Source organism: Cavia porcellus, unplaced genomic scaffold, assembly GCF_034190915.1.
Source record: "Cavia porcellus strain 051 isolate PalLab524CR breed Dunkin Hartley unplaced genomic scaffold, mCavPor4.1 scaffold_16, whole genome shotgun sequence".
Classification (NCBI taxonomy): Eukaryota; Metazoa; Chordata; class Mammalia; order Rodentia; family Caviidae; genus Cavia; species Cavia porcellus.
Genome location: NW_026947499.1, coordinates 45,861,707 through 45,933,033, shown reverse-complemented (window position 1 = coordinate 45,933,033; position 71,327 = coordinate 45,861,707). Strand labels below are relative to the sequence as shown.

At 43.6% G+C, this 71,327-nt stretch overlaps 2 protein-coding genes and 1 long non-coding RNA gene across 10 annotated transcripts; 1 reads left to right on the top strand and 2 right to left on the bottom strand.

Moving 5' to 3' along the window:
- Window positions 1–15,563: 15,563 nt before the first annotated feature.
- Coq7 (coenzyme Q7, hydroxylase) lies at window positions 15,564–22,878 on the bottom strand. Of its 5 annotated transcripts, none has more exons than XM_003477782.5 (6): window positions 22,717–22,878; window positions 19,281–19,459; window positions 18,475–18,589; window positions 17,563–17,702; window positions 16,591–16,659; window positions 15,564–15,860 (listed from the first exon to the last, which is right to left on the bottom strand). In XM_003477782.5, the coding sequence occupies exons 1-6, from the start codon at window positions 22,787–22,789 to the stop codon at window positions 15,783–15,785; spliced, it is 654 nt and encodes a 217-aa protein (XP_003477830.1). In that variant the 5' UTR covers window positions 22,790–22,878; the 3' UTR covers window positions 15,564–15,782. The 5 variants fall into 5 exon arrangements, with proteins under 5 accessions (XP_003477830.1, XP_012997721.1, XP_023416650.1 ...); XM_013142267.3 differs by having other exon boundaries at window positions 22,678–22,868; XM_023560882.2 differs by lacking the exon at window positions 22,717–22,878 and adding an exon at window positions 22,505–22,603.
- Window positions 22,879–24,939: 2,061 nt separating this feature from the next.
- On the bottom strand, window positions 24,940–70,793 carry Tmc7 (transmembrane channel like 7). Of its 3 annotated transcripts, none has more exons than XM_063226599.1 (16): window positions 70,660–70,793; window positions 57,315–57,555; window positions 53,055–53,203; window positions 51,198–51,365; window positions 49,092–49,174; window positions 46,433–46,578; window positions 43,603–43,750; window positions 42,625–42,798; window positions 40,490–40,647; window positions 38,103–38,220; window positions 37,745–37,842; window positions 35,710–35,896; window positions 32,955–33,085; window positions 30,010–30,165; window positions 28,738–28,816; window positions 24,940–27,576 (listed from the first exon to the last, which is right to left on the bottom strand). In XM_063226599.1, exons 1-16 carry the CDS (start codon window positions 70,724–70,726, stop codon window positions 27,508–27,510), a joined length of 2,172 nt encoding a protein of 723 aa, XP_063082669.1. In that variant the 5' UTR covers window positions 70,727–70,793; the 3' UTR covers window positions 24,940–27,507. The 3 variants fall into 3 exon arrangements, with proteins under 3 accessions (XP_063082669.1, XP_063082668.1, XP_063082670.1); XM_063226598.1 differs by lacking the exon at window positions 24,940–27,576 and adding an exon at window positions 27,596–28,657; XM_063226600.1 differs by lacking the exons at window positions 24,940–27,576; window positions 70,660–70,793 and adding an exon at window positions 27,596–28,657 and having other exon boundaries at window positions 57,284–57,421.
- On the top strand, window positions 34,358–43,608 carry LOC134470731 (uncharacterized). Of its 2 annotated transcripts, XR_010039862.1 has the most exons (4): window positions 34,358–34,683; window positions 36,504–36,548; window positions 40,397–40,520; window positions 43,440–43,608. It is a non-coding gene; the product is annotated as an uncharacterized LOC134470731 (long non-coding RNA). The 2 variants fall into 2 exon arrangements; XR_010039863.1 differs by lacking the exon at window positions 36,504–36,548.
- Window positions 70,794–71,327: the final 534 nt, after the last annotated feature.

Below are 71,327 nucleotides of genomic sequence, written 5' to 3'. Positions count from 1 at the left end.
CAAGGGAAAGTTGCACTGTGAGAAGAGAAGGAGTGAATTCACCATCTTTTCATAGCTCTCTGCAAAGGTCAGGCTTTCTTTTGTAGCTGAAAGTGGCCCACAACATACTGTGTGCATAAAAGGGATGGATTAGCAGCCTTGCCCTCATGTCAAGACTGCACTGAGCACATAATCTACCTCTTTTCTTTTGAGCAAAGCCTCCTGGGGTTCAATTTAATGTTTTTCATTTGTGACCCTTATTGAAGGACCCTGAGGGAAGCTTCATTTGGGAAGCACTGTTAGTCTATTTTCCATATGATAACAAAATACCCAAAGTAGTCAACTGATTCGACAAATAGTTTATTTTGGCTCACTGGTTTGGAGGTCTCAGTCCATGGTCAGTTGGCCTTGTTGCTTCTGGGCCTATAGAGGTGCCATGTCATGGCAGAGAGCACATAGTGGGGTAAACCTGCCCACTGGTGAGAAAGAAAAAGAGAAGAGGAAAGAGCTAGGGTTCCTCTGTCCCTTTCAAGGGCACACTCACAATAACTTGAAGACCTCCCACTAAGCTCCACTTCTCAAAGGTTCTACCACCTCCCAGAGTGCCACAGCCTAGAGACCAAGTCTTTGGGCTCAGGGCAAATGCATATCTAAACTCTAGCAGGTGCTCTGAACAATCCACACCTTATCATTCCTGTGGGGAACTGAAGTGCCCAGTCTGTACCATACCCAGTATAAAGCATGCTTGACTTACAGGAGGAAAACCACAAAATCTACACCAGGCACAGCCAGCTGTAACCACACGGAGGAATAGGGCAGATGGGCAGGCACCCACGTGTGCTCAGGGGCATTTGAATAGAATGATCCTCTTCATACTGTGTGGCTTTTCTTAACCTGATTGGAGTCTGTGTGTATTACAGAAAATTCATGCGACATGCATTGATTCAGCAGATACTAACTGGTCACCTACTGCACGTCATACCTGGTTCTAGGTACTTTGAATACACTTGAGGGACAAAATAAAGATTTCTGCTCAATAGTGATCTGACATTGGCAGCTCTGTAAACTATAGGTGGGGAGCCACAAAATGTATTGTCCAAACTAAGATGTCAAGAGAGAAAGTGGTTGCAAGAATAAACAAGTTGAGACAATAGGTGTAGACCAGGATTGTGAAGTGGGAAACAGGAACAAAGTGTATGTTTGTGCATGTGTGTGTGTGTGTGTGTGCGCGTGCGTGCGTGTGTGCACACGTGCCATGGTCTAAGACCTTGTCTCAGTGGACAAAAGCTGTTGGATGCTTGTGAAGTGGAAGAAACAAGTGCTTTGGAGTTAAACAGCACTGGGTTTGAATTCCAACTCAGATCGCTCATCCAATCTTCAGGGTCTCGAGGTGATTAGGATTAAGTGAACTAACATTGGAAAACTTTTCTTCCCACATCTATAAAGGTGTAGAGGCCTAATAAATGTTAGCATGATTTTCACACACTACTCACCCAGGTTTACTAAATTTGAAAGCTACACTTTATTATTTCATTTATTTTTAGTTTTGAGACACGGTCTTGCTAAGTCATTAAGTTGGTCAGACAGGGCCACAACTTGAGATCCTCCTGCCTCGGCCTTCCAGAGTACAGGGATTACAGGTGTGGCCCATCACATCCATCCTCCTTTGATTTGCAAAAAACTTAACATTGGTTAATCAGTTACAGGCATGTATCTACTGTGGAAAGCAAGAATAAGATTGATGAGGAAATCCAAATAATACTTCACATTTAGAGGGTTTACAATAACTGTTAAATCGTGTTTATGTCCACTGTGTCCCATAATCCTCATGCTCTGTGAAGCAAATTGTGTTTTATTGACCCAATGCAGAGATAAAGTCTAGGCCAGGTTGGCACAAGTTTTTTTGTAAAGGACCAGAGAGTAAACATTTGAGGTTTTATAGTCGTATCGACTCTGCCACTGCTGTTCCACCAGTGCAGTGGGAAAACAATCATAGATGTCTGAATGAACGAGCACAGGTATGTTTCAATAAAACTTTATTTACAAAACAAGACCAGTTGTACTTGGTCCATGGCCATAATTTGCAGATGCCCAGAGATATAAACTCAAACCCTGGCACACCAGTGATGGAGCCATAATCTGAGCAATTCTATACACTGTTCTGCATCTTCAATTCCCCTGTTACTAGATTTCTTGGAGAAATTTCCATATTACAACAAACAAAACCACTGCAGTCTTCTTACTGGCTGCAGAATAATCCTTGGTGTGGCCCCATCTTAATCTTTTAACTGGTTTTTTCCTGGCCTGCACTGGCTCCCTTAGAATCTTTTGCTACTGCAAATAATCCTGTAGCAAATATTCTCATGTGTACACTATTTCACACATGTTGAATGATGACTCTCCTAAATGCATTTTGAAAGGGGAATCATTGGGATGTCCAGCATCTAAGGAATGAAGGACAAAACTAGACTTTTCTGGGAAGCCCGTGTCCCAAAATGTCCCAGAAGCTCCATTCATCCCACGCTCAGCTCTGGCCACCCATGCATCCTGGCACTGAACACACATGGCTACTAGAGGTCGCTCTAGGAGCTAACGAATTATTGAGCCAGTAGATTAGGACAGTAGTTCTTTATCAAATTCTGCGCTCAATCTCTGAGTCTTTTCTTCACCCCTATCATATCTAACACAAAATTCAGAACTTGGAGCTTCCTGGGACCAGAGATTGAGTTAGTTCATGCCAATCTGGTCATTGCTTCAGCAGGTTTTTAGATGATAAACACTCATGTCGTAAGCTGGGACAACAGCAATAGCCAGAAAGACCAGGTCCGTGGCTCAGGAGGCTGCAGGCTTGTGAGACTTGTGGACTGGTAATTGCCATGCAGCACAGTGAAGCCTATTATGTGGAACACATGGGCACGTGTGAATCCTACAAGGAGGTTCAGGCAGGGCAACGGAATATCATAGAACATGCCTAAGGGAAATTGGACTCCACCCTGAGATTTAAAGGTATCAGCTAAGTGAATATCTTTTGACTGCCAGTAATACCAGAAGTAATAGAGGCTTAAATTAGCCCAGGGGTGGTACAATCATGCCGTGGTCACTAGGGATCCAGAACCTTTCTAGTGTTCTTCATTACTGGAAGCAGAGGGCTTCCTCAACTTCAAAGATGCCTCATGGTATGAAATGATTTTTGCAGCTCCAGCCATCATATCCCTATCTCAGACTGGAAGCAACTGTTAGGAGAAGCTAAGGGCTAGTACCATGTGTCTGCTCCATTTCCAAAGAGCTGTTCTAGAAGTTCCACCTAAGAACTTCTGCTTGTGTCTCACAGATTAGAATGAGTCACATGGGCACATCCAGTTTCAGTGTGGATAAGACAGCTCCGGCTCCTGGATCCCAGCGTGGAGACTGCAGCAGCACGTAAAAGACAATGGTGACCAATACTCGGGTGGCAATGGGAGTGCAGAGAAAATGTGGCAAGGTTTCAGTCTTTTTCAACTTGACAAAATTTCCAAATAGCAAAGTTGTTTATTGGTTCTCCTTTTCAAAGTACTCAAACAGGGGAATGGGAAAGAAGGGAAAAAATTTCCTGCCACTGGATTGTAGCCGTACAGAACAGATAGCCCTGAAGAAAGAGGATTGGTATGAGTTGGAGGCCAGCCTGGGCTACACAGTGAGACTCTGTCTCAAAAAAAATAATAAACTAAAAGAATGGACACCCTATCAGAGGCAGGTGAGCACCCCTCTCCTGCCCCAGTGCAAATGGGTGTGTATGTACCATGCTCCATGAGTTTCCATGGGTGCAGAAGTGGCCTGAGTTGTCCTTCTTGGGGTGGTCTCCCTAGGGTTCCTGTCTCTTAAAAGAAAATAGTTTAAAAAATGGATGTCTAGGAGTTGGAGAGTTAGCTCAGTGGCGTAAACACCTGCCTGGCAAGTGTAAAGTCATGAGTTCGATCCCTGATAGCAGAAAAAAAAAGATATCCACCTTTTTGGCTTGCCTGGACCACTGTACATGAATAGGAATTGTCTTGTTCCACATATAAAATATATAATGTGGGTAATGTATAAGGTATGTTCAAAAACTGTGGTTGCTATTTGACTTTTTACAATTTATAGGAACAGTATCATTAATCTCCCCAATATACTCACCCTCACTTCAAACACACTGCTGCTTTAGCTCTTGCCTCTTTCGAAAGTGGTTTGGGAAGTCCTCGTTCACGAGTATCTTCAGTTCTCCCATCATGGCTGCCTTGATGTCCTGAATGAATTCGCAATGTTCCCCTTTCATGGTCATTTTGACTTTGGGGAAGAGCCCGAAGTTGCACGATGTCAGATCTGATGAAAAAGACGGATGAGGACCCCCTTAGTGTTTATGAGCCCGCCTTTCGATTGGATGGCAGTCAGCAGCAGCAGTCTCAGTATTTTTAAAGACATTCCAGAAGAGGACTCCAGAACTGCTTCAGAGTGGTGAGAATGATGGATGAGTGTGTCCCAAGTGAGGGGGAGGATTTTGAGGGGGACTAATGGCAATGCATCTTTAACTGTAATTTAAAAAATTTAAACATTCATTATATTTTTTGAGCATATCTCACAAGTAACAAGACTCATGGGAGCTTTAGGGGGTGTTGAGACATGGTCTCACTATGTAGGTCAGGCTGGCCTTGAACTGGAGGCTCCTGCTTCAGCCTCTGAGGGCTGGGATGACAGGGGTGGACCACCATGCCCAGCCAAAATTTGTTTTTATATATCTTAATGTGAGTTGTTTTACAAAATAATGCAATGACTTAAAAATTTAACAAGAAAATCTACATGTCTGCTTAACAATAAATGTAACAATAAATGCCTATCTTTTCAGGCTCCCACACACACTCTTGTAGATAATCATTGCCTTTTAAATGTCATGTCGTTGCGAAAGCAGATGTACCACCTGATGCACACAGTTCTGCTGGGCAGTGTGGCAACCCCAGGAGGAAGTCAGCCCTGCACTGTGCTCTCCCCTGCCCGGTCTATCCATGTCACCTATGCAGTCTTGCTCGAGCACCATGCAATCAAGTCATGAGTGGTAACACTAAACATCAGACAATAATGTTAAAGTTAAAAGTTTATGATCTTGTGGGCCACATTACTGGCTGTGCAGGGCCTCATTGTGGCCACAGGCTGTGCGCTGGACGTGCCTGTAAAACAGGAAGTGACTCCCAGGAGGTGGAGCCTTGGGCCCCAGCTGTCACCCACTTTCAGTGTTTTTTTTCTCTGCCTCTGTCTCTACCTCTCATCTTTACTCTAGGCCTAATTTTGGTCAATGAACTTTCATTAAAAAAATAAATAACAGAGGGATCCAGGCATGGTAGCACAGTCCTCTAATCCCAGCACTCTGGAAGGCTGAGGTAGGAGGATTGCAAATTCAAACTATTTAGTGAAGCCATGTCTCAAAAAGCAGAGTGGTGGGGACTGGAGATACAGTGCAGTGTGAAGGTCCTGGATCAGATCTCCAGCACAGCAAAGCCAAAAACCACAGCAGGTTCTTTTCCTTTGGACACTAGCTCATCCCCCAACAAACTCTCAACACGGCTGGTAACGCCCTCCCTTGTCACCTTCAGTAATGTGGAGATTCAGAGTATATTTTATTTTCATATGCCTCAACCAATACCAGCAAATTTCTTCTTCTAAATTTATTTCCAGTGTTTCTACATCCTAATTTCACATGCAATATAATCTCCACCTCATTCAAATATTTGTATGACCCTTCCAATACATAAGTTAAATAACAAAATGACACACATGTGAACGAGGGGAAGGATGGGGATTTCTGTGACCCCCGGATGTTCTTTCAAAGCCCTCACTTTGTGCCGAGTACATTGATTTGAGAACAATGTCAGGAGATAGAATTACAAGTCTTACAATTAATTCACAAATGCGGTGCAGTGGTGCACACCTGTAATCCCAGTTATTTGGAAGCCTGAGGCAGAAGGAGCTCAAGTTCAAGGCCACCGTGGGCAACATAGTGAAGCCTCGAAAGATTAAAAAAAAACAAAACAAAAAAAAACCCCGAGCTGGTGATATATTTCAGTGGCAGAGTGCCTGCCTGGCACGTGTGAAGTCCTATATTCCATTCCCAGTACTGAAAATAAAAAGACTATTTCGTGCTAAGGATAAAGCCGAAGGGAGAATCAAAGATGGATTTGAGCCTCCAGGTTAGGCAAATGAGTGGACTGTTTAATCCTTAGTGGCTAAAACACTTCAGGAGGGGGCAGAGTCTCCCTAAACAACTCAGACTAGTCTTGAATGCCCTGAGCTCACCCAATCTTCCTGCCCCAGTGTGCCACAAGGCACACTGCTTAGTGGCCAGGCTCCCCTGGAACAGGGCAGATGTTAAATAGAAAAATAAAATGATCTTCTCTTCAGACCAGTCACTGCCTTGGCTTCCTTATTTCTGTTCTATATTTTGATCATTTTCCTAGTCAGCCTGAAAACTCACCACTGACTCATTCCTTTGGGGATGTATTAGTGTTCCACAGAGAAACAGAACCAGTGAGAGGTAGCCAGATAATTAGGTAATGATGGATAGATGATACACACACACATGCATACATATGTGCCCACATACATAGAAATATTATAAAGAAACAGAAGCTCAACTTCAAGGCCATCGTGGGTAACTTAGTGGAGCCCTCTCAAACTAAGAAAGAAAGAGCTGGTGATATATTTCGGTGGCAGGGTGCCTGCCTGGCATGTGTGAAGTCTTCTTTTCCATTCCTAGTACTGAAAGAAACACTAATTCATGCTCCTAAAAGATAGTTATGTTATAAGGCACTGGCTCATGCAATTACAGAGGATGGGAAGAGAGGACCCCAACTCCACCATCAGCAGGCTGGAGGTGCAGGGGAGCCCACATGGAGATCCAGCCCAAGTGCAAAGGCCTGAGATGTGGGAGAGTCCGTGCATGCCAGCAGGACTCCATTCATGGAAACTGTGCATGGAATTGTGAATTTGAATCTTTTCCAGGAGACCGATACGTGGTGTGATCCTCTCTTATGATCCTGGGCAGCAGAAGTGAGCTCAGCTCCCAGCCAACCATGCAATCACAAAGGAAAACAGCTGGTTCTCTGCAGGATGCTGTATTGCTCAGCTAGGATGCTTAGTAATTTAGATGAATTAGTGCACTTCAACATACAATATCTTCAACTTACAATGGGTTCATCATGATGCAACTCTACCATGCATCAAAGAGCAGCTATGGCTCATGTCTGAAAGCCTGTGGTTTAAAACCCAGCAAAAGCCAGTGTTTTACTTTGAGTCCAAAGGCCAGAAAAGATAGCTGCCCTAGCTCATGGACAGTCACGTAAGAGGATTGGCTTCTTACTTAGCCTTTTCTTTTTCTATTCAGGTCTTCAACTAATTAGATGAAGCCCACCCACATTAGGGGGGAAATGTCTGTTTTACTCTGTTCACCAATTCAAAAGTTAAACTTTGTGCAAGAACAACCTTGCAGGCAGGCCCATAATGTTTAGTCAAATATCTGGGTGCCTTGTGGCCCAGTCAAGATAACACACAAAATTAATAATCATAGTCCTTTCCAGTTTGTCAACAAGTTCTGTTCTTAAGAATTGTTTTCTGAACAGCCAGGATCTTGGCAGGAAAGACAAGCATTCTCTAGGCTACCTCAGGGTATTTAATGATGGGACTCTTCAGAAAGGTGGAGACAGGATGGAGGGAACTCGGATCAAGGTATGGAGTCCTCAAGGATGTACAGCAAGAGGCTGCCACAACCTCCAGTCTAGGGAACAGGGAGGCACTGGTCAAAGTGTCTGACACATTAACTTCCAAAAAGTGATATTAAGCTATGATTCCCACGCTACACAATTCACTGATTTGGGAGGAATTTGGGGTGTATGGTTCAGTGGCTCCCCTCTGCATCCCAGGCCTAGGCACTCACTAATCTACTTTCTGTCCACCTTGATTTTCCTGTTCTGAACATGTTATGCAAATGGCTTCATGCAAGATTCTATCCTTTGTGGCTGACTTCTTTTGCTTAGCATATGGCTTTCAAGTTTCACCTAGGATCATCCAGACACTGTCATTTTGTAACAGGGAAAAGAAGGCACAGACGGGTTGGGTAACATCTGGTAAGCAGCAGAGCAAAGACTCAGCCAGATGGCACTGAGCACTGTGTAGGCAGCCTCTCAGGTACTGCAGACTCCTATTCAGCCTGCATCCACTCTGGAGCGGAGCATGTGGTAATCATGAGTCCCTGCTTCAGTCGTGAGTCCATCCTGACGCACTGCATTTCACATCCAATATCCATCGATGCCAGCACCGATTCTATCACCTCCTGAAGGGGACATAAGGCCTTTTTCTTCATTCGGCCAACATCTGTTCTCCCTCTTCCTGTTGGTGGGACTCTGGCTTCCTTTTAGGAATACTCAACCCAATTATCAGCCCACAAAGAAGTCACATGACCAGGCTTGGCCAATTAGGTCACCAGAGTCCCTCAGACCCAAAGATGATTGGTGGAGGCTTCGTAACTGAAACCTGGTTGGAGAAATGAAACTAGGAGTGGGGGAGAGATGTGGGGGAGGATTGGGGGAAGCCGAGTTCTCTCTCTTCTGTCCATGATTCAGGAGGAGACGTTCAGCCTCCTTGTGAATGCAAAGGCGGTCACCTGTGGAAATAGTATGGCTATTTTGTCGCCATACATGAGGGTCACAGAGAGGGGGTTTTGTGGATTTTTTGTTTGTTTGTTTGTGTTTTTTGAGCCAGCATCTCACTATATAGTCCAGGCTGCTCTTGAACTACTATGTAGCTATGGTTGGTTTCGAACTCACAGTGATCCTCCTGCCTCAGCTTCCCGAGTGCTGGGATTACACACATGACCACCAGGCTGTTTTAGACGAGGCGTTATGTGTCTAATACCTACACTGTTGAACAGAGAGGAGAGGAGCCAAGTGTTTGGTTTGAGATCCTGGATCGACTGAAACCTGAAGAAAGAGACTTCTAAACTCTTTATTTAGCAGAGCTAATAACTTTTATCAGAAGCAAAATTCAGTTGTTTTGTGTCACTTCTGAATGATGTCAGGGAGATGCATGTATTTCATGTTTTAAAATTATTTTATTGAGACAAGTTGTGCTCTTAAAGTAAGTGAATATTCTTTTAATGCCCATGTGGTCTTATTTAAACACACACAGAGACACACACAACATCAGCAAATAAGCACAACAGGTGGCATCTCCCTGCAATTTTTATTGTTGCAATAAAGTCACTTGGACGCTAGGCATGGAAAATACGGCATAAAAGCTGCTCTCCCAGGAGAACGGGAAGATGGCTGTTTGCCACTGTTTCACTCTGCAGAGACAAGTTAGTCTAGCCCGTGTTTCCAGCTGTCATGGTGCTGCACAGGTTGGGGAACACTGAAAGACAGATCCTATCTTAGCAGAAAACAGTGCAGGAAAAGAGACAGGCTGGAAATCCCCAATCAATGCAAGAAACTAGGATGTAAAGCAGAAGAAATGCATCTATGGGAGGTAGATTTAGAATTGAAGTTTGTGAACTCAAAGTATTGCTTCTTAAACAGAGCTGTACATCAGAGCTCCCCTGTGAATTTTTGTTTTTTGTTTTGTTTTGTTTTTTTGGTACCGGGGATCAAACTCATGACCTTGAGCTTGACAGGCAACCGCTTATGCCACTGAGCTAAATCCCCAGCTCGTCCTCTGTGAATTTTTAAAATATATTCACCCCTGAGGTCAAGCCTTGTGGCTGCTGTAGCACAAGCATCTGTATGTAGATTTTTCTAAATCTCAAGAGCTTATTCTGATATGCATGCCTAGTTTAAAAAAAAAAAAAACCTAGGATTAAGCATTTGAAAATTCTATCTAACCCTGGACAGGTAATTGAAATTTTTTTTTTTTCGTACTGGGGACTGAACTCATGATGGCGTGCTTGCCAAGCAGGCGCTTATGCCACTGAGCTAAATCCCCAGCCCAAAATTGTTTTTAATGATAGAGTATCATGAAGCATTGGGGAATTCTCAAAAATCAAAGCATAGCAGTAATAAACAGAAAGCATTTTGGGGGGGGAGATTGAGCATGGTTAGAAATTAAATATGAGTGTGATCAAAACATACAGCGAGTATTTAAATTTTAAAGTTCTATTATAGTAAAGACACACTGCCATTCAGTCACCTCAAAGTACTCTCCCTCACTTCTGCACTCATGCTCCATTGTTCTTGCCATTTTCTGAAGCAGAGAACTTTCAAAACTGCTTCAGAAAGTGTCACAAGCAATTGGATAAGTATATTTGAAGAGAGTGGGAGCATTTTGAGGGAAATTAATGGTAATGTGCCTTTTACTGTAATACATTTAAAAAAAAAAATGTAAACAGCCTTCATGTTTTTCCACTACACCATGTATTTTCAGGCTCGGTTAAGCTGGGCTGGGTTTGGGTGTAGACAGAGGAAGGAATCAGGACACACAGAAGGTTAGCCCCACTGCATACGGTCATCCAGACTGTATGTTAGGTGTGATCATCTTGAGAGCAGAGGGTCATTTGTTATGTTGGGTAATTACCTGGTCATTCTTTTGTTCCATTCTGCGAGTCCACTTGATATTTCTTTTTAGCTTAATTTATCAAACAAGAGCTGAGAGCCTGCTAAGCTCCAGGTGCCAAGGTGGCCCTCAAGGCTGACAGGCCCACTGCCAGGTAGTGGACAAGGTGGGAAAGCAGGAATGAGCGCGCAGTGACAGGATGCAATGCCAAGGCAAGAGACCAAGGACTGGGATGACAGAGGGTTCATATGATTTCAGCTAAGCTATAGCGGGGCTGCAAGGGCCAACAGCTGGACATTAGGAAAAGGGCCAGGCAGGAATGAGGAGGACATGAGCGAGACTTGCATGTGGGAAGGGAAGGTGACCTTAAAAATGCAATTCCCTTGCTGCTCCCAGGGTGTCCGATGCCTGGAGCTGTTACTCAGGCAGAGTCCCGAGACAGACTAACCGGCTCCCCCTGTATTTTCCGCGCTCTCCGCTTTTTGAAAAGCAAATGTATCCACCTGGATAAGGACCCCGGATGTTGGCCAGCTCGACCGGAGCCAGCCATCTGGCCATGCGCACAGTTAACCTTCGCAATCAAGCGGCAGGAAGGCGGGGCTAGGTTCTGCAGCACCAGCAGTCCTAGCGCCATCTCGCCAGGCGTGGTCCACTGGCCCGCTGGCTGCGGTCCGGCTTCGGACTCGGCTCGCGGGGCGCGGGCGCCCTCTGGTGGACTTCTGTGTCACCGTCCCTCCGCTGGCTTCCCGTGTGCTTGGAGCGCCCCAGCTCTGCAACGCCAAGAGGATTCAAAGAGCTGCAGGGCAGGTCCAAGGAAAAGAAGACGCCTTTCAATTGCAAACAAGAACTTAGTGGAAAAGCCCTGTGTTCCCAAAACGGATGTTGCTGGGCACGTTAGCGTTACAAATGAGGGGGTTTGAGGCTGAAGCTCCACTTTGAAAGGTTTCTTTGGCTTCCTGAGTTGGAAAAGGTCATACTTTTCTTAAGTCACCCAGACTAGGGGTCTTCAGAAGGCTCTTAAAGAAGTGGAATAAAATCTAGGGTTTTCAGACACTCTCAAACAGAGGTGGGGGTTCCAGAAGGGCTATAAACCTTGCTCCCACAATTCACATGTTACCCTGAAGTATCAATACACATTACAGGCGTGGTGACGCATACCTGTATTCTCAGCGCTGTGGGAAGGCTTAGGCGGGAGGATCCCCAAATTTGAGCCCATCCTGGGCAATTTGGTGAGACTGTCTCAAAATAAAAGAGAGACAAAAATCTCTCTTTTAAAAAAAGGTTGAGGGTGTAGCTCAGTTCAAAGGATTTGAACTCTGGTAAAACAAACAAAGCACGCTGGTCTCCAGAAGTGTATCAGATATAGCTCAGATGCCTAGCCATAGGAGAGAGCAAATGCAGGTGCAGAGTGCCCTAGTGGTGAAGTTTGTAACCTCTGGAACCAGGTGACCCAGGCTTCGCCACCTGCCTGCCAGGTTAGAGAACTCAGCAAATCAGCCCTTGGCTCTTAGAAGGGTACAGGCCCTGCAGGGTAGATGATGACCCAGTATGCACAGATGGTGGGAGTGGGGTGACAAAGGAGAGCGGGAGACTATGTAATTAGGGCAAAGACCACTGTCTGAACAGCGCGAATTGCTTGTCAGGATGTACAGTGCAGTTTCCTGTGGGGAATGCAAACCCAAACGTGTATGTATATGGATAAAAGATTTTTAAAATGGGTCTAGAAATAAACACATTAAATTATTAGTGGTGGATATTTCTAGAACGTGTATTTGAAAGTGTAGGGTTTTTACATTTTTTTTTTTTTGCTTTACTTTTTACTTATATTCAGTTTGTATTTGATTTCAAGGTACTGCATACAGCCCAAACTCAAGGCAAGGGAAATTAAGCTCCATCCAATAGAGGAATACCGAGGAACTTGTGGACATACTCTAAAATGCAGATTCCCATTGAATAGGTCCAGGGAGGACCCCAAGATTCTGCATTTCTGACATGCTTCCAAGTGATACTGCTGCTATTGGCCTGTAAACCACATTTCAAATAGAGGATCAAAGACAAGCAAAGAACTTTAGCTCAGATCGCCACTTTGGAACTACACTGCTCGCAAGAATAACATCCTTTGTCATCCTAGCGTCATCTTTGGATCACATCCAATGTTAAAATCACATTTCCTCTGAAAGGTCAGAGCAGTGAAATAAGGGAAAGACAAGATTACCTTGTTAATACACAAGGACAAGCCGAAATGGAATTAAAAACAATCAAAAGGGAATTCAGAAAATCTCTCTGGCCTTGTTCTGGAAGCTCTCAGAAGCATAAAACATCAGCCATCAATTCTGAAGGGTTAGCTAAACAAGCAGCAGCCAATCTGGGCTTTTAATAAGGATCGTGCACACTGCCTTCATATGACTAAGATTCCTGCCTGCAGTACTAACAAAACTCGCTTGAACAGGGGAAGGCAAGAGCTAGTGCCAAACTGCAGAAGATCAAGGCTCCTTCATGCTCTGGTGGCCTGAAGGGTGGTAAGTTAAAAACACTGTTTCCTGGATGCAACATCCTGGATTGAAATTTGCTTTCAAACACAGCATAAGCACATAAGCCTGTATGATCTGTTTTGTATTGTTATGATTTCCATGCCAGAATATTTATAACTTCAAAGGTAATGTCCATGGGCTGAACTGTGTTCCCAAGGTTAAACAACAATCACCAACCAGAACATTTTCATCATCCAGTTAGGAGTTACTCCTCATCTCCTCCCATCACTCCCAGCTCCATACTCCACTCAGCCTCCTTGCAATCTCTGTGGATTAGCCTATTCTGGACATTTTATATAAGTAAATGATAATTGGCCTTTTGTATTTGGCTTCTTTTACCCCAAGCATTTTTTAAATTGTGCTAAAATATATATAATGCAAATTTGTCCTAATCGCTTTTAAGTATACGGTTCAGTTGACATTGCTATGCGATCATTGCCACCACCTATCTCCAGAATTATTTCATCTTCCCAAATTGAAACTCTGTAGCCAAGCATGTTTTTAAGGTTCGTCCACTCCATAGCACCTGTATCGGCCAGCTTTCCCATAGCTGTGATAAAATGCCCAATATCTGCGATTTAGAGATTTATTTTTGCTCAGTTTCAGCGGTTGCAGTCCATGCAGACTGGCTCCAAATCAGAAATATCATGGCAGAAGGGCATGGTCGAGCAAAGCTGCTCACCTCATGGTGGCCAGGAAGTGGAGCACAGGAGAAGAGGACCAGCAAGAGATGCACATTTCAAGCTGCACCCAAAGTGACCACCCCGTTTAGGTGGGCACTACCTCCTAATTTAGCTGTGAACATCCACAGATTAATCCACTGAGAAGTACAGCATCCCATGACCCAATTTCTTCTCCAGAAGTCTCCTAAGCCAGTCAAGTTGACAATGAATATTAATCAGCACCATATGTATTCACGATTCATTCCTTTTGATAGCTGAGCAATATCCCATTGTGAGAACGGACCACATTTTCTTCTTCAGTTCATCAGTGTTTTAGTAGAGGACTGCAATTTCCCCACATCATGGCCAACAATTGTCATTTTCTAGCTCTTCGACTGCAGCCATCCTATTATGATGTGGCATCTCATTTTTGTTTGTCCTAATGACATAATGTTGAGTTTCCTTTTATATGGTTATTGGTCATTTGTGTATGTTCTTTGCAGAAATGACTATTCAGATCCTTTGCCTTGATTTACATTGGGCTATTTGTCTTTTCATTGTTAAATATTCCTTACATATTGTAGATGGAAGTCCCTCAACAGAATATGATAGCAAGTATTTTCTCCCATTCCATGGGTTGGGTTCTTTTTGTTTTCTTGAGTGTCTAAGCACAAAACTGTTCATTTGATGAGGTGCAACTAACTCTTGTTTTCTTTGTGGCTTATACTTTTAGGTGCTGATGAAATGCAAGTCGTGGGGTGGAGGTGGGGAAGGCAGATACCTATGAGACGCAGCTCATTTTGACAAGCAGCCTGCAGTCTATTCTGGGGATCCTAGCCCCAAACAGGGCCAAGTGAGCCCTACCCTAATTAAATCAAAGATTTGGTCCACAAACTCATTCCACTGCCCAGGCTGACCTCTGACTCCTGGACTCAAGTGATTCCCCTACCTCACCCTACCAAGTAAATGGGATGACAGGTGTACACCGCTATGCCTGACCAAACTGAAAGTTTTTAAAAGCTCCGAAGATCATTCTAATAATGTGTAGCTAAAGAGGAGAACCAGAGATGTAGGTTTTATAGATCTGAAAATCAGAAAATATTTCACCAAGTTTGAAGAGCTTAGACAGTATTGGTTCATTATTTTGGTAATGGACCTTAAACAAATGATTATAATTTAACTTTGCAAAAATAATTCTGTAATAAATACTATCCCCATCCCCCATATTAGTCTATTCTGGCTGCTATCGCAAAATGCCAGAGTAGGGAGCTTATACCCAACAAAATCTGACTGCTCACAGTTGTGAAGGCTGTGAAGCCCAACATCACAGTGCTGGCAGATTTGTGTCTGGTGAGGGTTCCCCATCTCAGAGTCAGCTACCTGCTGTGGCACAGGGTGGAAGCGGTGAGGGTCGTCCCCAGGCCTCTTTCATAAGACACTAACTCCATTCACGCTCTACCTCCACCACCTGTCACCTCCCCACAGTCCCACCTCCTGATACCATCTCCTTTGACGTGAAGACTTCAACACACGAATTTTGGGGAGGACACAAAGATTCAGAACCATAGTGTCTTCTCACCCATGCCATACACAACTCAAAATGAAAACAATGATTATCTTTGACTGATTTGATTTCATAGCCTTGTTTAGTGAGTTTAAATACTCTCATGTTCTCTTTCTCTCCTCTCTCTCTGTCTCTCTCTCTCAACTCTTTTTCCTCTTAAAGATTCCAGCTGCTTAGGCTGTGGTATAGCACAGCACTAAAGCACTTGCCAGGCATGTGCAAGGTAAGGTCCTGGGTCCTGGGTAAGGTCCTCTTAATGGTTCAGGACAAAATCAACTCAGAGACCAATCAAAGAAGAACCAATCTGTTTGCTTTAATTTGAAAACACCTGGTGAACTGTCAGCATTACGGCATGACAACAACAAACCCAACACTGAAGAGTTTTATTAATGCAAAAAATGCTCTTATAATTTATTAACAAAATGCACACAGTAATATTTGTACAACACGTTCTCTGTAAATGTCACACGTTACCGACCATCTTTTACAGACAAGAACAGCCATGTTTCACAATCTTTCTGATAAATATATCGCTGCACGGCATCCGGCTTGGATAACATTCTTCAAGACGGTGTATGCAGGGGCCTATTAAAAATAACAAGAGGCTGTGGATATAGCTCAGTGATAGGCTGCTGGCCTAGCACCCTGAGGGCCTGCATTCCATCCTCAGGACTGGGCAAACGCATGCGCACACATGCATGCACACAGGTGCTCAGGAAGCAACCGAAGAGTCCATGAACCGCCCGACCTAGTCTGATCTTGGAAGGTAAGCAGGGTCGGGCCTGGTTAGTACTTGAATGGGAGAAAGCAACCGAAGAAACATGCCATATGCTCAATTTTGGTTGTTAACTGAACACACAACTGCTCTGGCTAAAAAATGCGACCTGAGAAGCAGTTTAATTTGGGGCAAAAATTATTCAAAAGATGGGAATGTGTCTGTTACTGCCAAAACATTGGAAGCATCCGGTGTCTCACAGAAAAGGGGAAAGTGGCTCTCAGGAAAAGGATGAGAGACAGAACAAGACACAGGACTCCCACTCTTGGTTGTCTGCTTTGTGCCACATGAGACTAGTCTGCTTGCTTTAGTCTATCAATTAAAAATGTATGTGGGAGGGGCTGGGGATTTAGCTCAGCGGCATAAGCACCTGCCTTGCAAGCAGGCAGTCGTGAGTTTGATCCCTGGTACTGATAAAAACGAAAAAGACAAAAAAAAAAAAAAAAAAAAAATGTATGTGGGAACAGAAACCTCTTTCCCCCAAACATGGATCCCCAAATAAGGATCCCTAAAGTACCGGGAGTAACAGCAGGTCCCTACCAGTTCTGCGTCATGGTAAAGGCCTGTGTCATGGTGCTCAAGCTCTTCATCTCGAATAGTCTTTATTAGCTGGTTAAATAAGAAGAAATCGAAGCAAGTCATTATACTTTCATCAAAGACCATGGCAAACATTTTACTCTTATGCAGGACCAGAGAATAAAACCTTTTTTTAAAAAAAAGCTTTCTCTCTTTTTCTCCCTCCATCACATACACCCCATTTTGATCCTATCCATCCCCCTTATCACACTGCCTTACACCCCCTCAAACCTCCCCCTCATCCATTCCTCTTGTCTAATGATAGAGAGGAAAGATCTCAAGCCTGCAGGCTGCAACTACAATCCTCTACTCTGTAACAGGAAAAGCAGCCCCAACATGCAAATATTGGGTGTGGCCAGGTTCTAATATAACTTTATTTACAGAAAAAGGTGTGGTTACAAGCCAGAGTCTGCCAACATCTGATTTAGACTTTTAAAATTAAACAGTTCCTTTGGAGCTAGATGTGTTCTCATATGCCTGGAACCCCAGCTACTTGGGATTCTGCTTGCAGCAGAAGCAGCACACGAGCCCAGGAGTTTGAGGCCGGCCTGAGAAACACTAGGAGATGCAGTTTCAAAAAACAAAACAAAACAAAAACTAAACTAAAAAATTAAAGCTGTTACTTCACACATTTCATCTAAGTCATCATGCTCACAGCGTTTGCTCAGAAGCTAGCAGCGATGCAGAAGTGGAGAAAAACTGACAGGCTTGGGCTCGGGACCCACAGCTTCTAGTCCTCACTCTGCCTGCGCTGTGTGACTGGGGCAGGCAGCTCCATCTCTCTATCCCTTAGTTTGCCCACCTTTAAAATGAGATGCTAACCTTGAAGCCTGCATCTCAATCATCATCTAAAATTCTTAAACTCTTTCATTTTAGCAGCTGTCCTTCTCCCTTTCTTCCCTCACCAGCCCATCCAGAGAAGATGCAATCAGTCACCTGCAGGAGTTCCTCATACTTTTCAGGATCCTCCTCCATCAGCATCCTGATCTGGTTGTTATAGTGATGTGCTATAGTCTCTTCCACTGCCACAGTGCAGGCCATCGCACCTTCCTTCCCAAGCAGGGCGGTTCCTGCCCCTGAAATTGTCAAACTCAAGAGTAAAGGATGGGACCGATACCACTGGTAAGGCTGCTCAATTAGGCCAAGCTCTCACAGCCTCAGCACCACTGCGCCCTGATGGATATTTAGCAGCTTCCTTGACATCTACCAACTAGATGCAAGTAGCACTCCCTAAATTGTGACCCACTGAAAATATCTTTAGCTATTGCTTTAGGGTAAGGGATACAGCTCAGCGGCACAGTGCCTTCCTGGAAAGCACAAGGTCCTGATTTCAATTACTGGTATCAGGGGAAAAAAGAGATTTTTCCATGCATATTCATGAGGGCAAAGTCACTGGGTAGAGGAGCACTGTTAGAGGTGGTACCAGGTCCAGGAGAACCTGGAGGCACATAATAAGAAAGCTCTTCCCTTTCAATACATTTTCAGTTTTCTAAGTACATCAAGAGGAATTACATTTGGGCAGAATATGTCTTTGATCTCCTACACTACTTTTCTTTAGTCTCCCTTTTTAAAGGACCACAGATTTCAAGTTTAGAATTTTTGTCTAAGAACAGTATAGGGCTGCAAGTGGATTATGTCAGTTTTATTCCCTGTGTTAAGTTTTACTGTCCTTTCTAACTATAAAAGTACTGATAAAAAAAAAAAGAGAGAAATTCAACCAATTTAACTTTAGGAAAATATAAGGAAATTAAACAGGTTGTACAAGGTCAGAGCAAGAACTCTGGCTGAGGTACCAGGCGACATCATCCAGCTCCCTGAGCCCGGTGGGCACTTCTCTCAGATACATACCCAGCGCAAAGCCCATCACATTCCAAAGAGGCATCAGAGCTGTCGGCCGGACCCTGAATGCAACCATCAACTCACTGAACTTTTTCAAATGGGCCTTTTCTTGATCCCACATTTTCTGTAAAAAAAAAAAAAAAAAAAAGAAGAAATGGCAAGCATTCAAAAGGCCTCCTGTTGCACCTGAAGAAAGCTCCAGGGCCTCTCTGTGGAAGCAAAATGCAAACAGAAAGGCTGAAGACTGCTACCTTTTCCATTTCTGTACGACATCAGATGAAGAAGTTCTGCAGCAATACTGAAATCTTCCTGTGTGTCTTTATGGGACATGATTTTTAAAAATGGTGAATGCCAAGTGCCCACCAAAGGAAAAGCAGGTTCATAAAAAGTATCATGGCAGGACCTCATCCACCTATTCACCATATGCAGCACCACACATCCTCTGTTCTTCCCCAAGGTCCAAATGACCGTGAAAGGTAAACACTTTGACACTGAAGCAGCCATGACACCATACCTAAAAACACTCACCAAAGAAGACTTCACCACTTCCTCAGAAAGTGGCAAGAATGACGAGGTAACTGCGTTCCGGGGGATTGATGGCAATGTGTCTTTTATTGTAATAATTTTTAAACATTTTAAATGCACCCTGTATTTTTTATGATACCTCATGTATCTGTGCTTTACAGTAACATGCCAATTTTCACTCTCCAGGACAGCAGTGCTTCTCCAGGGAATGTATGACCTAACGTGATTATTCTAGGGCTTCAGATCTACCTGTTCGGGAGACTACACCACAAAGACAAAGAAATGCCCACCTGAATGACTGGGCCAACACTCGTCCGGCCCAGGACGGCCATCTGCCCTGCGAGGATGCGATCCGCTCCGTATTCACCTGCGTGATCCACCCGGATTATTCGATCCACAGCTGCCCGATTGATGTTGTCTAAGGTCATTCTTGAACTGCAAAATCTGATGCTGATTTTTTTGGCATAAGCTGCAACACAAGTATAAATTCTTCCTTACTCTCAGGAAAAATCAAGCCATTTTCTTTTATAGACAGACGAAAGGGGCACTTTAGAGCAAAGGTCCCAAACGAGCTTTCTGTCGGCTGGACATTTCCATGTGTATTCCCTTTCACCTGGAGTATTAACACAGGGATGGATTTTACCTAAGATCTGGGCTTCTGACACCACTTGAAATGTATAGAGATCTCAAATAAGTCTGTGTTCTTGATGTGACAGCTGTTTCAAGAAGGGCATGGTGTCCATGTCCTCCAGCTGCTTTCCCCAATCTGGGCCACCAATAGTCTAAAAAAGCTCTGCATGAATCTCCACTACCAAGGTTGAAGACCACGAATTTAAGTTCTCTTAAAATGCCAGATCCTGGAGACATGTGATTTTGAGAGCCCCACCTTAGAATTTATGCATTTTCTTTGTCTTCATGTATGTGCTTCTTGTCTTCAAAACGGATTATTTTTCAGGACAGATTGAATTTAATTTTTTAAAGTATCAAATGGTTGGGGGCTGGGGATTTAGCTCAGCAGCATAAGCGCCTGCCTTGCAAGCAGGCAGTCATGAGTTCGATCCCTGGTACCAATAAAAACGAAAAAGACAAAAAAAAATATCAAATGGTTAACATCATTTGATTATATTTTCTTTGAGCACTGAATCAAGGAATATTAAAAGTTTTTTTTTCCTCTCAGAGGGGTTCATTTTCATCTACAGTTATAAGAATGGAAACCAGATGTCCTTTAATTGTAATGTGAACTTCAATCTTCACAAGTATCACTTGGATACAAGTGTCAGTGCTCTCAAACTATGGCCACCGTCTGTTTTTAGATCGTGTTCTCTCTCAGACTAATTTCAAAAGCCAGAAAATGTGGGAGAAAAACCTGTTTGTGTATTTCTATGGTTATTTCATTGCAAAGGCTCAAAAGACACAAGATCTTAGAGTAGGTTTGGTGGAATGTATGGTGGTTGTGAACTTGAACTTTTCTACTAACTGGAGTTTAAATGCTACACGTTAAACAAAGGAGCATGGACGCGGGGTTCTGAAGCATTGTGATTTAGCTTTGGCCTCCTCCTCAGAATGACTTGCTCCATCTCATTAAGCCCATCTGACAAACGAAATTAGATAGAGTGCAGGAACCAGACATCAAGAATTACATAAGATCCAAGTTTTGCCAAGTGTAATGTGTCAATCAGGCCTGTGCCATCAGACAGTGGGGTTACTGTGTTTCATGACCAAGTTTTATGTGGAGAACAAGTTGAGACCTTGGGAAAAGTCAAAGTGGTCTGTCAACTTTTTGCCTCCAAGTATAACAGATAGCACTTCCAGTAGACTGATGCCCTTATAGAAAGAGGGAGTTTAGCAATGGAAGTTGATGATCTGGCCCTATTTCTTAAAATAATCTTGTTTATTCTTTCACTTGTTATCACCAGCCAAATACATGTCAACGCAGAAAAAGAGACAATCTGGTACTCTTGAAAAAAAAAAAAACTAAAATTACTTATTGAGAAGGAGCAGGAGATGAGAATATGTAGGATGAGTTCAAACGCACAACCAGCTTATAGGTAAAGAGAGGATTATGTTTGCATGCAAAATTCAGTGAACTGTTTCCTCATACTGCATTACATTTCCAAACTTAGAGATTCAATAAATGGGGTTTTTGCAGGGTTGGGGTGAGGGGCTTGGGTATCACAGTATTTGACATAGCTATCTTTTGCAGTTTCTACAAGGTATGCCCATGGTCATAGGACAGGCGACAGAAAGCCCTAGACCTACAGTTAGAAAATGCATATCCTTGGGTCTGCAGGTAAAAATCACTTGTGCTGCAAAGAATAAAAGGACTATGTGCAACTAAAAAAGGAAAAAAAGAAAATGTGCATATAATCTCTAACATGAATCTTTGAACTAATCAGAATAGATTTTTTTACATATAAAATTCCCAGTATCAGCCTATTTTCTTTTTAAGGGAAAGCATACATAAAACTTTTCTTACTGAGTTACTATGAAGATGAAATGAGATTCAGGAAACAGAGTAACTTTATAAATAAAAATGAATGTTACTCTTTGGTTATGCTCACTGAACATTCAACAGCCCTTTGTGTTCTGACTGTATACAACATGCTTTAAAATAAAATTGAGGCCCAGTACTAGGAGTTCTCAGACATAAACTTTATGTTTTCCCAATATGTGGAACACTCTACTGGCACTACCAAGGAGATTTGAAGTAGTATACTGAAGACTTTAAGTGACTGTGGGTATGCATTATATAACAGCTATTGCAAGTTACTTCAAATTCTCTAACACTTTTGATTTATCAAGGAGAATAGTCCCATATACATGTAATGTGTGTTATACCCTAATACTAATTTAACCTAATCTTTCTTAATAGAAAGATGGTCTTGGCTTCAAGCCTCAGTAACAGTATAATACAATTTCCTAAATTTTTCAGTATACTTTCAGTATTTTTTAAAATAATTATCCATGCATTCGGGGCATACATACTGGCATTACCATATTTCTTTTGAAATTACTTAATTTTAAAATGGGTTACTATTATACAAAGAACACAGAGAAGAATCAAAAGCAGCCGATAATAAAGCAAAACTCTTAACGGTTATACACAAAGATTTAACTTGGAGCACCAAATCGACCTCACAGTTTTGAGTCAACTAGGGTGAAAAAGGGAAACAGAATCCAAACCCATGTCTCGCCACTCCAAATTCAATGCTTCTTTCCACTACACCTGTGGTTCTCAAACTTTACAGGGCACATCTCAAAGAGCTTATAAAACGCAGACACCCACCAAGTAGGTCCTGGGTGGGATCTGACACTATGCACTTCAGGTTCCCAAGGGAAGCCGGTGCTGGCAGGGCTACACTTTGCCTGAAACACCGTAAGCAAAAACAACGGAAAACAACTGGGTCCTTGAACTTTTAATGCTGCAAACTGTCCGCGGCCTGGAACGCTGACCACACCTGCAGTGACGCCACGGCACAGGTGTGTTAGGATACTCCCCAATCATCAAACTGACCAGAGGCCCGAAGCGCCACAGGTGGATCCCAGCTCCCAATCCCACCTCGCTGCGTACTATGAACCCCGCCCCAAGGCTAACGTCTCGCAGCAGCGCTGTCGCACATGTGACGTACAAGCATGTCTCCGCCTGACCTCTCCGACCCAAGGCTCAAACCAAAATTCCAGGCTCACCCGCCCAACACAGGATTCCAGCAGCGCGTCTCCTTTTACCTGACAAGGGCCACCGGGCACCGGTGCACAGCCGCCATAGGGCAGGAGCTGCTGCCGCCCCGGCGCAAATCATTGCCGGGACAACAAAAGCAGCTACTGGGTTAAGCGCGGTAGACCAATCGTGCTCTTGACGCAGGTCGATGACGCAAAAAACGTAGGGAAGACGGTAATTACGCTGGCACAAATGAAATGCCCTTAGGCACACACTGCCTTTTGATTGGTTGGAAATAAGCGAACGCATTCTATTGGAGCATTGTTTATCAACTACTCCGAGACTGATGATATAAAAGAAACTTAGATTGCTATAGAGACAAAGAACGCTAGGTTGCTTTTTTAAAAATCCAGACGGGATCAAGGGGTCTCACCTAAATTCCTAGGAAAGTGGACCTAGAGTTGACAGAGCCATTGTATTTTGTTTTACTAGATTCTTTAAAAAAATCTATTTGTATCCTACATCCACATAAAAATATGAACTACATACTGAAACTCAGCACAGAGTCAATATTATTACTGCTAGGTGGACTAACCTGACTTTAAACTTCTTCCTAGTCCTCTTAAATTTTCTAAATTACTGGCCATACATATATATTGTACCCACTTTACTGTATTTGTTGTCATGCATGTATACTAGCGCAATTTTTTTTTGTCGAGAAGGAAATGTATCAACCTATACTTTTAAAAGTGCATATCCATTAATACTGTAGGCCTACTTCTAGGGTCCTGCCCAACAGAGGTAGTCTTTCAAACAAGGAATGTTTGTGAGAGTAGAAAAAAATCACAAGATGTGTATCTGGTGAGGTGTGGTGATATGTGCCAATCATCCGGAGGACTGGGCTACCCAGGATGAGTTGAAATTAGGAGACTCCTGCCTTAGTCCCCCACCATGATGAGACATGTTCCACCTCACCTGACCTATTAAGTTGCTGATTTTATGAATTCTACAGTTTAAATTGGCATACAATAATTTAAAATTATGATGAACTCGAGATACTTAATACTTTGTGTCAAGGTGACATTTTAATACAAAGCCACTGAAAGCATAAAGTCAGCTTTGGGGTTGGACATGTAGCTCAGTGGTAGAGCACTGCCTAACACGTGCAAGGTCCTGAGTTCAATTTCCAGCATCACTAAAATAAGAAAATAAATACAACTAGCTTCTCAAAAGCATGCTCAAAACCCTTGTTGTAATCTCATTTGTATGTTTCTGTCCCTAAGGGAAAAAAAGTTGAGATTTATGAAATTCTGAAAGTAAAGGGTTAAGCAGCAAGGGAATGTTAAAAACTATGTTTTGTATGCATGCTATTGGCTAGCCCATTGAAATGTTTATAAAGAACTTCTGATAACAAAAGTGAACACACGTACAAAAGAAGTGAGAATACTAATTTTTTCCTTTCCTTCCAATCTTTCTTACCCCTTAAAAGCAGTCTTGTCAAAATTAAGTGAATGTACATACATGGTGCTTATGGGTAATTTTAATTTTTTTTCTAGCTTTCATTGTTCTCCATATTTTTTATGGTAAACAAGTTTTTTTCTACTGAGAAAACAAAATTTCAAAAAGAAAAAGCAGACTCTTCCTAATTCAGCCTACAAATATAAAAGCAAATTTATATATTCTTCTAATTCTTCTATTTTAAAGATAAAGGAACTTTATATCTCATGGAGACATTTGCACAAAATCACCATTAAGCAAGCAGAAAGCCGTCATATTGCATGTCTCAAGCAAATCCTACGCTTGGGGCAGGAAATACACGAAGTGGAACATACTAGTAAAGCCACACAGTATATAAAGATACATTCAGAAGTTCTCATCTCCCAAAAGTCAGAGTTTATAAGACTACTTGGCAAAATTAATTTCTTTGTTCTCCAATACTTAACACAAATCTGAGTGACCACACTCAAATTTGTAGCTGCAGGGATTTTGCAAACTAAAGGCTTGCCTAACTGGATTCTTCTCTTTGCTAGGATAAGAACATTTGTGATTACAAGAATGTGCAAGTCTGCTTTAAGATGAACAAGGGCCTATAGCAGAATGGAGCAAAACAGAATTGTTTGCAGGGGAGCTTTTTTGGGGGGGGGGTCTTTTTCCTTTTTACCAGTACCAGGGATCGAACTCACGACTACGTGCTTGCAAGGCAGGCGCTTATGCAGCTGAGCTAAATCCCCAGCCCATGCAGGGGAGCTTTTAAAATTCCATCTTTCAGTGGTGAAGGAAGGGAAATGAGGTAAAAACAATCCAAGTTTTTATCTGTGGTCACATACATCATACAGTGGGATGCAATGCAGTCACTTAAAAAAATGGAGTAGCTGCTTACATGCAAAGTACATATTATTAAGAGGGGACAGGAAGAAGCTCAGAAATGTGTATTTCACATCATACATCCAAACATAAATCTCTTTGAATATTAAGTTTTAAAGTTTTCTGGCAGAATCAAATAACTGTTAGCAGTAGTTTTCTCTGGGGAGTCAGATGTTGTCTTTTTTAAGTTTAAAGTTCACAAGTACACTTGCTCTGATTTCAATAGAGCCAAGGAGCTTTAAAAGTACTCATCTTATTGCGATAAACACTCGTTCATCTCTCTAATTTTAGGAAAAGGTGAAGAACAACTTTACAAACTATTACAGGTTTCCATGATCACTTGATTCCAAACAAGATGCATTGATGAGTTCAAATATACACATCACATTTTAAAACAATCAAGACATTATTTGGTCAGTAGTTTTAATGTACATGTTAGACAGCTTCACTTCAAAAATTATATATATATATATATATATATAACCTAACATTATTAGTTATCAAAACATATAAAAATTCAAGTAAGAGGGATCCAAGTTAGCAGCACTTAAATAAAACTAAATGCTAATTAGCATATTTCACTATCACTTTTAAAATGAAAACAGCACAATGTATTTTTATTTTTTACAACACACACTGAAACCTGGACTGCCCTCAGGAACATGCTGAAGGCAAGCACATTACAAAGGTGCTATACAGCCAAATGCCAAAATTTGTTTAAATGAAAATTTGGGAATTTTTTGATTACTCAAGATTTATACCAATTATTAAATGATTTAAAATCTCATAAACCTTAACCAGATGGGAAAAAATTGAAAAATACAAGTCTCATAGGTACAAATATTTCCCATGTTAATAACAGTACTGTATACAAGAGCGAGAAATAGTTCTGTTGAGGTCAGGAAGTAGCAGCGGTACAAAAGCACATGCTGAGAACCTGGGTTCCAACCGTAGCACCCCAACGCACACAGGCACGTGGTTGTGACAAAGGACCAGGATTCAAGCAATGTGATAAGCTGTGACAATCTTCTTTGCTTCCCAGAGCAAGGAGCAAATCATCTTAGAGTAACAGGGAAACTAGAGGTTGGGTGGGAATTATTTTTAGCAGTAGCTTCCAAAAGCTTAAAAGTCAACAAAAGGTTTGGAGCCAATGAAAGGAAGAAAAACAATGGAAGGAAACTTGACAAAATACATTGACAAAGATTTCAAAGATATTAAAATGAAAATTGATGGCAATAAATAATAACAGGCTTCACTTCAATGGTTCATGATGTCAAATTTAGGTACACTTATGATGAGGTATTTATTGCATTTATTTTTTACTCTAACAAAAATCTTAGATATTGTGCTTTTGTAATGTTTTGCATAGTAAGGGCATGTGCACTTAAAATTTAAGCACAGAAAAACAAACAGCAGCCTTTAAAATATGGAAATGTGTATTTAAGAAACCAGCATCCAGTCTAGCTTGGTATATGTCACAGGCTGGTATAATGAAAAGGCTGAGCTGTAAACCATACCACAGAACACATACGCACATAACCCATAGCTCTAATACTAACCAACCCCAAAGCCTGGCTCTGAAATGCTGTCTGTGTGTGTGTGTGTCCTTCAGAAATGGACATCTCAGTGCAGGAGGGAAAAAACAGAACTTAGGAAGACTGAGATACAAACTTTGTCTGCCTCTTAATTTCAAAGGGTAAGGGTTCTTTGTCAAGTCTCACAATTGCAGACCAGACAGAAACTGAAGGTTTATGGGTAACTAAAGGCAGCTTCCCCCTGAGTAATAAAAAAGGCTACAACAAAATGCCTAGAATGCCAAAAAGCCAGGGCTGCCAGCTTGCCACAGTCCCCCACTCTGTGAAGGTTAATCAGGATACGGAGGGAGAGCTTTTCAACAGCAGGGACTGGCTTTTCTCCTGACTACTATCATGTAGCCAAAATTATGTGATGATCTGCTTCATGTTCTTACCACCTGTTGCAGGCATTATGACTCAAGGATTCTTTTAATTTAAAAAATTCAGGTTTCATTTTAAGTCAGTAGAGTCATTCTTGAGAGCCACAGCTTTTCAGGAAAACTCCTCAGACTAAACTCCTAAAACCAGCTTCAAAGAAAAGAACGGAGTTTTGGCAACAAATGACCTCGGGTTAACTTTGGAAGACAACATAAAACAAGCTTTTTATAAAAATATATTAAGTGTCTCTGATTTTGTTGTAAAACTCCTAGAGGAGTTACTATTTTGGTAGAGTCATCACTGAGTTATGAGTGTACAGGTAAAGACCTGGGTTTCACCCTGCACTTCCAAGTCACTGAAAGTCTTCCGTAGGGGCTGGTTTATGCAAATACAGCCACCACAGCTGTGCACAGGGAGTCGATCTCTTTAAAACTCCAGAGAAATATATTTTAAAATTTCCATTCAGAAGCCAGGTAGATTTTGTAGGGCTCAACAGTCAGGAGGCCAACTGAGAAGCAGACACACAGCATCCTCACGCCCAGGCTATTGGTCCCTCAGATCCTGTTGTGCTTCTGTTAGTTTCTGGATTAGATAGCGCTTGTCACGACTTTCCTAAAAGAGAAATGAGTTCAAAAGTCATGTCATATATTTGGACACAAGTATCATAATTTCTATCCAATGAATTACCTCTCATTTTAGGGTTAAGAGTCCAACCCCTGGACTCCTGCAATGGAGTGTGTGATCTGATCTCTTTTGCTTGGATCCCTCCACAGTAGCAGCCAATGATCTTCTAAATAATATACCTCATCAACTGGGTGTAGTGATGTAATCCCAGCACTCAGGAAACTGAGGCCCTAAATTCTAGGTCAGCCTGGGCTACACATAGAAAGCTCAAGGCCAGCCTAAACTATATAGTGTGGCCCTATTTTGAAAAGCAACAAACAAAAAAGCCCAAAAAACATAAACACACACATATACATATATAACATACACAGTGGTGCTTCGGCTCACAAACCTCATTTGCTCCAAGATTCTGGGGAAGATGGCGGCGTTCATGCTTGTGCGGGAAAGATGGCCATGGTCATGGTCATCACCCAATGTAGAGTTTGCAAACAGAACCAAAATTTTGCGCAACACTTCTGTTTGCAAATGCAATTACTATTCATGAGCAGAAGTGTTTGTGAACCATCCACTTAACACACTCCAGTGGTTTGCCATCACACTCAGAACAAAACCCAAACTTTCAACAGATCCCCCAGACGATACTATGGCCCTGACTGCCATCACAGTATCCTCCTGCCCCAGACCTGAATTCATGACCCTCCAGCCACACCAACCCCTTAGGCTTGTCCTGTTCCCTCACACCCTGTATCTCTCATCTCTCACTGGAACTTCTAGTAAACAGTCCCTCCTGTCGTTCAAGTCTCAGCTCCAGTGTCACCTCCTTAAACAGACCTTCCTCACCCACCAGCAACAGCAGTGACAGCCCACTCATCCCTTGAATACTTTGTTTTTAGAATCTTCAAAGCAGTTAATAGTTATCAGAACTTATCTTAAGTATTCAGCAGTTGTGTCACTCCCGGTGAAGATACAGGTGAGGCAAATGCATAAATGAAGCTGTAGCAGCTGGGACCACAAGGCAGGGTTTTGGGGCAGGGCAGTGAGCAGAGGCTACAGCAATGCTACTCCCTCCCTGCAAGAAGTGTCACTTTCTGTACAGTGTCCTGCTATGCTGTCACCAACCTCGATCCTGTGTGGCCTGTGTCTCCTTACCAGAGACAGCTGCTCTCGGAGCTGCATAACCACCCGCTTGTGCGCACCGGCCAGAGCGATGAAGTAGAACATGATGAGGCTGCAAGACAAAATGGACAGTCAGGAGGGCTCTGCATCATCTGGGGGCCATTAGAAAAGCAACCCACCACAGATTTTCTTTTGTGGGTGGGGAAAGGATAAAGAAAAAAAGGGAAGGAGAAGGAGAGGACCTCATTTCCCCCAGGTAGAAGGGGTGAGAATCAGCTGGCAGAATGTTTATTAGGCAGTGGCAGTGGTGTCTGTTTATCACTTACTTTAAAAATTACTAGAAAGGTTGTTGGTGTCTTTCAAGCACATGCAGAACAGGGAGGGGGAAAGAAACAAAATGTCCAGAAAGTCAGCTCTATGTGCCATTAACTGGCTGTGGGTAATCACTGAGCTCCTCTCTGGCCTCTTCATCAGTGAAATGGAATACGTAAATCTGGTTGGTATAATACAGTTTTGATTTAAAGCAGTCAACAACTGGCTCCTATCTTTTCTGCAGCTCCAGATCTCAAGTGGGATGATGTCTGGAGTTATCTTCAGAGACAGGGCCCATGAACTGGGAAGCAAGCCCCCAAGAAAACAGCAGATAACTTCATTTAAAGAAAGGGGAGCAGTTTCCTATCTAATTGCCCAGACAGGACTGATAAAGCACAGGTCAAGTAATCAGGAAATCCTGAAATGGCTGGGTTCACCCTACTGAATGTCCCTGAAAACCATCATCCAGTAATGAATTCTAAAGACCCCAAAATCAATGAGGTTCAGAGCAGCTCAGTCACTTGCCAAATTTAGCAGGTGATCTGTTATATTCTGGATCTGGAATGTCCCCACAAAGATCCATGTTTTGAAAGCTTGATCCCCAGCCCATGGCACTATTAGGAAATGATGAAACCTTTAAGAAATGGGATCTAGAGGAAGGATGTTATGTCATTGGTGGGAGGATGTTTGCTGTTGAAAGGGATATTGGCAGTCTGGTCCCTGTCCTCTTTTTTTTTGCTTCCAGGTCACTATAAGGAAAAGAGGTGCCCACCACATGTGCTTACCATGATGCTTAATGCTGGCACAGGCCCAAAGCAACAGGGCCAAGCAGCCATGGAATGAACCTCTGAAACTGTGAACCAAATAAACCTTTTCTGTTCTTAAGGTGATTATCTCAAATATTTCATCACAGTAACAGAAAGTTGACTAACACACACTCCATTTGCCTCAGTGGAAATTACTCACTGGGTGGTTGTTGGATATCTTACTTACCAGATGATCATGAAGAAAGGCACAGCAAAGGCTTCTGATGTGATGCCATGAATTACAGACTGCAGCGAGCTGGGGAAGGTGGTCACAGTGCTGGGGATAACCTCCCAGGTGGTATTGTAGTTGGTAAATGGCCCACAGGCTTTCGAGGAAGGGATGCTGCCAGGACATGGATCAAGGGGCTTAGGACCAGCATGAGGCATAGGCTGAGCGGCCCGCCTCTGCACACCCACAATATCTTGTCAACAATGGCCTATGGGGAACCGCCTGACTTCTAGGCCTTCTGGGATATTCTGATCCAAAATACTCACTCTAACATTTCATCCAGTCTCTAGGCCTGACTTTCAGTTTACAGGACATTCAAGAGAGAAGATCAAGTTAAAGGAAACTGTCAGAAAACAACTAGACAAGACCAGAATGCAGGGATTCTACTCTTCAATCTCTGAATTCAAAGATGAGGAAAGACGGCCTGGATTCTTCAGATGATAAGAGAGTAAAGGAAACTAAAGAGACTTAATGGCTGAAAATTCAATGACTTTTATATTTAAAATAAAGCCAGAGCTGGGTGTGGTGGGAAACATGTATAATCCCAGCACTTGAGGAGGCTGAGGCAGAAAGATCTCCATGAGTTCTGAAGCCAGCCTGGCTACAAAGTGAGTTCAAGGCCAGCCTGAACTGCATCTTGAAACACTGTCTCAAAAAGACAAAAACTAGGGGCCAGGGATCTAGCTCATGACCTTGCACTTGTTAGCTCAGGGGCATAAGCCCCTGCCTAACAAGTGCAAGGTCATGAGTTTGATCCCAGGTACAAAAAAAAAAAGAAAAGACAAAGACAAAGAAAAAACTAAACAAATTAATTAATTAAAATAAAGCTAGAAGAAGACTAATTGAGGCCAACTGGAGAAATCTGAAAATGGCAGGATTATGATATTAGTATTAAATTTCTTAGTTGTGATGTTATTGTGGAAGTACATGAAACCATGTCTTCTTGGGAGCTGCCTGATGAAGTATATTTAGAGGTAAACATGGTGCCTACAACTTAATTTCACATGGTTCAGGGTGGGAATGCAGCTCAGGGGCAGAGAACTCACCCTGGATTCAGTTTCCAGTACACAAAACAAAAACATACGAAACCCCACAAAAACACAAAATTAAATGGTTCGTTATCACTCACACACAAAGAAAGTACTGCCAAATGTGAACAACTGAGACACCCACTTGGAGAGCATATGCATTTGTTATTTTTTCAACTTTTCCATACATTTAAAATTGTTTCTAAATAAAATATAAGAAAACATAAAATAAATTACAACGGGAAAACAAAGTTAAGATTTGAAAAGGACTTCGTAAGTTTAAGGAAATGAATGAACAATTTATGGTCCATTCATATCATGGGATATTAGAGAACCTCTGTGACAGAGAGAGAAAAGACACACACAGACTATCTCAGAAGGAAAGCAAGTAGTTGGAAAATAGAATTAGAAAATGAACTCCTTACACATTTTTGAATATTGCCTCTTGTGAATATATTTCTTAATTTAAAAATCAAAGCTAAAATATATTGAAAAGAATGAGAGTTTTATATATGCTGGCAACTTTTTCTCTTCTATACTATTTGACTTTGTTACATAACAGACAGGCATGTGGGGCATGCCTATAATTCTAGTACTCTGGGAGGCTGAGGCAGAAAAATCACAAGTTCGAGTCTGGCCTGAATAACTTAGTGACTTAGCAAAATCCTGTTTCAAAATTTTTTTTTAAAAATGAGAAAGGGAGCTGTGGAGTAGTTCAGTGTGAAATCCCTGGGCTTAATTCCTTACACATACAAAAATTACTAAAATACAAAAAATCAACTTAAAAAAACCCACATAAAGCCAGGCATAGTGATTCATGCCTGTAATCCCAACACTCAGGAGGCTGAAGCAGGAGGATTCGTTGCAAGTTTAAGACCAGCCTCGGCTACAAAGTGAGCTCAAGGCCAGCCTGAACTGCATAGTGAGACTCTGTCTCAAAAAGCCATACACACACACACACCAAAAAAAAAGCACACAAAAACCAAAACAAAAAAAACCACATACAATCAAACAATTTAAAACTTTTCAAATCTAAGAGAGGGGTTTAAATATTTAACCTTTTAATTTAAAAATCAAGAAACATCTTCTGTGAGATTTTAACTCAGAGTTGGCAAAGTATGTACCTAGCCAAATCTGCCCTACTACCTGTTTCTTATAAATAAAGTTTTATTCAAACACAGTCATCTCTCTCCCTCTATATATTGTCTTTGTCTGCTCTCATGATACAGCAGAACGAGTGGTTTGGAAAGCCTAAGTTATTCACTTGCTGGCTTTTATAAAAAGAGTTTGCAGGATTCTAGTGCATACAGTTATGCCACGGGCAGTGGTACCCCAAGGTTTCAACTCTCTCAACTTCAGATGCTTAGCGCATTTCTGATCTCCCCTAAGTCCACACGAAGCTGCATATCCCTCCTGCCATGTCTTCGCTGTCTTCACGTCCCTAGCACCGTACCTGGCACATTCAAGGGACTCAGTAAAGGTTCCTCAACCAAACCAGCCAGAGTGAGGCAACATCCTGCTGCCTTCTGCTTTTCTCCTCAGTCCTCCATAATGGCCATTTCTTATTTTAATAAGAAATAAATAAATAACTCAAAAGGAGACTAGAATGAAAGGTCCTCAGCAATGAGGTTGGAAAGGTCCATCCGGCCCCTCGCAATGACTACAACCATCTAAGTTTCAGAAGTGGCCCAATACACTCCAGCTTCCAGAAGGAAATGCTTTGCAGAGGTGGGTCTGGCTCAGTCCAGGGGGATTCCACGACCTCTGTGGGTGCAACATCATGAGAAAAGCCAAAGAAGGATGTAACAGGCTCTTTACCACAAAGAACATGTCACAAAGCAAGGTGATGTTCTAGGAAACCCAAGTCATATATACCTGGACATGCTGACTGTCAGAGGAATAATTGCCAAGCACAGCCCAATCAACAGCACCAGCAGGAAGAAGAAATTAGAATTGGACGCTCTGAACTGCCTTGGGGAAGGCTTGCAGGTGTAAAGAAGACTCAACTAAGGAGAAAAGAAGAAAAGGGTTAAGAACAGTAAGTACAGCATTCAGCAGGGTAAATGAACATATGTATGCATTACAATGGGAATACCAACCATTCTCAGCTTTCTAGAGTGTAGTTCAGAATATAGCTCAAAATGAATGCTGTGTAATCAGACTCCATAAATTCATACTGGTAAAATAATAAGAAAAATGGGCAAGACCCATGCAAGTAGACATCTGTAGTTATAGTGGTTGGTTATAGGCAACAGCTGAAAGCAATCTAAATAAACAGCTAGCAGTGGGGGCTACTTAGAGGTTAAAGGACTCCGGCACAATGGAATACCAACATCCCTTAAAAAGGACACAGCAGTGTTACTTACCCATGTGGCACTGTCAAATAAAAGCGGCAAATCTCAGAACTCTAGGAACTCATTTATTAAAGTATCTGTTATTTATAGGGCTTTAAGTATATTCAAATGGTTGTACAATAATATATACCAAATTTAGAGGTATTTTTCTTGAATTTTTTACAAGCACACATTATTTTCCACATACTAAATCTCTCCATCAAGAGAAAAAGAGACAAAATATCAAGTTGGGAGGGCAAGAGGGGAAAGTAACAGCCACACAATTTCTCCAAATGGCAAAAAGCTGCATTACTGGCTGGGCGTCAAGCTCTCCTAAATCCCACAGGAGGCAGAACAACTTGTGAGCTGGACACTGAGAGCCAGAGGACACTCGGTGCCTTGCCTGTGGGCTGCTGCTGGGTAGGCGTGAGTGTCCCGGGCGAGGCCGGGGCCCATGTCCCACCTGATGGCTTACACTGCCCTTCCCACTAGCTGCCAGTACGTTCTGGAAAGAAAATGAGGTTCCTATGTGCTTTCTCACATCAACCTTTCCTCTGAGATTCAGCCGACTGAAGTTTCCAAATGAAGCCATAAAAACATTCAAAGGCCAAAACATCCAAGTAGAAAGTTTCACCCAAGTCAGGGCCCTGCTTACCAAGGTAAGGGATAAGACTGGAGTGAGATAAACCTGAGTTCAACTCTGAGAGGTCGCCTACAAGCTGTGTGGCCTGGTGCATGGCTTAACATCTCTGAATTGCAGCTTTTTGCTTTATAAAATGTGGTGCCTAGTCCAAGACCAGGTATAAACACTACATGATAATCTATGGGAAGCAGAATATATAGTACATTATTATCTGCTGCCACTAGCATTATTCCTTTTAACACTAGCATTTCTAATTTTGAACCCTCAAGGCTTGGCTAATAACACAGGCTGGCTTTGTGATGGTTGACTGATTGTGTCAACTGGAGTAAGAGTTTAACTAAATTGGCTCAGCAATTCCACACCCTGCTGGCGGTCTGTTGCCTGGATGGTGTAAGGGGGAAATGAGGAAGGACGGATCAGTTTCTGCTCCTTTGGGTGAGCTCCAGTCCTCGCCTTCACCTTGGACATCAACTCCTGGCTTCCAGCGCTGAGCCTTCAGCCTTCTACCACAGACCCATCGGCCTCCTGATACAGACTCGCACAGGACACTGCAGTGAGCTCCAGACCCTGGACTGAACTGTTCCATCCCCAGGGTGCAGACTACTCCTCCGACTTTGTGGGTGCCACTGTAAGTCATTCTTGTAAATTCTTAGGCATTTGTTATTTCTTGTGTTATATCTGTTTCTCTAGTAAACACTGATACAGGCTTATTATCAAAGACTACCTCGAAAAGAAGGAATGGACATTACTATAAACCTATTTGTATTATTAAATGCATAACAATAAGTATACATTAGCTCTATTACAAAGAAAACAGTAAGTCCCGATAAGCCAGTCATCTGCAGACATATTTCTCCCATGCAACATTTAGTTCTGGCACAGCGCCCAGGCTATTCAAGGGCCTGGCTCCCTAGACAAATCACTGAGACTTAAAAATAACTGTGTGGCTCCAAAATCCAAGAAAAGTTACATAATAAAAATTAATACATGTGCGGTAGTGCACACCTAAAATCCCAGCTGCTTAGTAGGGTGAGGTAAGACATTCAGTTCAAGCCCAGCTTGAGATACACAGTGAGATCCTATTTTAAAATAAAAAATAAAAAGGGCTGGGGGTTAGGGGTAGAGCGCTTGCCTATTCTACATAACCCCTGAATTAAATCCCCAGTACCACACGTAAGAATCGGAAGAGGAAAGGGAGGGAAGGAAGGAAGGAGGGTGGGTGGATGGGAGGAAGAGGAGAGAAGCAAAATATCACTAAAATGTACCACCGCTAATTCACAGAGACTCAATTCTTATATTACATGAGATGACATTTAAGTCACAGAAACAAAATAATCCTTAACAATATCCTTAAAATTAAGAAAAGTTCATGCCCAGTTTGGGTAATTTAGTGATTTAATGAGTTCTTGTCTCAACATTGTAAAAACCACCAGGGATGTAGCTCAGTATAAGGGCCTTGGATTTAATCTCTCCTACAAGAAGAAGAAAAACAAAACCACCCCCAAACCAGTGACAATTCATTCCATTTTCTTCCAGAATAAATATACATTAAATGAGGAAAATCGCTCTGATGTGCCTCATGAAGGTGGGGTGGGCTCCAACACACGAATCCCTGCAAGATCAAGGCTGGCCCAGGGCAGCCCCCCCCCCTTACCTCTTTCACATAAAAGATGATGATGAATTTCGCAGTTGCAATTGCAGGTAAAAGGGGAGAAAAAAAGGCTCCGATCCAGCAGATGGTCTGCCCATACACAATCCCCAGGACGTTATCCGGGATGGCAAACTCCTGCTGCCCCCAACACTGGATCAGCTTCCAGGAGGAGCAGTAGGTCACCAGGAGCCTGAAAAGAAACCAGACCATTCTCACCTGGTTACAGGTGTCTGCCAAGGCCACAGAACCTTACCACCAAATAAGGCCATTTCCTGGGAAACTGGTTAGTCCTGTTTACAGTCTTATAAGAATATAGTGGACTCTGAAATCAAGACCAGGATTTGAGCCTTAGACTCACAACTTAACATCCAAATCTGTAAGTTCTTTGATTTCTTTGAGCCTCATTGTTCCCATCTGGGAAATGGGGGACTCTAGTATATCCTACTTCACAGTTATGCTGAGCATAAACCATACTGGAGGTCTCTGTATACTGGCTTGTCATTCGACACAAAAAGTGCCATGTATTCATGCAGAATATAGTTTATGGGTACCCTACCACTTACCAATGTCACTTCTCAGGATTCTAGAAGCTTCCAGGGCCAAAGCCCCAAGAGAAATATACACTGTACTGCTATTCACAGCAGTATTCTCATGACTATTAAATACACTGGAAACAACCAAAATGCCATCAGTTGGGGTTAGATGGATAAATAATAAGCCACAGATACAGGAAAACGTTGTAAGAGAGATGAGTAAAACCCATGTGTCACAAAGCTCTGATGTTTTATTCTTACAAGGGTTGGATGGCAAACTTTAGACCCACGTGGATGATCCCACTGAAGGTAAAGAACGCATCCAACATGACAGTGAGTCTATCTACATGGGTATTTGTGCATATGTGTGTGTATATATTTTTGGTTTGTTTCGTAGTACTGGGGATTCAATCCAGGGCCTTCACAATGAGCTACATTCCCAGCCCTTTTCTATTGTCATTTTAAGATAGTTTCATTAAGTTACTGGGCTGGGCTAGAGCTTACAATCCTCCTGCCTCAGCCTCCCAGAGTGCTAGGATTACAGGTGTGCAGCACCATACACAGCTTGTATTTTTATACAGTTTTTAAAGACTGCATGAGCTCTCCCAAAGTGTTAGCAATGCTCACCTGTGAGGAATGGCATGGGACTGGATAGTCGGGGGAGGGGGGTACCATAACAGAACAAAGCTCCCACCTTTCTCCAGACTTCTACATTTGTTTAAATTCTACATATTTAAAAATTTTAAATAGCACCCATTCATATTTGTGTGCTTTTCAAGCTTTTTATTTCTTTATTTATTTTAGTTTTTAGTGTTTTAATAACATACAAAAAACTTTTTTTCCTATTTCACAATGCCTAATATATACCTTGATCCTTATTTATACTTGCAGTTTCTCACACCAGAGAAACAATGTGGTATTTATACGTGCGCGTGTGTGTGAGACTTTTAAGTTTCTTTTTTGACGTCTTTATTAATAATGCTAAATCCATGCCTGGATTACCTGCATGTGTAGGTCAAAAAGTTACGGAGAGGGGAGAATAATCAAAACAAGGCGGACATGACAGTCATGATGGGGACTGTGATGTGTTGCTGAGCTGCGTGCTGTGAGTGTTCTCGGTGCTTTTATTCACAGTATCTCTTAAAGCTCACAAAGCTGCAACATGGGTCACATGAGAATGAGCTAACAAGTTTGCCTAATGTCACACAAGTAGCAAGGGGCAGTGCCGGGGCCTGAATCCAGATCAGGAGACGCAGCCTCCACTGCAGCCTGGTAGTCCACACTGATACTGGCATGGCTGTGCCGACGGCAGCAGTTCATCTCCGCGGTGCTTCATGGGAAGCAGCATAGTCCCTACTCTTCACACCATCTTCGGATGGGTCACCTATGGCTCACTGGTTACCAGTGGATTCCTGGGGACTGAGGAGTCACCCAGTGCTTTGTGCAGTCATGATGGGAGCTCCAATATGGAGATGACAGGTAAGAGGGAAAAGCCCCGTACTTACTTTCTAGGGAAATCCACAAAGAGTGTCACAGCCAGGATGATGATCAAGTCAAAGATCATCAGCTTGTACATTTCTTGCCCAACCTGGGTCTCCCAGCACTGAAACCAGAGAGAGTAAGAGGCAACAAGAGACCCTTTTGGGCAAAGGAAGCCAGATTCCCAGATCTCTTCCAATGCCCTTTCCATCTCCAGATGCTGCTGCCTGAGCTCCAACACAGTCTTCCAGGCGCAGGCCCAGACCCACCTCCTAGCTACAGCTAGAGAGAGGTGCAACAGAGAACCGAGCCCATGCATCTTGACTGTGACACTGTCACCAGATGACCTCTTCCACCCAGCAAGATGCCACCTCCACAGCTTACTGGGTAGAGTTTCTGGTTGTAGCCACAGAGTTCACATGTGGTGTCATCACAGGATGTGATCTTGGAGCCCAGTGTGAATACCAGCACACAGATAGTGGCCAGCCGCATAAACACACACCTGCAGGGGAGAAAGGAAAGGGGAGGAGAGGAAGCTGTCAGTGCAGGCCGTCCCCTGTCAGCCCCTAAAACAAAGCAAATCCCTGATGGATACAGAGCTTCTGTTACGGATGATGAAAAAGTCCTGGAGATGCATAGTGATGACAAGTGTGCATCGCTGGTAATAAACTGAATGCCACTACACTGCACACTTAAAAATGGTTAACACTGCCAGATGTGGTGCACATCTGTAATTTCAGCACTCAGGTAGCTGAGACAGGAGGACTGCTGTGAGTTCAAGACCTGCCTGGGCTGCATCATGAATTCAAGGCCAGCATGAACTACACAGTGAGATCCTTTCTCCAGAAAACAAAAATAAAAAATAATTTTTAGGCTATATAGTAACTTTAGGTTATATATCGAAATTTAAGGTAAATGTCTACATTTTAAATTTTATAATCTCCCTCAAAATACCCCTTCCCCTCAATTTGAACACAATCATCCCATCATTCCTGCAACTTTCTGAAGCAGTTTTGGAAGTTCTCTTTCATCACTTTCTAAACAAGGCGTGACCAAAAATACGGTGAACGCGCTGCCTTGTGCCATCCAATGGAAAGGCAGGCTGGTGAAAACTTCCTCATCCATTTTAGCGTCCTCATGCCTTTTACTCATCACAATGGCCTGGTGCAACTTCGGGCTCTTCCGCAAAGCCAAAGTGACCGTGAGAGGTAAACATTTTGAATCAATTCAGTCACAACAGAACAACTGAAGACATTTACAAACAGGCCTTTCAGAACAGAGGAAGAATGGGATAAGTTTAAGTATGTGAGGCAGAGGGGAATACATTGTTTAAACTTCCACCATATTTTTCCAGTACATCTCATGTCTTACTAGTTTTTTTAAAAAGTAAAAAAGATCAGAAAGGTGTGACTCCTGATGCCATGACAATGAGCCTCCTGCAGAGGGAGACAGCAGGTGGGAACAGAGCCCTAATGATGAGGTTTCCACAGCAAAAAACTGAAATGGGATCCAGTAAGGTCTCTAACTCTACACAGTAGTTTACAGCAACTGTGGGTATGGAAAACACACACACACCACCAACAGACAGCAAACTGCGTCAAGAACAGGGGACATTCTAGAGAACAAAGGACCTGGTTACTTCCACAATGGCATAACAAAAAGGAAAAAAATCTTTAAAAAAAAAAAAGGCAGGGGTGAGGAAAGGGAAGGGAAGGAGAAGAAAAAAGAATGCAGAGGTGTTACGTACATCTGCCAATTCCACATGAGGAATGTGATTATTATGTACGGCAAATACATACTAAGTAAAAATTGACAAAAGGATAGCCTCTGAAAATTATAAAATAAATGTAATATGCTAATGAAAAAAACCAGATTAACAAGGAAAAAAAAAGCATAAAAGGAACTCTTAGAACAAATGCAGCACGTGGACCTTGTGCAGATCATGATTTGAACAAGCCATCTCCCACTCCACCAGGAAGACTGCCTCCATGTGAGGAGGGGTGAGATGTTCACGTCAAAACAAGTCTCATCGCTTGGAAAGAGACTGCAGTGTTCACAGGCAAATCGACACATTGTCTGGGATTTGCTCAAAATAATCTCGCAGAGGTGATGGAAATGGATGAAACAAGATGGGCAAGCCAGATGTGGCAGTACACACCTGTGCCCCAGCAAGTTCAAGCCCAGTCTGGCCAACTTAGTGACTTAGCAAGACCCTGTTTCAAAATTTTACATTTTTTTTTAAAGAGCTGGGGTGCAGCTCAGGCAAGGCCCTGTATTTAATCCCTGTTATCAAAAGGTGGGGGCAAAATGTTGGGGATGGTTGAAACTACATGATGAGCACGTGAAGGTTCACCAGATCATTTGTCCTGTTTCAATGTTTGTGAAACACAAAGCTTTTTGGTTTTTATTTCTAAGGTGCAAATACAATCTCAAGTATTTGAGGAGCACGATGAAAATTCTCCCATTCCACGTCGCTCCCTCCTGGCCCTCTTCACTCCCATGTATGAGCTCACTGGACTCTGCCTTAATCTGTAGATTCTGACATCTTCACATCAGTACCTCCTAGAAGTCCACCCCAGCCCTCAGCTAACACAGGGACTAAAGTATAACACGCACGAGTGGACCCTGAGGTCAGAGAGGTTACACTGCAAGCACAAATTCTGATTCCTTCTCTACAGGTTAAGGAAGACGCTCAGCTCAGCAGGAAAATGTGCACCCCTGATTAGCAATGACCACTTCAGGCAAGTGGTGACCTGCAGCTAAGGCCTCACCTAAGAATCGTCAGTCGGATCTCAAAGCCTGGTGAGTAATCCTCATAGTGGATGATCTTGGCAAAGATGATTGGGGTGATAAAATTGGCCAGTGTGATCACAATGGATGGTAGGTACAGTATCAACAGGTTCTCTCCAAAAACCATCTTACCGATTTCCTAGGGAAATAGCAACACAAATTGAATTGAAAAAGAATTCGACAATGCATATGTGGCAAACCAATAAAATGTGTTTGTCATTCAACATAGCCTCTAAACATAAAGCCATTTCCTTCCACAGGTGAGCAAACAGAGATACATAGAATCTAGCTGGAAGAAAAATGGAATCTTAAGGCAAAGCATTAAAAGAATCACAGGTATTCTGTATGAATGAGCAAATTATTTTCAGGGATGTAATAGTGATTATTTGTAATAGCTTTTTTCAAAGTAACACATTACTCAGCTACAAATACAGCTAGGATAAAAAATTTTCTTAGTCTTCTTATAGGTAGGCACAGTCATGTAACTCTGGCCACGGGGAGATGAGTAGAAGTTTTAAGTCAGACTCCAGGTCATGTTTTCCCTTTGGTTAGAACGTGGATGTCACAGTGAGCTGTCTGCTGCCCCAGAGAAGGGAGCCACACCCTGCAGGTGTCAGAGACACAAGACAGATGGAATCTGGGCCCTGATTTAAGTTCATGAAACAAAGCTACTAATTAACTTGGATTTTATTTTATTTTTTTTTATTTAAGGAGAAAAGAAAAAAAAACAGTGAAGGGGTACAAGTTATACAGATTTACAGAAGAAAAAAATGCACAGTAGGAAATCACTAGTTAATGGATTACATATTGCCATCTTAGAAATAATTGTTCAAGTCACAAAATTAAAGCTTGTAGAGTGGACATTCCAACAATGATACTGCAAACAGTTCTGTTCAATGATCCAATAAAACTCTGTGATATCATTTTCTATCTTATACACTTAAATATACATGCAGTTATATAGTTTAGAGCTCTTTCTTTTCCTCTCTTTTGTACAATGACTATTACACATTTTGGGTTTCATTGCTCCCACGGTTCTTATTGCTTTTTTGGAAGAGAGTAAAACCAAATGTGACATAACAGAACAGAATCGGTCAAGTCAAAAGGGTGGACATAATAGATAATGTAAAAACATAATACAAGGTGATCAACAATGGTTACCATAATGCCTCCCGCTATCTCTAATAGAATTGCCTATATCATTAGTTATAATACAATTGAACAAAACAGTAAAGAACAAAACCGACAAAACCAAAACATTGGAGACATTGTAGGTCCTCAGAAGTAGATAAAAGTCAACGAGAATGGGCGTTATAATGAATCTCATTATCTTCTCAGCTGATGCCTAAACTTTCGAACCTGATACTATCCAGCAAAACAGAATAGAGGAACCTCAGTCAAAAACAAGATGGTGAGAGTAATACAGGGTTTCAAATCGAGATAATAGAAAGTCAAAGTGGGTTACTATATTATATCCTGCTATTTTTTTCCCTTTAATTAAACGGCTAAAAATAAAAAAGTAAATAATGGAATGGAGATTGAGAAAAAAGAGGGCATAACAGTGAAACAGGGCAGATCAAAACATAACCATTTAAGCAGAATAGTGTTTCACCACCAGATAATTCCGACCCAAAAGTAGTTACCATATAGACTCTTTCCTTGAAGTCCTTGAGTACAACTTCGTATACTGTAGCATTAAGTATATCAAAACAATGTAAAACCATTTAAGAGAATGACAGCATTACAGAGTATTTAGAATCGGCTAACAGAAAATGAACAATGGTTTCTGTATAATCTAATCACCGCTATTTCAGGTAAACTAAGGCACTACACCTAGTAAGTAGAGGAGTCAGGAATAAAAATGCAGACAATCTAGCCTGAATTTGAATACTGCATATTCCAGCAGAAACAAATAAATCCAACGTTTTCTGAAATTTCTCTTAAAAGTTGAAAATTGATCACCTCTGATTTTTAGTTCTCTGTCACATCAGCCAAACTTATACCCCCACATATATTCAGAAATGATGACAATATCTATTATCACTCTAGTCTATGATGCATCTAGTATAACACCCCACCAGGGTGTAGGCTGAAGGGACTCTCGAGGTACACTTACCTTCTTCATGTGTTCCTGTGAGAAGATGGTTGCTAAGTAGATTGCATAAAAGCACGCAGCCAAAACAGCCAGAACAATGCAGTTCAAAAGCAGTCTCAAAGAGTAAATGCGTATCGTTTCCTCTGAGGTCCTCTGTGCAATTTTCTGCCGTATTCTCTCTTCTTCCAGATCTGCCTGAGGAGCAAAGAAAATACATTTGTGAGCAGTGTAATGAAGGAGTTTTAGGGGGCAAAAACCTATGATACCCTCCTCATCTATCTTTAGGACCTCATTTAAATATTAGACACCTTCCCAGGTCAAGCCCAATTAGATTTTATGTTTTATGTCTTCTAAGGGCACTAAATCATTATATATATATATATATATATATATATACATACATACATATATATATATATATATATTCTTGCAATAGCATGTAAGTAGATGTTACTTTTTAACCCAATCTGGTAGTCTGCTTTTTAATGGGAAAATATGATCTATTTATATTTAGTGTAGAAACAATGCATTTATTTCCTTTGCTCTTACTTTATTAAGCTTTTGATTTGTTTGTCTCCTGCCTCCTCTTTTCTGTTGGGGGAGGGGGTTCACCAAGATGCTATTCACTACTCTTTTTCTCCTTATTAATTCAGAAATTTTCTTGTACTTTTTTGTGTTCTTTCCATTTCAACCTCTCATAGTCACCCACCTTCAGTCCAGTTTCTCCAGTACAAGCAATGTCTATGACAGTTATCAGGTGAGAACGTAACAGTGTCAGAAGCAGCAGGTGGAGAAAAGATACTGTCTTCCCCCACCCATGTGTGTCCCCACCTTAGGTTCAAGGTCATCACCCCAATAAGCTGAACACTGCAGAAAGCTCTTGAAAACAACACAGGAGAAGCCTGCTGAGCACCTGAGACAGCCTGGCGCCCACCTCGGTCCTGCACAAGGCATGACCCGGCAGGGAGCACCCCCACGGGAAAACCCGGCAGGACTCACTCGGAGCTCATACCGCAAGCTGCTGTGCTTCAGGTCGGCCATGCTGCGGTTGGTGATGCAGAAGTCCCAGCCAGCAAAGATCTTGTTGCAGTAACTCTGGAAGTGCTCCTCACTCCGAATCAGGTTGACTTTAAACCCCTCCACTGACCTGGCCCCAAAACACAAGTATCCTTCTGATAGCAGCAGCAGCAAAGTACAAGTCCATGAATTGGCTTCATCTAGAACCTGAGAAGCTGCACATGGCTGTATGTTTGGCACATTCTGACATGGTTAAGTTTTGGACCATTCTTTGTCTGTGACAGTTAGCCAGGTATCTCATTGTTAAAAATCACTTCTGTTAATCCATCTAACAACTTCTATCAGAGCTGGAACAAAACCCAGGCCATATTTTTCTCCAATCAGATTTTATTGGTACATTTTAGACATATGTAACGATCACATTCATCATAGAGAATTTGTACCTGTTCGGGATATAATGTTTCTTTTTTTCCTCCCATTCTCCTACTCTCTCTTCAAGTCCCTCCTTCCCTCCTCATTTACAAAAGGTTTATTTTCGATTTTTTTTCCTTCTTTTCTCATTCCCAGACATTTTAACATAAATTAAAAGTGCTACATGATCTAGCTCTATTTTCCTCCCAGGTGGCCACTCCACTGTAATAGTTTTCATACCTTTCTATAAACCTACAAATCCCTGCTTTTGCCTCAGGGCCTTTGTACTTGACAGTTTACTTTTTTCAGGTGTGGTCTTTCCCCTGATTTCCACAGCTGGCTCCGAGCCATCTGCTACAGATTGGTTTGGGAGTGTGCCCTCAAATGCCCATGTGTTGAAGGCTTGGCCCCAGCCAAGGCACTGCTGGAATGTGATGGACACTTAGAGAGGTGGGCCCCAGTAGAAGGAAGATCGGGGGAGGAGGCGGTGCCGTTGAAAGGGATATTGAGAATCCAGCCTCTTCCTCTTGTTCTCTGCTTCCTGGCTGCCATGACTTAGCACAGGCCCAGATTCATAGGGCCAAGCGACCGTGGATTGAAAACTCTGACACCATGAGCCAAAATAAACCTTTCCTCCTTTTTAGTACACTGTCTTTGTCACAATAACTGAATGCACCATCATATTCCAGCTGCACATCTCCTCTAGGATTCCTCGTCTCCCCATCTAAAGCCGCAACCCCTACTTCAGATCAGTCCCTTTAATTTCTTTGACAGCAATGATCTCATCTGAAACCACCTGACTGACCTGTTCACTGCTTATATCCTCTCACGCTGGCTGAATTATAAGTTCCTTGAGGACACCTTGGTTATTTTGCCACCTTTATATGCAATGCCTTTACAATGCCTAGATCACACTTTGCTCAACCAGTGAATAAATACATGAATAAATGACTTACGCAGCAAATGAAACAAACATTTAGTGAGCACCTGTTCATGCCAGAGGCAGCTCTTACATATTTCACAATTTTTATTCAATCAACCGCTTTCATGGAAAATACACTCTGGCACTGATGACATAAAAACATTGAATATCACAGGCCTCTACCTCAAACAGGTTATTTTTAGAATTTGCTAGGGAGGCATGAGGACAATGCAAGTGGAAGGAATTGGTGTGATCCATCAATTCTGCCAGAGGATCACACCAAGGAAGGTACATCAGAACCACCTGAGATGCTTTCTCAACATGCACATTCCTAAATGATTTCAGACCCTAAGATGTTTAAGTCAGTATCACACAGGGACAGAAATAGATGTTTTACTATCTATTGGGCCATTTTACCTTGTGAGATAGTTTTTTATTAACGTTATTAAAGGAATTAATGTTTCTATCTGTATTAGCGTCCCATTGCTGTGACAATATACTTGAGAAAATCAATTTAAAAGGAGGAAAGGTTTATTGAGGCTCAGGATTTGAAATTTCAGTTGCTTGGCCCCTTGCTTTGGCTCTGGGCTGAGGTAGACCATGGTAAGGAAAAGCTGCTCATCTCATGGCAGACAAGAAGCAGAAAGAGAGAGGGCCAAGACCACACCCCCTTCATGACACATTCGCACTCGGTCCTACCTCCTGAACGGGGCACCACCACCACCAGTGCTACAGGCTGGTGGCCTTGGGGGCGCATTTCAGATCCAAACTATAAAAAAACTTTTCCTGCAAACTGCTAGTACACGCATGCCTGTGCACTCACCAAATCTCTTGGGAATGTGATGCAATGTTATCCTACGACCCTAACCCCCAGCTGTAGATGATGGGTCAGAGGACTGGCATCTGAATGAACCAGAGCTGACAAGTCTCTTCAAAGGGTCTCAGCACTTGTGACCTATGGAGTCACGGGCTGATGGAAACTATGAGATGCCTTATTTCTCACTATTTAAGAAAGCTGCCACCACACTAGACTCAAAGTGGCAGGCAATCTTGCTTCTGCTATTATTCCTAACCTGCAGCTATCTCTCTGTCCTTCTGTAACTGACTCTCCTCCTTTGGTTTGATCAGTGCTTCACTCAATTCCCTTTCAGTGCAGTTTTCCAGAGTTGAGTTTCTGCCATCTGCAACCCCATGGATCTCTAACTAACATAAATACCAAAGCAGAGACAAGGGGTGTTGGAAAAGAGGTGTGGGACTGCCAAACATGGTCAATAACAATTAACTAAGGTGCTGCTCCATTTCCCAAATTCTGCTTCAACATTCTCTGGGTCTTCTTAGTACCCTCAAAAACCTTTTCCCCACTAAACCCACCCAAGAGTTGCTCATTTTTTGGGCAATGCTTTCAGACTCAACAGAGCTCCAAGAGACTCCAGCCATCAAAAGTAATTCAAGGAGATTACAATGACAAGATACACTTACCTTTTCACTATCCAAAGGAGGCTCAGGGCCAGATAGGAAATTGTGCTTATCAAATAAGCCAGAGGCAGATCATAGGTGAAGTTCTTAAATTTTATACCATAAATGGTATAATGTCCATAAAAGAGGTAGGTCTCCTCCAAGAAGCCCTGAAACGAAGCCAAGAGCATGGAGTCAGCCTGGTCAGCTCAGTGCAGGCAACTATAAGAGTAATTTCTGCCTCATGGAACTCACATTGAAATAACTCTGTTCATCACTGTATCCCTGGACACCAGAACAGCCCCAGAGAAACAGGCATTGATAAAACCTGAGCATTACGATACTCAGGTAAATCAGTCAAAATTGAAACTAGGAAAATAGTTCCATGTGCTATCCCATCAAAAATAATGAAAGAATTAGGGGTAAATTCAATACAAAAGTTAAATTAGGAATAAATTTAACACAAGAAGTATAAATTTTATACTTGGAAAACTAACAAAAATACCCCACGTTTTTGGATCAGGAGCTCCATGGCAACAGCCCCGAGGGGATCTACAGATTCAACACAGTCCTCACCAGGATCCCAGTGGGTTCTTTGTAGAAACTAAAAAGCTGATCTTAAATATCTCATGGCATTTCAAGGGACCCAGAATAGCCAAAATTACAGTGTAAAAAGCAAGAGTTGGAGGACTCACATGTTCCAACTTCAAAACTTACTACAAAAGCAACAGTAAATAAGACAATGGGCTAGACATACACAAAGACAGGGCAGAACTGGGAGTCCAGAAATGAGTCAATGTGTCATTTATGGTCAGTTAATATTTAATAAAGGGAAAGGATATTGTTTTTGACAAACCGTATTCAGACCACCAGATTGCCACATGCAAAAGAATGCAGGTGAACTTCAACCTCACATCGTATATAAAAATTAGCTTAAATGGAGCAAAGATTTAAATATATAAGCCAAGATGATCAAATGTTTTGAAGAAAAGAAAGTTAAATATACAAAGCCTGAAACAAAATGTGGACTATACATACAATCAAATATAGCTCAGCCTTAAAAAAAAAAAAAAGGCAATCCTATCACACATGACATAAATAAAAAACCCAATTGCTTTCAGTGTGATGTTGCGAGAGTCGCTGACTTTTTTCTCATTTGCACCCCAACAATTCCTCTGAGTTGTCCCAAAGAAAATATGAGTTTGGAAATATAGAGCCACTTTCTCAAAATCAAATGCAGTGAACAAATTCAAGGCTTTCCACTTATCTGCTCAGAAAAGTCTAAGTTCAATACCATGGTATGTTGTACCAGCAACTTTCAGAAAGGTAATTTTATATACAAAATAAATACCTCTTATGTGAAATCCTTGAGCTCAGAAAAGTTTCAGATTTCACTGTTTTTCAGAATTGGAAATATTGGAATGGATTTCACCAAACATCCCTAACCTGAAAATCCAAAATGCTCCCAAATCAGATTGCAGATGTTCAGATTAGCAATGCTCGATTTTCACATGCCTGTGTGACATATCTAGAGTAGCACTTCTCAACCAGGAGCGATTTTGTCCCTCAGGAAATATTTGGCAATATGTGAAGACATCTTTCGCCATCATAACCTGGGGCCTGCTACTGCCATCTAGTGGGTAGAGAGCAGGGACACGGCTTAGCCTCCTACCATGGACCAAAATGTAGTTAGCAATGCTCAAGTTGAGAAATCTTTACTGGGACTATGGTGATGGTAACTTTTCACAACTGTAATCTATTATATGCTTTTAGAAAAAAAGGGCATTAAAAACACACAGAGAGGCAGGTACCCATTGTGATCCGAGAACTCTGGAAGGATCACAAATTTGATCCCAGCCTGGGTAATTTAGCAACTCTGTAAGACCCTGGCTCAAAATTTTAAAAAAAGGTTGAGAATATAGTTCAGTGCAAAGGTCAAGTTCAGTCCCTAGAAGGGGGGGGGGGAGCACACACACACACAGAGAACTATTTTTTGATGAAGATAAAAAATACCATTTAGGGGCTAGGGATTTAGCTCAGCGGCATAAGCGCCTGCCTTGCAAGTGCGTGGTTGCGAGTTCGATCCCTGGTACCGATAAAAAAAAAAAAAATACCATTTAGAATAACATTTATTCCACTTTGCAGCAGAGGGTGTTAACCTGAGATGAACAGATCTTGGAAGGATTTCAAGGAATCGTGTATAGCCCTAGGGGCAGGCGTGGGGTGTGTGCACACAAGCATGGACATATGCACATGAAGTGTGTATGTGTGACGAATCTGTGCCTCACACGTGTCTCTGTGTATAATCTCTGCATAGAAGAGCCGCAGACTTCATCCACCGTGGTCTTTTCAATAGCACAGTGAAGATACTAAGCCTGTCCCGCTTCATTCTCGCTGACACTTCTTTCTGTGGGGCCCTCAGTATTTTGCTGCAGGCCAATCTCGGCATGGCAGGGACTAGGAAAAGGCCATGGGTGACAGGGGCAAAACCTGTTTCCTGCACACGCCCGAGGAAGGAGTGGCTGAGCCTCCTCACTGATGAGTAACCATGAACCTGGTTGGTTTTCCTGGCTTGCATGTCCACACTTGTGTTTAGCTCCCACTGCAGACACTCCCGGCACTGATCTTTAACCCATGCTTAGGATTTTGCATATCCAAACAAAGAATTAGGTTAAATACTTACAGTGCCAGAAAGCAAGTCTATGATATAACTATAAAAGTAGATGAGTCCAGAACTGCTTCCTGGATAGACTGTACATTGCTTATCTGCAGGAAAAAGAGTAAGAACATTTGTTGGAAATAGTCTGACAAATTCTATAACTTGTCTCACAATTTTCTATATGACTACATACATTTAAATATCTCATATTGATGCATAGTTGTACACAAACTATGTTTGTGTATTTGTGATTTTCTATTTTACTATTACCAAATTTCAATGTCTTTAAGTGCAGTAACATTTCCTCCTATTTCTAGCATTTCCTTCACTATTCTCCCCAAACATTTGGGAATGTGTATTTTTTCTGTATATTTTGTGGGTGGAGCCTCATTTTCAGCTTGTATATGTGTTAGCATTTTGACACATGTGATTGGTATACTAATTGTTAGTATCCCATTTTTAAATTTTTTTGAGACAGAATCTTGCTAACTTTCTAAAGTTACTCAACTTGGGCTCAAACTGTGATCTTTTTGCCTCAGCCTCCCAGACTGCTGGAATTACAAGCATACATTACCATACCTGGCTTCCTATCCCACTTTTAAGCACATCAGATATAGACAGATCTCTATGTGTATGCAAATAACCACTGAATTTCATTCAGAAATACATGTTTACATATGTGTAACTATTAAACAAAAATGTAAACACTGGTTGGAGTGATGCTACCTTCATCTTGGAAAACTGACTTTCCCTTCTTACCAGTCAGCTACTGTTGTGCAACAAACAATATTAAAACCTAAGGGACTGAGAAGATGGAATCTATTTTCTCATGCATGGCCGCAGTTTGCATTCATTTGCTGACCAGGATGAGCCATGAGAGAGCCTAGGGTTCCACCTGGGCTCAGGTCTGTCCCACCCGATCTCAATCCGGCTCTGGGCTGAGGGTAGCTGTGGTGGTGCACACCTGCAATGCCAGCACTCAGGAGGCTGAGGCGGGAGGACTGCCATGAATTTGAGGCCAGCCTTGGCTACATACATAGTGAGTTCAAGGTCAGCCTAAACTACATAGCAAGACCCTGTTTCAAAAAATAATAAACAAATAAATAGTTGAACCACCTCCCCCAAGGCAAATCCCAGCTCTACCATCTTATAATTTTATTTGTTTACTAATTCAAGAAACATTTCTTTGTCACTATGTAACAGAGAGATGTTGGAGATAAAAAGATGAATAAGAAAAGCAAATGGCATCAAAGTGTCAGAGGAAGGAAAGTGGAAACTTCAGTTTATGGGAGGTGCTCAAATGGTTGCATTAAGAAACAATGTAGACAAAGCAGAAAGAGACAGTGATTCTCATTTGAGAGAAACCGGAGATGGAATGAGAAGCCTGCGCCCTTCTCCTCACTCTGCTGTGGTCTACAGATCAGCAAACTATGGAGCATGGGCCAAACCCGGTGAACTCCTAGGCTGGGCTCAGCAGTGATCAACTGATGTCTGTAGAATGCCTGAAATTCTCTCCAGCTAGCAAAGAGGATTCCAAAAACAGGAGGCTTGTGTTGAGAATTCAGGAAGAAAACACATCCAGCACTTGCCACAGTGTCTGGCCTGTTACTGGTGTTGAATAAAGAGTAGCCTGGAGCTTCATCCTTGTCAGTTATAAAAACCTCAAATGAAGTGACAGGGGTAGATGGTGTTACGTTTGCTCCTCCCAAACACTCTGTATGATGAACACGGAGTGGCCAAGTATCTTGCTGTGACTAATGAGATGTGGCAGAGCTAACTAAGGCTGTGCGTCACCTCCAGGGAGACGGGTCAGAAGCCAGCACATGTTGGCCATGGTTCTTTTTGCACAGGTCACAATGACTATCAAGGATCAACTCAGTGGCTGCTCCATAAGCTTGGATTCCAGAGTGAAGACCACAGCTCATGATGAATACGGACTGTGAGTGAGAAATAAATCTTGGCAGCTATTAGACACTGAGGGTTATGGGACTGTTTGTTTCTGCAGCATAATCTAGCTCATCCTCACTAACACAGCAACCTAAAATTTAGAAGATTCTTAGCAAAGACAGCACTGAAGTGGGGAGCACAGTGAAAAGAACCCTCAACAAGTAAACAAGGCCATAAACTTACCTATGTCTTTCAATGGAATGACCACAAAGGTGCTATTGGTGATTTTGTATCTAGTGAGCAAAACTGGGAGCAAAACCAGCATAAAGATGATCAAAAATATCACCGAATTCAGCAACACCAGGAACCTCAAGAAGGAGAAATAAGACTGAATCCCAGTGCCAAATTTCCCTGGAAAAAAAGAAATCTGGGCATCACTGACCAGAAGTATTGACTACTACCCTCTGTACATTCAATCAACCACAGAAACCAGAAATATTTTTCTATGGTGGCGTTTAAAGCTCCATTTGCTAGTGGTTTAACATTTCACATGTACACCCACATTCAATCCCAAACTAATCAATTGAGAATGGTGGTGGGGCTCCACATTTACCTTTTTATGTAAATATTTAACTGTAACACTATTAATTGATTTCCATCCTCCCCTCATCTCCTTTATCCAGATAAAGAGGATGGTGGGCACAGTGGCCAAGACTTTGGCCATGATGTCTGAATGCTTGGGTTCGAGCACCAGCTCTGCCTCATCCTGGCTGAGTGAATTTGGACAAATAGCTTAATTTTGCTCAGCCTGGCAAAAGATAAGCATCTATATAAAAGGTTATTGTGAGGCTTCACTGAGACAACAGGAGTAAACTGCTCAACACAGTGGCTGGTTCACAGATGTGTAATAAAGGCAGTGTTTATTATTTTGCTCCAAAGATGTTACACTTAAATTTCAAGATGAAAAGTACGAGTATGTGGTTAAAGTTTTAGGCGAGCCTCTGAAATCCCTTAGAAATGTGTTTGCATTCTGCATATAAAATAATGAAAAGCTAGTGGATTGAGTAGATTACTGGTGATAGTTTACATCCTTTCAATATAATGACAAGGATAATCATTTTTTCCACTTATCCTCCCACATTCCCTATACACTTAACAAATAATTTCCATTTTAGCAGTTTTGAGGCAATGCTTATAATCATTTTGCTTTACAGTAGAAAATGTGTAATTCCAAGAGGCATCCCCCCACTGACTCTTGTATCACCCAAATATTTAATATTTCTCTCTAATTTTATATTTTAGCACAACTTCCAATTTCTGTGAACTGAAAGTCCTTCCACCCTTCCCTCAGATATGTTGAAGCCATAATCCTCAGGGTGATGGCATTTGGAGAGGGGGCTTTGGGATTAGAATAGACAAGGTCATGAGGGACGGGTCCCCGCAATGGGATCAGTGTCCCTACAAGACTAACCAGAGTCCTGTGCTCCTCCTCTCCCTTTCTTCCCATTTGCAGCACTGAGGATCCAACTCAGGCACTCATGCATTCTAAGCAAATGGTTTACTGCAGAGTTACATCCCCAGCCCCTGAATCTATTTCTTAGGCCACCCAGACGATGGTATTCAGCTGTGGCAGCCCAAGCTGACTAACACAATCTCGTACCCCAAATGCTTGCTCTTATGGGAAAATAGAGATTCTTAGCACCTTCATAGCCGTGAGCACCTGTGACAGTCCAGTGCAGCCTCTGAGCCAGCTCACCGTGTTTTATATTTCATTACAACGTTAAGAAACACATCTGTGATAGAATAATATATGAACATCTTCATTAGCACGTATCTAATGGCCAGGTCTAAAACTACTGGAAACTGCACAAACAGAATCTTTCCAAGACACCACCACCAACGGCAGGAACAGGAAATGTCTGACTTTTCCAGGTGACACAGACACAAGTTCTGCTAAGCCTAAGTGTGGGCTGCTGTTTGTATTCACCAACAAAAAAAACGCTGCATTTCAGCTCACTCGGGGAAAGCGAGGCTGCCCTCCCCAGGTCCCAGGCGGGCAGAGGCGGGAGCTGCGTGGGGTGCTGCAGTGCGGCCGTGTACCTTCTATGCTGCGAATGTCCTCCCGCCACAGCTCCAGGTGCCTCGTCATCTCATGCGCCTTCTCCAAGAACCTCTTCCACGACTTGCTACTGTACCGCTTCCACTGGTCCCACTCGGACAAATACTTCATTTGGGTCTCCTGAATGGCCCTGCATTTCAAAAGTACCATGACAGTGACAATGGCAGCAGCATCCAATAAAACTCAGGCTAAGAGCCCTCAGCTGTGGTGCTGGGAACGTCAAATGGAGCAGCCACTGTGGCAAACACGTGGGCAGTCCCCAGAAGGTGTAATGTGCAATGACCCTATGACCCAGCAGTGCTACCTTCAGGGGTGATCCCAGAAGAACTGGAAACACGGTTCACACACACACAAAAATCTTACCAGCTAAATTCACAATAGTATTGTTCACTATAGGTAAAAAATATAAACCACTCAAGTGCTCCATCAAATGAAAAATAGATACACAAAGTGGTCTATACATACACTGGAATATTATTCAGCCATTAAAAGGAATCAAGGTTACAACTTGAAAGCAGCTTGAAAACATTACACTAAATGAAAAAACAAGCAGACACAAATGGTCACTTATTATACCTCTTCATTTACATGGAATGTCTAGCATTGGGACATCTACAGAGACAGAGAGTAAGTGAGTGGGCACCTGGGGCTGGGATGGGGAAAATATCAAGCAGCTGCTTAATGGAACCCAGTAAAATCACTCTGCAGAGTCACACCTGTCCTCTTCCCCACGCCTAGTCAATTAAGCCCTCCCATTCTACCCCATAGAAGACTCCTTTTCAAACCATATCCTCTCCAATTGTACAATCGTTTGATTTAACATCTGTCTCTTCCAAAATACTGCAAGATAGTTAAAGGCCAAAGATGTATGGTAGTTACTGTTGTGTCCTGGGCCTGAGACGCCACCTGCTTCGCCCACCTCCCCTCCATTCTAACCCCAAACACAGCACCTGCTGCACAGCAGGTTCTCAGTCAGCATCCATCACCGGAGAAACACACAGCCTCCTGATTAAAAATAGGTGCCGCCCCTCTACTCATGGGCAGTGAACTGCTTCCCCCTGAGCGTGGATGACAGGTAAGTAAGACAGACAGACCAGAGATAGATAAACAAATTGTTACAGAAAGAGAGGTATATTCTAGCTTTATGGCCCTTCAGCGATTACAGAATACAAACAGCATCCTTTAGGCTGGAATTTCCAGTCTCTCAGGCAGACCTGGCTTTGAGACTCCTCCTACATGGATTTCATGATTTTATGCCCGTGGAGTCTTCACATTAGACCCTCACTACTCTGGCGAGTCTACACACTTTTTTCTTCCTTCCTCCTGCTGTGAAAATGCCTCCTATCTCCACCCCTTCAACTTCCTATTATCCATATAGAGTTGTTTTCACATGTTTATAAGCAGGCAGAGAAATGGCTTTTTTTTTTCCAGTACTGGGGACTGAATCCAAGGTCTTTGCACTGGTCTACATATGCAGCCTTTCTTATTTTGAGATAGTTTCCAGTAGGACTCTTCCTGCCTTAGCCTCCCTGAGTGCTGGGGTTACAGGTGTGTGCCACCTTCTTAATCCTGAACAACTGACACTTGGGACTGCGTAGGATCTTCCTGAGAAGCTCTCTGGGACAGCAGGATATCTGGCAGCACTCCTGACCCAGTCTGTCAGTTCCAACAATCCAGTGTATCTCCAGACACTGTCAAATATTCAGACTGCCCGCTGGTATAAACTGCTGCCTTCAGAAAGGCACAATTGAGGTGAGGTTTGGCCTGAGAGGACTAACAGTCTAGGGCAGGGATCAGCAGGTAATGACCTGTGGACAAACCCTCTGGCCTGCACACTATTTTTTTATGTTTGCATGTTTAAATGGTTAAAAAAATCAAAACAAGAATTTTTCATGACATATGAAAGTTACACAAAACTCAGATGTCACTGTCTGTTCATGGAGGTTCACCGGTGCAGAGCCAGGTGAGCTTACTATGAATCCTCTATACTGCTACAAAAGCCGAGCTGAGCAGCTGCCACAGAGACCACACGGCCTGCAGAGCCTGAAACATTTACTACCTGGTCCTTCATGACAGAGTCTGGACATCCTGACATCCTCCTAAAGTGCAGTTCTGGGGCAGGGGTCAGGGACTGTGGGGGAGGGGAGGGGATAGGGAGGAACAGGAGCTGCAGGAGAGAGAGAGAGTGAGAGAGAGAGAGAGAGAGAGAGAGAGAGAGAGAGAGAGAGATATGGATGTGAGGAGTCCCAGGGGAAGGGTATGGGGTAGCTGGAGGGCAGCTTAAGGGTGGATGTGTTCAGTCCCTGCTTCAGGTGCACAGCCAGTGACTTGTGCCCTACCCAGCATGTGACCCAGCCCCCACCTGTCCTCCTGGAGGACAGGGAGCCCCTGTCAAGGGAAGGGCTTGAGCCTTTCATTAAACACAATGGGGTAAATAAAGTAGGTAACATTTAACTAATGTTAATTGGAGACAATTTTCCACCAACCTCCCCAGGGGACAGTGGGAAATATCTAGGGACATTTTTACTGCTTTTTGTCAAAACTGTGAGAGGAAGATGCTACTAACCTCTCATTGTTAGAGGCCAGGGATGATGTTAAGCATCCCATAATGCACAGACAGCACCCCTAGCAGAGAACAATCTGACCCCAAATTTCCAAGTGCTTCCAATAGCACAGGGCTGCTCTGTGCTCAGGAGCTATCAGCCATTGGTCTGGCCATGGTCTCCGTGCCACCGTGTGCCCTGCCCTGTGCCATGGTCTAGGAATTCATGGAGAAGCAGACTGACAGTGTCTTCCAATTTCCTTTCACCAACCAGGTTGGAAGCCCTTAGGTAGAAGGAAAAAATGTTTCTCTCTAGGTTTGGCAAATTTTGGGCCCAGAGCAATTATATTTTACAAGAATTCAAAATGTGAAAATCTTTAACTAGTAGGGAGCTTCATTCATAAAGCCTGACATTATTTGCAAATTTTTTAACCTACAAATACCCCTCCCCAAATTAAAAATAAAAATCACCAAGGTTCCCTGTAATCCCAGCACTCAGGAGGCTGAGGCAGAAGTAGGATTGCCCAGAATTCAAGGCCAACCTGGGCTCCATAGTGACTTCATGGTCAGCCTAAACTACATAGTGAGACCCTACCTCAAAAATATATATATATATATCACCAAGGTTCATGTGCTTTCAAGTTACAAAGCAGAGGACATTCCCAAAAGTACTTATGCCACTGCTCCTGGGTGGCTCCCATGAGAGTTAATCAGGCATACCTGCCTCTGAAATCCTTTCAGGCAGAAAGGAAAACCAGGTTTTGAGTTCTGCAGAAATAGAGAAAATGGCAAAGTCCCAACCAAAGGTCACTGTCTCCCTCTTTGGCATACTGAAGACATTTCCCGCCTCCCTGGCAATTAGATATGGCTACATTACTACATTAACCCTCTCTGGTAGAAATCTAAGCAGACGTGATATATGCAACTTGCAGAGCTGCCCCATAACCTCCCCCAAGAGTCCCTGGTTAACATGTACATGCTCCATTCAGAAGTGATGTGCACCACTTTTTACTAAGCGAAGGAATCTCTTCCCCTGTCGATTGAATCTGGACTGGCCTTGAGAGCCACTTAGACTACAGAATGCATGGAAGCAATGCTCTCTCTCCAGCCTCAGGAGGTTTACAGGCTTCTGCTCCCTCTTGGACCCCAGCTGCCACCAAGTGAACAAGGTTGTGCTGACCTGACAGAGATAAAGACTGTGTGATTACCCCAGCTGAAGCCTTCCCCACTGACCCCCAGCCTGGATCACTCAGCCATCTGCCCAGCCAGCAGTAACCAAAAGTATACACAGAGCCCAACTAAAACTGGAAATGTCCAGCTGACTTATAGCCTTGCGAAATGGTTTGTTTAACCTGCTAAACTTTAGGGTGACTTATCTTCCATATCAATCCCTTTCCACTGGCTGGATCCAGAACATAAAAGTTTAAGAGAGGAGGATGCAGAGTCCACGAGACAGAGGAGCTTGGGTCCCTGAATGGCTACAAAGTCCCTACTGACCTGAACCTAGAACTTTATGTAAGCAGGAAATAAATTTGTAATTTATTAAGCTATTACAGGTGTGGGACCTGCCACAGTGGCTTAGTGTACCCTAAAGAATAAAGTTTCAATTGGGTGAGATCTTGAGGAAATACATTCCATGCAGGAAAAACACCCTTCTGTAACACACACCATGCAGCTTCTAGGTGGCCGTCTAACAAACCTCAGTCTCCGCTTCTCAGAAATGTTCAGTGCATACTTCCGAATGGATTGGCTATTGAGGTTTTCAGTGATTTCTCCCTCCAGGTGGGAGCTGTAAGAGTCTGTCGGCTTCAGCAGTGCACCACTTTGCTTGTCCCGAGAAAGGAGGGTCGTCCTCCTTCGTGCCATGGAGCGGTAGCTTGGCAATTCTTGGAGGAAGTTCACAGTGGGTGAGGAGAAGCTGGAGTCCACAGAGAGGTTTTCTGGGTAAGAGAAGAAAAGCATCCTTCAGTCCAGAGAGTTTGGGAACCAAATGGCATATCTGTGCAGGAGACTTGGATGCTGGAGACCATAACTAAGCCCCGCACAGTGTCTAGCCTGGGCCAGTGACCAAAGCATTTGGATCTTATTTTATTTACCATAATAGTGCACAGCACAATGAAATCACCTGCAAATGGGTTTCATCTCCTACAGATGGATTTGCAAACATGCTTACGTTGCATAATAGATCTGAGTTCTCATGTTTGGTTATAATCCCTAGCTCAATGTGTAGCCCATCTGTCAAATGGGGTAGAAATATTTGCTCCAACTATCCCCACACAGTACAGGTGTCATAACATATTGCACTATGCAAAATGCACAATGCACCATGCAAATACAAGTAAACAAGAACTTCAAAAACAGGAGCACTGACAGCATTTCCCATGAGTCAGGCACCACAGTAAGAGAGTCACACAAACTTCTGGGATTCTGCTTAGACAAACAGAACGCAGCAGGAGAAATCTCTGCGGTTCCTAAGCCTAGCCCAGAGCCCTACAGGCTACTGGGCCCTCTCTGGAGGCAAAACAAGCCCACGGCAATGTGGTGAACAGAGGAGTGGACATCTCAGACAGTCCTCCAGCCAGCCAATTCCTGCTGACCACATGGTCATAGGCTGGTACTATTATTACCCCCATATTACAGATGAGGAAATAACTCATTGATGGGACCCTCGATCCCTTGCTCAAAGTCCTGTACAATCTGACTGCTTTACCCCAGTCTGGCCCTGCAGCCTCTCAACCCTCCAATCGCACATTTTTCAAGATCTTGCAATTGCCACAGCAGGTCCAGCTCCCTCCTCCTCAGAGCCTTTGTAGATGTTGTTTCCTTTATCTGGAACAAACCTATTCTATCTCTCTATGCTATGAACTCCTACTCAAAGTCATTTCCCCAGGGAAAGTGTTCCCGCATCACTGTACTGTTATAGATGCCTTATTACACATTTTCCTGTATCCACAATCTGCAAATACCTATGTATTTGTGTGACCACACTTGTGGGCAGCGTCCACCTCCCATCAGACTGGAAGTTTGCAGAGGACCATGTTGATGTCCTCATCATCATGGCCTAAGACCCACCATTCTCCTTGGCACTGAATATGTGCTCAGTAAATACCTAGAGGATAGACAGAAGGATGAAGGGCATCCCTCATCTGCCTACATCAGAGAACCGGTAATTGAGCGCTCTGGAGGCAGAATCAGGTATCTGACTATGATATCGTATTCTTTCTACCACATCAGGCCACAGCTAGGGGTACCAGTTTACTGGGCCTCTGAGGTGCTCAAAGGCAGCAGCGCTTCCTGTCAAAGACAAAGAAAGCCGCCTTCAAAGAATTTTATGCCTTATGAGGTTTTAGTTGCAGGAAGGGCACTGAGGCCAGACAGACAGGACCCAGGCACTGAAGATAGGAGATGGCCCTGATACCTAAGCAGTGACCCCCACTGCAGGGAGCAAAGCCTCAATGACCTCATATTAGAGGCTGAATTGCTTGGGTCTGAATCCTGCTCTGTCGATTCTGAGCTGTGTGTCTTTGGGAGATTACTTAGTTTCCTTGTCAAATATTCAACAAATGTATCTACCATGTGTCCTTTCTAGAGCTAGGGCTACTTAGAAAACAAAGCAAAGGCCCTACTCGAATGGCACCTACATTCCCAGGTGGCAGAGAGGGAGGTCAGACAATGAGCTGGCATTAAAGATGCCAGCAAGTGGTAAGTGTAATGGGAACAAGGTGGACTGAGGAGATAGAGGTGATGAGGAGGGGCGTGCTGGGTTTAATAAGGAGGGGTCATGTATTGGCTATTACAGTGACATTTAGTAAGGTTGAAGGGAAGGTGTAAGACCCAGGGGTATTTGGAGTAGGGCACCCTGTGAAGAGGGAAACAAGTGCACAGGTCCTGGGGCAGGAGGGGTGTACATGGCACGTCTATGAAAGGGCACGCAGGCATGTGATACAGCAGAGTGAAGGACAGGCGTCTTGGAAGACTCCCCAGACCCTCAAGGACTCACACCAACATTTCTCTAGTCTCCTCCCCTTAAGTCTGAGCAAGACCTCTGACTTGCTTTCACTACAGGATGCAATGGAATAAGTGCTCTCCCAGTTATAGCACCAAGCCAGCTTGCACTCCTGGGCTCTGGGGCACAGGGCTGCCGTGTGCAAGTCCAGTCCAGCTGGGCCCACAAGGAGAGGATGAGGCCAAAGCTCACAAGGTAACAAAGAGTTTCCACCCAGCCCTGGGAAGAGGCCACCGGAGAGGCTGTGTCCCTGGCAGACACCATACGCAGTGGTACAGGTCATCTCCTCTGCACCCTGCTGAATTTCTGGAGCATAGAGTCAGCAGAAATCACACAGTTTTAGTTACAATGTACAGAGGAGTTCTTTCACTGTCACTAGGTCTCTGGGACAGGACAATGGAAAAGCAGAGTTCAGGCAGGTCAGAGAGGGTCAGATCTAGTCTGGCTTTGCAGGTTACAGTGTGACCCACAGACTCGACTGAGAGGAGTCATAGCCTCCAAGGGGTCAGGGGTGGAGAATGGTAGAGTCTGGCCACGTTATCTGTTGCTTGTCTGTGGTACCAAGGACCAAACTCGGAAACTCTACCCTGAGCTATAGCTCCAGTCTTTTAAAATTTTGAGTCAGGGTCTTGCTAAGTGGCTAAATTGTCCAGGCTTTTGTTCAACCTCCCACCCTCTGGCCCCAGCCACACAGTGCCGGGATTACAGGCATGCACCACCACACCCAGCATGACCCTAGTTTAAACTGAGACACTAAGGGCAGGCCCAGGCACAGCGGCTGGTTATAGAATCAAAAGTGATCACAAGAGAAGGTCTCAGTGCAGTGCCTGGCATACAGTGGACTCCTCAGATGGCCCAGTAGGACAAGGAAGGGCTAGAGGGGGCGGCCAGCCAAGGCCCCACAATGATGAACAATCTGTGATCTCTGCTTCTCTCTGACAGGTATGATCATATACAACAGACCAAACCGCAAATGAATGATACATAGACACGCATGCCTGGGGCTCTGATGATCATCCTTTCATTTCCTGGCCCAACACACCCTGAGGATGTGACACATGCCCTGCTCTGATGGCCACAGGGTCCAAGGGCTGCAGGAGCCACTCCTCTCTCTGGGCAGCAACAAAGAGCAATTATTAACCAGGAACAAAGGTCTTTGACTGGAGAACAGCAGCTACCTACTGAATATTCAGCAACCACAGGGTCAGGGACAAAGGGCAGAGCCCAAGCTTGGTTTGGCTGGAGATGCTGGCTGGTTTGTCATCCACTGTCAGTCACCCAAGGAGAGACAAAACTGTCCTAGAGTCACATTTTTCCCATCTCAGGAAGGCGAGATATAACAATCAGGACCTCATCCACGTGATGGTGAGGCCAGAGTTACAAATGACATAAAGGAAACTGGGTTCTCCTAAGCAAGCACTGAGAGATGCCAGGCTATCCCAATTACTTGGTAAAGCATCATCATACTGGCTAATCCCACCTCCTCCTGGAACGGAATTATCCCTATTTTACAGATGAAGAAACTGAGGTAGCTACCCACTTACAAAACTAATAAGCACTGAGCCTAGGGTCCTATCATGGCTTATGAGACCCCAAAGCTATAGCCTTCTCCCATGAAATGGTTCAGTGGGCCAGGGATATGAAAGTGCTTCATAAATGCTGACATGCTATCCAAACAAACTAGTAATAAACTGGTCTGCATCCTCCCACTCCGTGAACTCGCTCTGTTCCCATCACCAAAAGGGAATCCACAGTAGAAAATGATTTTCAAATAGCTGCCATCCAAAACAAAATATCTGTGTCTTTTTGTCACCCTGGGGAAGTTCCTTGTCTTTAAATAAAAAATATCTGACCTGCCCTGCATAGTAGCGCACACCTGTAATCCCAGCACTTGGATGCTGAGGCAGGAGGATCAAAGTGAGTCTAAGAACAGCATAAGCTGCACAGTAAGACCCTGTCTCAAAAACAAGAGCAAAATCGGACCCTTACACACACCTGTCATCACATGATTCTGGAAGGCCAAGGCAAAAGGATCACACGTTCAAGTCTAGCCTGGGCAATTTGGAGACTTAGTGAGATTTTGTCTTAAAATTGCAAAAAAGGTTGAGAATGTAGCTCACTGTGAAGGCCCTAGGTTCAATCCCCAGTACTGAGAGAAAAGAATCTGACCACTCCTTCATAAAGGCATCATTATTTTTGTGTAATTAGCATCCATCTGCTGTCATTTGTATATACACCACATGCTTTTTAAAGTATGACATCACCTGGTTTCTCACGCCTACCTGCAGCGCTAGGCAACAGGAGGCTGGCTTTTCACCAGGGAAACTGCAGCCCAGAGACTCCATGACTTGCTCACTCCTGTGATGTCAAGACCCAGTTACTCATTTTTAAAAGAGAACAGAAATAACACGCCAGTAACGTGTCCCACTGAGTTGGTCCAGTCACAGTGTGCATGGCCAGTGCATGGGCTGCTTGGTGACCTGTCAGGAGGCTGGGGGAGCGTATTGCAGGTATCAGGATGCCTCCATCCAGGAATGCCTAGAACTGCTTGACCACTGAAGCCAGATTTCAGCAATTAGGAGGTTATCATCGAGGTGGGAGGACAACTGGGTAATTACAGGAGTCAGGGACACACACTGGCATAACTACTTCTCCTGACATCTGGCGTTGCTGCACGTTAAAGACAAAAGGCGTTTCTCTGAGGCTAAGATCAGTCACTCCTAGAACCCCGCTACCAGAAGGAAGGAAGGAGAGAAGAAACATCTTAACGCATCCATAGCTTCCTAATGTTCTCGGCAGCTCTTTCCACAGGGCATCAAATCCTATCAAAGGGCACGAACTCTCCCAGGATGGGAGCCAAGTATGATCTAAGTGGCACTAATGCCACCACCACCTCCCCAGTACGCTTGCCAAGAGGCTGGACCAACCATATTTAGTGCTGAGTTCACCGCAGGTTTTTGCTTCCCACTCAGGGCATCATGGAAACTCTGAGTAACAAGGGGCCTTGTGGGTCACGGGGTCCAGGCCACCAACCCCTGCGGTGAGAATTACAACAGACCCTCATGGACGCTGGACACCAAGGACACCAGTACCAAACTCTAAAGATGTTTTCTCCCCCATACACATGTTTTCCTATATATCTAGGTACAAGCACAGATTTGATGTCTTTTCTATCTGAAGTAAGCACTTATTCTGTCTGCATCATGGCTGTAACTTATGCAGGTTGAAATGCAATGGCAAACCTGCCATGAGTTTCTTGTTCTTCACAATTCGAGGGCAGAAAACATGTTCTTACTGTAGCTCTTAACACCCTGAGCCTCAGGACCTGCCTGCTGCTTGTCGGAACAGCATGAGTCAGGGCAAATAAGCACCTGGGTGGGGCCCCAACCTGACTGGGTCCCACACTTTACAACCAGATGAGCAAACAGCACCCAGGAGCAGTGACTAATTCCCCCATCAGAGGGGACGCACATGTACGTCTGCTGGTCTCCAAGTGAGGCCCACATTCCCGGGCTGCCTGGTGGGGAGGGTAGCATGGCATGAAACAGCCCAGCCTCCAAAGCCACTTGCCTGGGTCTCAACCCCATCTCCACTTGCCACTGTGTGAGACTGGGAAGTTTCTTGATGACTCCGTACCTCAGTTTTCCCATCCGTAAAGTGGGGACATTGCCCTCCTCACACACCTGTCCTGATGGTGATGTAGGGGCTGATAAGTAAAGTGCTGAGTAAAAACCCAGTATTTGCCATTAGGCCTGTCCCAACTATTGAGCTCTGCTGTTCTAGCAAGAAAAAAAAGGAACAAGCAATCTAAAAATGAATGCCATGGATGGGTTCTCAAAAAACCTTAATTTACAAAAACAGATGGCAAAATTGCCATCTGTTTGGCCATAGGCTGCAGTCTGCAGGGCTTCAGTATAGAACAAAGCCACTAGTATTTTACGAGACACATGTAGGCTATAACTGGTTCTTTATTAATAAACATAACATATGTGACAATTTCAAATTCACAGTGGGGCTCTCCTTAATGTAGACCAAGCTTTTCCCTTCGTGGAGAGGGCTTTTCCCCTTCACCAAGACCCCTTTCAAAGAAAGAATTCTGGGGATTCCTGGTGGCGTGAGGAACCTTCGCTGACCACTGTGTATGCTTCATGATTATACCTTTGCTTGTGTGTGTGTGTGTTTCCACGCAGTAGTGGGGATTGAAGCGAGGGCCTCTGCACTAAGCTACATCCACAGTCCTTTTTGTATTTTTTATTTTGAGACAGGGCCCTCACTAAGTTGCAGAGTTGGCCAGGCTGAGCTCAAACTTTTGATCCCCTGTCTCAGCCTTTCACAGTGCTGTTTACAGGCATGCACCAAAGCACTGATCCCTTCTGTCTTGATGTGGTTCATTTACTTCCTAGCAGTTAGGTAGCTTTACTTATCTCTCCTGCTCTTCCTCCACCTGCTTACTGAGCCTCTGTAACACTGAAGCTGTGTGTGACCACAGGGACCCAGCCTGCCTGCCCCACCACTGGCTCCTAGGCCTGGCACAGGCTCGGGGCTCAGGGCGGGTTCTCCACCTTCCTTCTCCTCTGCAGGGGGAGCTGTCACAAAGGCCCAGCAAAAATCCGGGTGGTCCCAGACTCAAACAATGCTCCTTGAAAAAGCAACCAGACTGCTGCAGCATTCACAACACTGAACAGTTATTTCCCCCTTTTATCCCTCTGAAGTCTTCACTTCCTGAAAAAGCAAACAAAAGTCACCCGGGGCTTTTAGGCCTAATCTAGGCTCTAGTTGCTGGGCAGCTGAGCCTACTTCAGACGGAGGAGAAAAACAGCTCAAGTCACTGTAGCTTCCCTGAAAAGAAATCCAGCCTGAAAATGGGCTACATAATTGCAGGAACATCCCACCCTCCCACAATACCTTCAAGGGTGACAGATCACCAGATGATGGGTTTAGCAGATAGCAGGTGGGGGGGGATAAATAGCATGGCTTAAACAGTCATAGGATACTGTCTCTTTCCTAAGACATTTCCTTTTAAGAAGGTCATAAAAACTAGAATTGGGAGAGAAGAAATAAAGTAGAAAGAGAGGAAGAAAATTGTACTTTTAAGATCGCAACATCAGGACACCAAGTTACCCACAGTTATCTGTATCTCACTCTCTAGTTGTCTATAAATGAGTTTAGTTGATAAGGTATAGGGCAGAAAACAGGTCTCAGAGAAACCCACTCCAAAGAATGTTTGTGGGCTAAATGTCTTAGGTCACCCATCAAGACAATAAAACAAACAAGCAAACAAAAAAATCCTCATATAAATGTAAAGAGCTTCTGCCCAGCAAAGCAAATAAGGGACCTACAGAATGGGAAAAATTTTTACCAGCTATTCTTTGGATCAAGCGCTAATATCTGCAATATAAAAAGAACTCAAAAATATTAGAGCACCCAAGATAAAAGCAGGTCATAAGAGATATTGAAAAATGGGCAACTGGAATGAATAGACACTTCTCAGAAAAAAGTACCAATGCCCAGCAAACACACACACACAAAAATGTTCAGCATCTCTGGCCATTAGAGAAATGCAAATTAAACCAACACTGTGATTCCATCTTACTCCAGAAAGAACAGCCATCATTAAAAATTCAAGAGACAAAAAGAATGTGGGCAGAGCTCTATGGATAAAGAAGCCCTTGTACATTCTTGGGAGGAATACACACAAACTAGCACAAGCACTGTGGAAACAGTATGGAGAGTCCTCAAGAAACTAAAAACAGAAATTGCATTTGACCCAACTATCCCCCTGTAGAGACTGCACTACGTGACCCAGGCACTGCAGCACAGGTCCTAAGAGCTGCATCTTGGAAGCAGCCTGTCAGTCCTTCAGTGGATGAATGGATAGGAAAATGCGGTACGTGTATAAAGTGCAGGATTACTGGGACATCGAGAAGGCTAAATTTGAGTCATTTGTAGAAAAAAAAATGGATGCACCTTCAGATCTTCAACGCTCAGCAAAGTAAATCAGACACAGAAGGTTTAATATTGTATCACTTCTCTTATAGGAGAAACCAAAAGGATACATCATTAAAGAGCAAAATGAAAGACCACAGGAGAAGGGGGTAGACCTTCTACAGACAGAAGAGGACACAGAGACAGGGAGAAGGAAGAAAGGGAGGGGAAGGGAGAATAAAAGACTAAATGCGGTTTCCATATGTACTAATAAAAAAGAGGACTTTGTAAGGTAAAAAAAATAAAAACAAACAGATATGGAAAAATGCCCGTGCTTTTCTCCTATAAAAATGAGCCACCTTTTCACCTGTTAAAAGTCCTTTGACCTATGGGTGGGTCACTGCTTCTCTCCTGTAGTAAAACAAACCCGAAGTTTCCACAGGTTCACAAGTTTCACAGATTTCCCCCGCCAGAACCCCACGAATATTCCCAGCTGCAGACTACAGCGTGCCTCTCTCTTGAAGGCGTGCATTCTATTTTCTTTGAGTGTATACTTTAAATTCTGCTTAGGAAAGCTCTCAACACCTCTCACACACTAACACACCTTGGGAATTCTTTTTTGGTGAAGAAGTCAGGGAACCTGTAGCCTGCGCCAGGGGTTGAGGTGAATCAAGTCTCCTCCTCTGTACTTTGGGGATGCGCTAGAACTTGGGGTTTGTCCAGTGACAGAATTCATTTTTCCTCAAAGTAGAAAACACAAAACTCGGCACTACAACTGTATAAGGGGCACCATGCAACCTTAAAACAGAGGAAGCACCACACACTGCAACAATGAGAGGAAATGTCCAGAGCAGACCAACCCAAGCCCACAGAGACCAGAGCAGAGGACTGGCTGCTTGAGGCTGGGGTGTGGAGTGGGCTAGGGCTGCTTAATGGGTATGTGGCTTCCTTTCCGGGTGATGGGAATATTCTAGAAACATACCTCTAGAACGAGAGGCTACACAACATTGCAAACGTCCTAAATAGCACTGAATGGTATACTGTAAAGGGTTCAATTTATCTCAATAAAGAAAGAGGAGGTGGGAGAAAGTGTGAGAGGGACTGACTAATGGAAAGAAGAGAGAGAAGGAGGGAAGGGAGAGGGGGAGGAAGAAAAGAGAAAGAAAAGCAAAGGAAGGACAGAGGGAGAAAGAAAAGCACTGCATGCCTGCTGGCAAGGTGCCCTGGAAAGCAGGACCTCGTGAGTGGGGTATTTAGTGGATGGAGGCAGCTGTGGCGCACACCTGTAGCCTCAGGACTCGGGGAGGCGAAGGCAGGATGATCACAAGTTCAAGCCCAGCCTGGGCAACTTACTGATTTAGTGAGACTCTCTGTCTCAAAGTAAAAAAAGTAAAGGCTTGAGAATGTAGCTCAGTTTGAAGATCCTGGGCTTGATCTTCAGCAGTGGGGAAGGAAAGGAAAAAAAACTTCAATGAATGGTATTTTATAAACATCTGACAAAGGAAGAGGCTGATTTAGAGTCATTCCTGTTCATAACTATGTACAAAACATGCCAGGCACCTGGAGGCCGGGGCAGAGTCTCTCCAGGGGACACTTCAGCAAGTATGAGGTCTCTGCTGTTCTGAGGAGGTGACAGGCTGAGACAGAAGCAGGAGACCTGGCCTTGGGCAGGGTGTGCAAAAAGGGAACAGCAAACCCTGAGGCCTGAGAAGAGAATTTTGGGCAGGGACCAGGGGCGCTCAGGCCCCCTGGGGAAGGGAAGCGGCAGGAGTGGTGGCAATGCGGTGACAGTGATGGTAACGGGGGCTGCTGGTCTCAGAACAGCCCCCTGTGAAGCTAGTGGGCCTACAGTGGCTTCCACTCCACAATTTCCACTTTCTAGATGGGGAAACTGAGGCTCAGCAAAAGAAGTTCTTTGTTCCGTACCCAGGTTCAAAACAGAGTGTTTCCTACGTGCCAGATACCACTCTAGGCCCCAGGCAAACAAAATAAAGTGTCTGCTTTGCAGGAGCCACTTTTTACAAGGACAGTGAGCCACAGCTCCTACACAATCAAACCAGATGAATGACTTCAGATGTAAGTGGCTGGGGAAAACAGCAAGGAAACCAGTCAGGGGAGGAGAGATGGGGACATCCCTTCAGACAGAGATGCAGTGCACACAAAAAGAAGGGCAGGTACAAAGGTCCTGAGGCAGAAATGAGCCGGGTAACTGGTAGGCATGAGAACAGCACAGGTCAAGGGATGGCTGTAGGAGTGAAGGACTGGCAAGTGGGCTGAGGTCACATCACCAGGCTTCCTGGTTGCCACAGGAGAGCCTAGAGTTTATTCTTGGAGTGAAGCCACTGTAAAGTTGTGATTAAGAAGGAGAGAGATCTATTTTATTGAGGAAGGCTGCTTCCCATCCTTTAACCAGACTCTGTCTGTGGCCGTATTTGGATAAATGTCCCCAAAGATCCCCAGTATGGTGCTACAGGAGGCGGGGCTCAGCGGCAGGTCTAGGAGGCAGCGATGCCCCAGCGATGCCTCTTCTGCCCTTTTTTTTTTTTTTTTTGTCTTTTTCATTTTTATCTGTACCAGGGATCGAACTCACGACTGCCTGCTTGCAAGGCAGGCGCTTATGCCGCTGAGCTAACTCCCCAGCCCTATCTGCCCTCTTTCCTTCCACTTCCTTAGTCCCCAAGATGAACCTCTCGCTCTGACATGGCCACCATGATACACAGCCTCATCTTGGCCAACAGCAACAGAATCAGCATGGACTGGAACCGCCAGTACTAAGCCAAAATAAACCTCTTCTTTCCACAAGTCCATTAGTTCTGGTTTTGTTATCCTGGTGGGCAGCTAACATCCCCACCCACTGTCCTCCCCTGAGGGCCACACAGCTGGCCACTGTTTACACAACGCTACAAAGTTTCAAACACAGTCCTTTCTGAGTCTCCTATCCATGCTGGTGGACAAAGATCAAAACACCATCTCTCCCAGGAGCAGGGGAGAAGTTTCCGTTAGAGGCCAGTTAGGATACTCATAAAAAGCCACTTAAAGTTCCCTTAAACTCTCCACAAGGACCTAAGAAAGATGAATCTCAAACTTTCCCTACAGGAAACAAGAGCTGGCGTGTTCTATGGATTGTAATAAAATAGGAGAATCTAAAATAGGAGGCAACAAATAAAAACCAACTAGAAAATCTAAATGGCTGGTTTTCATTTTTCTTTTTGGCAGTACTGGGGATTAAACCCAGGGCCTTGTGCATGCTAGGCAAGTGCTCCATCACTGGGCCACACCCCCAACCCTTAGCTATTATTAAAAAGCCTGAAACTGAACTGACCCCAACAGCATAAATATTGAGCTAGGAAATAATTAGCATTGAACATCACCTGGTTTTTCTGATTCTTGAGCACTTCTCCAGGGTTTGGGTATTTTACAGATTTTTCTTCTATAGTTGGGAACCATCCAACTGAAATGCAAAATGTCTAATTTTTTTTTTAATCTTTTTCCTTTTTATCGGTACCGGGGATCAAACTCACGACTGCCTGCTTGCAAGGCAGGCGCTTATGCCGCTGAGCTAAACCTCCAGCCCCAGAATGTCTAATGTTTTACTCTAAATCAGGCATGTCCAACCCACAGCCCACAGGCTCTGCAAGTCCCTGGACAGCTAGCATTGTGGCCCCACAAGATCATACACTTTCAACATTATGGGTTAGTGATTTTGTTCATGACTTGTGTGGCTTGACGCTGTAGCAAGCCCCACAGAGACAACGACGGAATGCTAGGTGTCGAAGGTGGCAGCATGCCTACTGCACACAATCGATGAATGAAAACCACGTGTTAATGACATGTGAGGGTACCAGTCTGTGATCTCAGTGTCCTGGAAGGCTGAGGCAGGAGGAGTCACAAGAATGAGCCCAGCCTAGGCAATTTAGCAACTTGGCAAGATCTTGTCTCTAAAATTTTAAAATGGGAGGGGTGTGGCTCAGTGCAAAGACCCTGGATTCCATCCCCAGTAGTCACCAGAAGAAAAAAGGGAACACTCAGGCAACTTGGTGCATAAGACAACTAAAATATTTCAACCAACCTACACATACTGTGTGTGCCTGTGACCACAGGTATTTCTCCTTAGTAATCAGATATGTAAGTTTTCTCTTTAACTTATTAATCTTGGGCTTCCTCAATGTTATAGACAAAATCTTTTCAAGTATAGTTTTGTCATTTATATACATTTACTATACTAGATTTTTTTATATGATCCCGGGCAATTCCTCTGTGCTCAATGAAACCCAAGCAAGTCAAAAGACTGAGCGCTCATGCTCTAAATCCTTGGTTTTATGAAATCCCTGTCCTCAAACTGAAGTAGAAAAAATATTACAAATAAAACAGGCAGAGTCTTGTCTTGCTTGACACAAAAACAAGGTACAAAAGCTTCAAGAAAGCTGCCTGGGTACTGGCAACTTTGCTATCGACTGGGCAGTGGCTTTAATGATGTGAAAACCTATAGTTGTGTATATTTAATTATATGCTCTACTCGATAAAAAAACAAAGAAAAGGCAGGTGTGGTGGCCCACACCTGTAATTCCAGCACTTGAGAGGCTGAGGCAGGAGAATCCCCAAGAGTCAGAGTCCAGCCTGGGCTACAGTTCACGGACCTACATTGTAAGACCGTCTCGGAAAAACAAAGAAAAAGAAAAAAATTTATTGCCTGGCCACATTTATTGCACCTTTCTTTGCGAGGCAGAACTGTGTTAGGCACATCACACGTTTCTCAGCTAAAGCCACCACCACCCTATTCCCATTTTACTGCTGAAGAATCAGACTCCGAGAAGGCAAGCCACTTACGGAAAATCACACAGCAATAAAGAGCCGGACAAAAACCCGGTCTGCAGTTGTTCTAATTGTGAAGTCTGCAAAGTCCAGGGGGCAGGCAACGCCCCCCGGAACGCTGGGGCCGGCGAGGCTCTCGGGTCTCATTCAAGCGATGAGCTCTGACTTAGAGCCCCGGCCATCGGGACCACCACGGTGCGGACGGCCACTCAGTGCCCTGTGGCACGCGGGCTACCGGCTGGGAGGAACGGGGGCGCAGGACCCGGGGGACCCCGCGCTCCCCACCTGCGGAGCCGCCTACCTTGGAGGAGGACCGGCCGCAGGCTGGGCCCGCCCGAGGGGGGCGCGCTGCCGCTCGGCTCGCTCATGGCGCCGGCGCCGCGGGAACCCTCCGCACCCCGCCGCCGCCTCCAGCGCCGCCAGCCGCCGCCGGGATTCCAGGTTCCGGCGGCGCCGACGTCACAGAGCCCTGTGGCGTGGCTCCCGGCGCCCCGCCCACCCCGGGGGGCGGGGAACCGCCTGGGCGCGGGGGGTGGGGGGCGCCGGGAGCGCTGGGGGGCGCTGAGTGCGAGCTCAGCTGTCCAGGCTTGCAGGGTTGAAGACAACGAAGACAGTTACTGTAAATATATTCTGTACCCCTTAGAGTGTCTGTACCCCTTAGAAGCTAGGAGTGGGGAGGGGAGCCTGGGGGGAGGAAGGATTTTCACAAGATACAATGCCTGTCTTTTAAAATTTGCATCATGCCCACGTTTCGTCTCCACCGCTACGCATCTGTGCGTGTGTAATTTAAAATATAAAAGCAGTTATGCAGGTGGCGCACACCTCTAAGTCCCAGCGACTCAGGAGGCCAAGACAGGAGTATTGCCAGAACCCAGCGGTTCTAGGCCGCTCTTGTGCAGACAAGATGCTGTCTTGTAAAAAAACTAAAAGTAATTACCAACTATAAAGAAGTGATTAAATAAATATACA

Excerpts from the sequence above, each read along its gene's own strand:
- Coq7 (XM_013142267.3), bottom strand. The coding sequence starts at position 22,789 with ATGATTTGCGCCGGGGCGGCAGCAGCTCCTGCCCTATGGCGGCTGTGC. Across the intron at positions 19,460-22,677 it reads TGGAATCCTGTGTTGGGCGG|CTTATGCCAAAAAAATCAGC; the intron begins GTGAGCCTGGAA and ends CTTGTGTTGCAG. Across the intron at positions 16,660-17,562 it reads AGTATGAGGAACTCCTGCAG|CTAATAAAGACTATTCGAGA; the intron begins GTGACTGATTGC and ends TTATTTAACCAG.
- Tmc7 (XM_063226598.1), bottom strand. The coding sequence starts at position 70,726 with ATGAGCGAGCCGAGCGGCAGCGCGCCCCCCTCGGGCGGGCCCAGCCTG. Across the intron at positions 53,204-57,314 it reads TCTGAGAAGCGGAGACTGAG|GGCCATTCAGGAGACCCAAA; the intron begins GTTTGTTAGACG and ends TTTGAAATGCAG. Across the intron at positions 51,366-53,054 it reads GGACATTCGCAGCATAGAAG|GGAAATTTGGCACTGGGATT; the intron begins GTACACGGCCGC and ends CTTTTTTTCCAG.